Genomic DNA, 72,089 nt, shown 5'->3' with positions numbered 1-72,089 from the left:
GATATTCGGGAATCCAGCCGGATGTTCGCGTCGTTCTCGCACGATATTTCAACAGGGTGCCTCGCTTTCTTCTTCAGGTGCTACCTGAGACTGGTCCTTGGGTCGATCGAGTCCAGTATTTATGCCTGGGAGGAGCTGGGCGTTCCTTAATCAGTCCACGCCGGGTCGAGTGTTCCATCTGTGGTCCGCGTCCCCCAGACTCGGCTTCAATGGACCCCTCCAGTCGCGGATGTTCTGACTGCCGTCGGCGCCCGTTCTGGCCGTCCTCAACGGATGTGGTTGTCATCTGAGATGTGTCAGACCCGATCTGAGATGTTGGATACTCTATCTCCTGACTGTTACTATGATTTCCACTTCTGTTTCGTGCTGGGCGCTCCCTAATCGGTCCGCACCGCGTCGTGTGTTCCGTCTGAGGTCCGCGCCCTCCTCCAGCCCACATTCTGCTGGCTTCTCCTGGCAGCTATGAAACGAAGGGTTTACTATGTAGCATTTCCTTCATCATGGGGTCATCAATGACGGTAGGTACTGTTCTTCTTTATTTTGATGTGTATCAGAGGTGTGTGTGGGACAGTAGGTGGGAACTTCTAATTTCCAGAGATGAACGGAGGGGGGCGTTGCCCCGGCAACCTAAAGGTCGAGCAGTGCGAGGGGACGCCTATGCGGCCCGCGCTGTGGGTTTGGTACCCCCAGTCGCCTGATGAGGGGGTTAACCAGAGAGGGACAATGTAGCCGCGTCTGGCGGGCGCGGACCTCAGATGGAACACACGACGCGGCGCGGACCGATTAGGGAGCGCCCAGCACGAAGCAGAAGTGGAAATCATAGTAACAGTCAGGAGATAGAGTACCCAACATCTCAGATCGGGTCTGACACATCTCAGATGACATCCACATCCGTTGAGGACGGCCAGAACGGGCGCCGACGGCAGTCAGAACATCCGCGACTGGAGGGGTCCATTGAAGCCGAGTCTGGCGGGCGCGGACCACAGATGGAACACTCGACCCGGCGCGGACCGATTAGGGAACGCCCAGCTCCTCCCAGGCATAAATACTGGACTCGATCGACCCAAGGACCAGTCTCAGGTAGCACCTGAAGAAGACAGCGAGGCACGCTGTTGAAATATCGTGCGAGAACGACGCGAACATCCGGCTGGATTCCCGAATATCCAAGATGTCTACTTTGTTGTTGTCGACCGACATAGGGAGAACTGATCATCATAATAAACTAAAGGAAATCAGAGCTCCTATGGAAAGATATAGGTGTTCCTTTTTTTTCCGCGGGCTGTTCGAGACTGGAATAACAGAGAATTATTGTGAAGGTGGTTCGATGAACCCTCTGCCAGGCACTTAAGTGTTATTTGCAAAGTATCCATGTAGATGTAGTATGAGCGACTCTCTTTCATTATACGCTATGCGAAATACAGAGAACAATTAGTTCACTTATAACTAAAATCAAGCATTGATTCTAACAACTGAGCGATCTACAGTATTAGTATCAACATCGTATACTTAGCATTACATCCAACATAATGCATGCGAAACTCACAATATACATAGCATTAGAATCAAAATAACGTATGCGAAACTCAAAATATTAATGCGACGGTTATCTTTTTAACATCCGGTCGTGCAAAGGCGTAACAAACTTTCAGACACTGTATGTAAGATCAGAACTGTATATACTTTTCTCAAGGATCAGAATTATTTTGTCTTTAGTGAGTTTTCCTTCTTGATGCCCTGTGCATTATCTGATTCGCTCGTAAATATTTGACAACGATTTAGTTTGGTAAGCAAGCATTTAGTTTTCAGACGATTTCTCAAAAATATGTTCGAAATGTTTTTATGCTGTTGTTGGAAATGACGTCTGTTTTTATCCATCACTTCCGGTTGCTGTACAAAACAAGTTTTTACCTTGTACAATATTCTTTAACTCCCATACAGATACGTATATTCTCAGAAATGTCTTCCCCAAATTAAGGCATATGTTTGATATTTGTAGACTTCTCTTGGCCAGGAATGCCTTTTTTGCCAATGCTAGTCTGCTTTTGATGTCCTCCCTGCTCCGTTCGTCATTGGTTATTTTGCTGCCAATGTAGTAGAATTCGTTAACTTTATGTACTTCGTGGCCATCAACCCTGATGTTAAGTTTCTCGCTGTCCTCTTTTCTGCTACTTGTCATTACTTTCGTCTTTCTTTGATTCACTCTCAATCCATATTCTGTACTCGTTAGACTGTACATTCCATTCAGCAGATTATGTTATTCTTCTTCACTTTCACTCAGGACAGCAATGTCATCAGCGAATCGTATCATTGATATTCTTTCAGCTTGAATTTTAGTTCCGCTCCTGAAATTTTCTTTTATTTCCATCATTGCTTCTTCGATGTACAGACTGAACAGTAGCGGCAAAGGACTACATCCCTGTCCTACACCCTTTTTCATCGGAGTATTTCGTTCTTGGTCGTCCACTCTTATTATTCTCTTTTTACTCTTGTACATATTGTAGACTACCCGTCTATCCCTATAGCTTACCCCTACTTTTCTCACAATTCCGAATATCTTGCACCATTTTACACTGTCGAATGCTCTTTCCAGGTCGACAAACCCTATGACCTTCTCTTAATTTTTCTTTAGTCTTGCTTCGATTATCAACCGCAACGCCAGAATTGCCTCTCTGGCGCCTTTACCTTTCCTAAACCCAAACTGATAGTCATCTAATACATTCTCGACATTCTTTTTCATTCTTCTGTATATTATTCTTGGCAGCAACTTGGATGCATGAGCTATTAAGCTGATTGTGGGATAATTCTCGCATTTGCCCGCTCTTGCAGTCTTCGAAATTGTGTGGATAATATTTTTCCGAAAGTCAGATGGTACGTCGCCAGACTCATACATTCTACACACCAACGTAATTAGTCGTTTTGTTGCCACTTCCCCCAATGCTTTTAGAAATTCTGATGGAATGTTGTCTATCACTTCTGTCCTATTTGACCTTAAGTCTTCCAAAGCTCTCTTAAATTCTGATTCTTATACTGCATCCCCTATTTCTCCTAAATCGATTTCTATTTCTTCTTCTATCACGTCGATCATATCAACAAAATTACAGATAAAATGCATCTTTCGTTTCACTGTCAGACGTGGATGGCACTTTTTTATTTGAACAAGTGGTACAGCATCTGGATTTAGAGTTTCCTAACAGCAAAGATATGACTGTCAACACATTCAGACGAAAAACATATTATCTTCGAGCGGTATCCAGCCTCCAGTCACGAAGTTCGTGCGATGGACAGAAAAAGAAAGACACAATATTTCATACATTTATATACCTACCTTAATAAGACAAATGTATTGTATTTCTACGTCTACATCAAACTCTGCAAGCCACCTAACGGTGTGTGACGGAGGGTTCTTTTTGTACCACTAACTGAACTCTCCAACCCTGTTACACTCGCCAATAGCGCGTAGGAAGAATGATTGTCGGTATGCCTCTGTATTGGCTCTAATTTCTCGAATTCGTTCCTTATTGTAATTACTCGAGATGCATGTAGGGGGAGGTGATGTGTTGTCCAACTCTCCCCGGACGATTAGTCACGAAGTTCGTGCTATGGACAGAAAAACACAATATTTCATACATTTATATACCTATACATCCATCTCTCGAAATTTCAATAGTAAGTGTCTCCGTGCTGCACAACGCCTCTCTCGTAACGTGTGACAGTGGAGTTTGTTGAGCATCTCCGTAACGTTCTCGTGCCGAGTAAACGATCCCGTGACGAAACGTACCGCTTTTCGTTGAACCTTCGCTATCTCTTCTATCAGTGTTGTGTGTGAGGGATCCCAAGTAGATGAATAGTACTCAAGAATGGGTCGAACATGCTCCTTGTGAGCCACTTCCTTCATGGATGAGTTACATTTCCATAAGATTCTTCCTATGAATCTGTGTCTGGCACCTGTTTTTCCCACTGTTTATTTTATGTGGCCATTTCGTTTAAGGTCGCTCCGGATAGTTACTCCTAGATATTTTACGGCGGATATTGTTTCCAGCAGTTCGTCATCAATAGCAGTAGTTATACAGTAGTGGATGTCTTTTTTGTTACGTTTATTTACGTTCAGGGTCAACTACCAGAGCCTGCGCCTTTCATCAGTTCTCTGGAGGTTTTCTGCAAATCTTTAGTATCTTCTGGAGTTGTTACTTTGCTATACAGACAACCTCATCATCCGCGAACTAACAGTCTTAAAGAGCAACCCACGCTTTCTACTAGATAATCTTCGTTGAATCTTATAGATATCTGCCGGCCGCGGTGGTCTAGTGGTTCTAGGCGCGCAGTCGGGAACCGCGGGACTACTACGGTCGCAGGTTCGAGTCCTGCCTCGGGCATGGATGTGTGTGATGTCCTTAGGTTAGTTAGGTTTAAGTAGTTCTAAGTTCTAGGGGACTGATGACCACAGAAGTTAAGTCCCATAGTCCTCAGAGCCATTTGAACCATTTTTTTTATAGATATCTCATCTGCTCCTAACGCCTTTCCATTCCTAAGCGATTGTAGTTGTTTTTCTATTCTGTGATCGATTATCTCAATATCGCCTCTTTGACGTTCATATGACGACTGAAAGGAGGGATCGTGTTACGATCTTCCCTGTGAAACAATTACGGAAGACCGAATTCAGTATTTCGGTATTCGCTATCATCCTCCGTTTCGGTGACAGTATAGTCAATGAGTGACTAAATAGATGATTTCGACTCATTTACTGGTTTTACATATGATCAAAACCTCTTAGGATTTTTATTCAGATCGACTGACAAAGATTTACAAGGGTAATCCCAAAAGTAAGGTCTCCTATTTTTTATAAGTACATAGACCTGTTTATTTCTACAACGGTTTACATCAGTTTACTGTTTCAACATTTAGCTATTTTTCGACATAGTCATCATTTCTGTCCATGCATTTTTGTAGACGCTGTGGCAGTTATTGTATGCCGAAGTCATACCAGCTGGTCGCCATGCTGTTCAGAAAGTTATGAACCTCTTCCGTCACCTCGTCGTCGGAGCTGAATCGCTGGGAACACAATTAACGTTGACAGGCACTGTGGGACTCTGAAAAAACTCAAATGCGCAATTCAGAACCGGAGAAGAGGAATGTTGAGCAAGGGCGTACACATTCTCCGTGACAACGCTCGCCCACACATCACTCGGCAAACTGTTGCTCTCCTGCAACAGTTTCAGTGGAACATAATCACCCACCAACCCTATAGTCCCGACTTGGCGCCCAATGATTATCACCTGTTCCCTAGGTTAAAAGAACATTTGGCAGGAAAGCGATTCAGCTCCGACGACGAGGTGAAAGAAGAGGTTCATAACTTTCTGAACAGCATAGCGGTGAGCTGGTATGACATGGAAATACAAAAATCCATCGACAGAAATGGTGATTATGTCGAAAAATAACTAAATGTTCAAGCTATAAACTGATGTAAACCATTACAAATAAACAGGTCTATGTACTTATAAAAAATAGGAGACCTTACTTTTGGGATTACTCTCGTACTTTCAAAGTCATTGAGTGCTTCTGTCATTGCTCTCCTTACGTTCATTTTCGCTTCGTTCACCTTTCGTTTGTCAGCTAGCTTCTTACTTCTCTTGAACGTGAGATGAAGTTCCCTTTGTTTACGTAGCAGTTTTCTAACACGGCTATTAAATCATGGTGGGTCTTTCCCATGCCTTAAGTCTGTAACGGAACTGAAGTGATGATGGGCTGACAGTAATTTGGAGCCCGCGCGTCGGAAACGGGCGCGCTGGTGTGAGACTGCCAGGGAGTGCACCCTGATGCCATCTATTGGCGAAACTGGGAATTAGCGCTACCTATCAGACAATGCACTAAGCTCTCGGAGTCAAATGTATTCTTTTTCTTGGTAATTATAAGTTATTACTGTATGATTTAATGTTATAAAGCGCTAGTAGTAAATTATTATGACTGGTATGAACTCCAGGGTAATAAATATAAATATTCTTAAATACTAAATGATTTCGGTGAAAAGGTGGTAGGGGAACGCCCCCACTCTTGGTGATACGAGCGTAGCTAGAGGTAGCTGGAGACACAGAGACTGAACAATGAAATGGCCTGGGGAGTGTTGACGTGATCGGACGTGCGTAGCTGTGCTCACGCAAAAGTGATTGTGCAACAGCGAAGAGGCGAATATCGTCGCCGTTTGTGGAGTAGAACGCGACGAATGGTTGTCGAAGCCGTCTCTATGCCACAGGGTCTGATTGTAAGAGCTCCTGCGCCCAGATTTTATGGCGGACGTGCTGTAGCTTATACGAGTGCTACAGCTCGTAGTTCCAGCCGCCATTAAGGGCATGAGGCGTGAAGAGCTGCGTTAGCCACATGCATCTCACCACCAGCACCGACACGTCTACCCAAGGCAAGACTGCTTGCAATTGTTAAGTCGAACTTTGTATACATGTAAAAGGAGAATACCAGTTTTCTTTTATGCAAGTGCAGAGGACAGAATATAGTAATGAGTAAAATTACGACGCATGTTGTTCATTGTAAAGTGTAGTAACCTCAAATATAGTGTAGTGAAATCAGACTGAGGCCCCCATCGTCTCTTTCATTTACAATTCTTTTGGTTGTAGAATACTTTAGCGTATAAGAATGTTGAAAAGAGCAATGGTCACACCAGAATGAGTCGCCTATTTATAGTTACTTAAATTTTTCTGAGTAACCTTTCAAGTAAAGTCACTTAACTAATTCTATATCAATTGTCCAATGAGTAATATCCAAAATCATTAAATAAGTTGAAGGGTAGAAGTTTGTTAACCTAAGTTGCTTAAATTGTCTTGGTGGTAATTACCAAGCCAACTCACAGAAATTGAGAGAGTATTTGCTTTGTAGAATCACCTAGAATGATCAGAAATAGTAATATTCAGAATTAAGTTTAAATTCAACTCAAGCCTTTTCACTTTGAAACGAGCCAAAAAATTGATTTATTCTTTTGCTCCTTCAGAGCTGGCGACCGTACTTATAAGTATTTCAGGAGGATTCGACGGTAAGTCTGCTGCTCTCGTCGTGCTGATAGGATTATCCACTGCTGCTAGCAGTGGTGATTGGATACATAACTCACTACCAAGTTAAGTGGGTCAGGTAGGCAGTGTTACCGTGTGAACTGTAGGGCACTGTAGGCCGTGGATCGAACCCGTTCAATCATCACAGCTCTTTCGGAAATAGTCCGGTTAGGAGTGTACTAATCATTAGGTAAATACTGGCGAGTAACGGTCAAAAATGTATACGCAAGTGAATTTAGCAAGGTCCATGTAGCACCTACTTAATGTGGTGCAATGGCGAGGGTAGGAGTGGAGTAAAAGTGAGCTGAGCTTGTGGCAGCTGCGCTGTATTCGAAGATTAATAACGTGAATTCACTACCACCTCTTACCATTAGGACTGAGCTATTTACGGTTAAATACGTAGCAGTAAGCGCAAAAGCGTGACAGCTACAAGTCCGTATTGGCTTTATACATACGGAAGTAGGAAGCGGGTCATTCCGTCAGTGGAGGGGGTTAAAACAACCGAGTCAGTTGAGAACATACCCCATTTACTGATGGAAAGATTCGGCGGTTCGGTTGCAAGTCCTTACTCGGAGCATACTCGTGTAGAAAAGCGGCCCTACTGCACGAATTCAGAAAGATTGAGACAAAACCAGAACTACCAATTAAAGAAGAATTCTCACAATTGCGACACACTCGATTGAAATCAAGAAAGCCACCCATACGCACAGCTGAGCAGCTTCAAAATAATAACTATGACCACATGAAACAATGGAGACTAGATTGGAACCAAAAGACAAATGACCAACTACAGACCTGGTTTGAGAGCTATAACTGCAACATCTCTGGAATGGAACTAACACGGAAAACATGGTCCGCATTAAATCGAATACGTACTGGACATGGCAGGTGTGCGGATTCACTACACAAATGGGGAAGAGCGATGTCACCAGAATGCGACTGCGGTGCCCCTAGACATCCATGGTGAATGCTCCTTGCGAGCATATGCAGGAAACTGGTCCGACTTCCTGGAGGCATCCCCATCGGCGCTAGAATGGATCTCAAACCTTGATATAACCTTTTAACTGACCAATATAAACATAAATTATATTTATGATTGTTATAAGATTTTAATGTCTAACACTTGATGTATTAATGTTGCATGTATAGCCATACGCTAAATAAATAATCCACGATGCCTTTCAATTTCCATTTGTTCTCCGCATCTTCGTCCTCATCACCGAATGGTTGATGCTGACTGCTCAGATACTCTCAAATTTGTATCCTGTCACTCTTGCTAAGCAAAAATATCTTCCTACGTTTCTTAACATTCTTTGTACAACGGTTGTCGTAGATGCACCCAGAGTCTTATGATTTCTGATAAATTTCTCTACGTTAACTGATTCGATAATTTGAGGTCTGGTTGTTGCCAGGAGGTCTAAGATGTTACCCTCACGCGTTGGTTCTCTAACTACCACCTCAAACTAATTTTCGGACATCCGGAAAAATGACCTACGAGTCGCTGTCTCTGGCACCAGTTTTGATAGCATGGCACTCCCAGTCTAAATCTGGCAAGTCACCATATATTATAACGGCATGATTAGTAAAGTTACTAACGATAGTCTGCCAGTTCTGTCTGAAGCACTCTACCACTCTACCACTACAGCTCCTGACTGAGATGATCTACAAAAGCATCCGATTACCACTGTTGACCGATCTTTGATACTTAACTTCATCCACATTAATTCACAATCGAAATCCAGGATAATCTCGCTATATTTTATCGAATTCCTTACTGTAATAAATATGCCGCCACCATTGGCGAGTAACGTATCCTTAACGATAAATATTCCAGTCTGAACTTACGATTTCTTTGGCTTTAACGTCCGGTTTCAACCAACTTTTTGTTCCTAATACTGTCTGTGCATTATAATCTTCAATAAGCGATATTAATTCTGGAACCTTTCCTTGTATGCTCCTGCAGTTTACTAAAACCGTATTAACCTTTCCTATGTCTAATTTGCAACGACGTACGTTCTCTGAGGAGATTGTGACTAATTTATCAGGCAAATGGTCTTTGATCCCAAGGGAGGGATTTTCAGACCTAGAAAAGCCCCATGTACACACCACACGTACTCCACTACCCTAATAGTTGCTTCTGCGTGTAGTGCACGGGTACCTATTAAGGGGAACCATACAATTCGGCACCCGGTAGCGGAGGTCGAGAAATTCGCATCCGATAAAATAGTAGAATCGTCTGTGCCTCTGGTTTAGACCTTCACTCTGCTACAAACCAGAGGACCGCAATCAGCCCTGGGTACGATGCTACTAATAGACAGCTTAGCCTTGCTCTTAGGACCGAAGCGGCAGGCGTCATTCTTGCCGACTTGGGCCACTCTACGACATGCAGCCTGTTGCACTCAGCGCGCTCCATAGCACGGACGAGACCCCCCAGCAAACATACCGAGTGCGCACTGGCATTCTTTTCTGCCTTGCCTGCTGTTTCCCAACACCGGAGCTCCCAATGACAAGCATAGCCACTCTCTGCAGGAAAATCGGTAGCTGGCTCAACAGGAGAGGCATCCCGTGCCGGATCAAAGTTATCATCAACACTGGGTAGCACCTCGTACCTGTTGCTAAGGTGTTGAGAGTCCGGTGCTGTTGCTCCCTGTTTCACCCCCGCCCAGTGACTCGGGATCCCACCAGTATCTGCCACCCAATCCCGAGTGAGGACGGACCGGTCAGATGTTGCGAATCAGAAGTTACAGCGATATCCGGGTCGCCAGGGGATTCCAAAGGCACCAAGGGTGTCGCAAGTCACCAGCACTGCGATGCCGCAGCAACTTTGAACTTTATCCAGAAGCATGTCGACGGCAGTCAACGCTGCTTCCAGATGTTTACGGACAGTAGCCAGTTCTCCTTGTGTCCGCTCACAACAAGCGTAGTTCCTAGCCATGTCGTAGTGTGTAAAAATAGGTGTAAGATCTGAAATGGCGCTACTGAGATTGGAATGTACGCAGAATATAACGAGGAGAATAAAGGAACGCTAAAAACTGCTTCGCAGATTTCTCGCTATGCCCTGAGAAGGCTAATTCTTAAACAGAAATAATTTTTTTTACTGAAGTGGATGCATCTACAGTTACCTGTTACTAGAAACTCTTCTTACCCGACTGTTACTGCACGTAATAAGCGCGGAAACTAGAATGCACAGATCTAAGCTATGTGCTGTGTAACAGCACGAGATTTGAACTTAGGGTGTGACATGCCGGTCTGACGGCGGAAAAATAGCATTAGGAAGCCACCTTACGCTACAACATGCACCCGAAAATCTGCTAACCACTATTCTACGCAGTAAAATACACAGGTACACTTCACTCCCTTGCAGAAGTACGTGAAAAAATCAGAAACGTAACTAAATTACTGCTTATCAGGCAAATGCTGCTGCTGCTGCTGGCGCGTCCACTCGGCTCGGCGTCTGCCAGTACACTGGATTTATCGAAAAATATGTAACATGTATACAATAAAAAATGCTCTTAAATACTTCGTATCTCCTCTGTAACGATATCAATTCTTCATATTTGCTTACAACTCACTGAATTGAACTGTAAAAATGTAATAGCAAAACTTCAGAATTTTTAAAACATGCTGTGGAGCCAAATATTACTTTCTCACACAGAAAAAAAAATAATTGAAAGAACATCAATAAAGACATATCAACGTTTACTTTATGAGCCGACTGCAGCCGGCATGCAACCTTCACTTTATTGAGGAATTGATTTCCACATTAATGACGACATTCGATGTCTATCTTATCCATGGTCTAAGTTTACAATAAAAGATAAAAAGGAAGGAGCTAGTAAGTAGGAGCACTAACTATCGCCTCATAGTTAACTACAGAAAGGCAATAAGATTAATAAGAGTTCAGTTAGCTGTGTTATCTTGATAATGATGGAATGTGGGAAAGATGTCAGAACATCATTTTAATGACCTTGTGCGATGAGACGGTGCGGATCCTGCATTGGCCACAGCTGTAGTTTGGCTGCCAGACAATAATGATTAGAATTTTTTGCAGTATAAAGCATAATTAATGGTATAGCTATTTTTTTGATCTGATAGTCTGTCGATCAGATTTTACTTTTGGGGACCGAAGGTCCTGAAGAACTAGACAAGGTCGTAAATTTGACGTTCAAGTCACAAGTTATGTTCTGCCGTACATCATTGCAGTTAAAGTTGGATCTGTTTATTTTCCCCTCCATTTGTTATAGTTTCTAGGGTATGTCAGTTCTGTACACTCCTTGCAGCTGTAAAGTCTAGATACCTGTCTTATATTGTGGCATTTATACCACCATTGCTTTACACTGAATCCTCACTGAAACGTGGTGAAATGGGTATCACTGGCAGTCATTGAGTAGGTGTTGGTCAGATTGTTCTTTACGTTTTTGAAACGTTCAGGTACATTAGAAATTTGTTGTGGGCAGTGACCAGCCAAAATACGACACTCGCTGGCACCTAGCGTGCATGACAACGCAACGATTACACCAGGCACTGTCCAAAGGACTTAAGGGCAACTAGCCCACCTCTCTTTCGAACTTTCTACAATTTTTTGGCTAGTTTTTTCTTCGTAGTGAGTGAAGGAACACCGCGAGTGAGTCGTTCAAAATGGTTCAAATGGCTCTGAGCTCTATGGGACTTAACTTCTGAGGTCATCAGTCCCCTAGAACTTAGAACTACTTAAACCTAACTAACCTAAGGACATCACACACATCCATGGCCGAGGCAGGATTCGAACCTGCGGCGACCGTAGCGGTCGTGCGGTTCCAGACTGTAGCGCCTAGAACCGCTCGGCCACGCCAGGCCGGCCGGAGTGAGTCGTATATTGCAATGAAAACGATAGCAGTGACCAGTCACCATTATTTCACATTAAGAAAATTTATAAGTTCGATAACGTAAATAGTTACTCATTGCTACAAACTCTTCCAGAGTTTCTCTTGTCAGCTACACTCTGAAAATCATTATGAAGTTCGTAAAAGAGGGCACGTTTCATTGCACCCTATTTTGTAGGTCTCCTCTCGTTCCATTCGCCGATAGAGCATGGGAAGAATGACCACACTCCCCTCCGTGTGAGTTGTTACTTACCCAGTTTAAAATTAAATGTCGTGCGATCGAATACCGTCGGAACATGGATTTTTCAGTCAGCATTTTAACGTAGCATTCACCTCTCAATGACGTGGAGATTCACCAGAAACGACACATAATTCATATTGCCCGTTAAACCTTAGGCCCCCTTTCCCCAAATGGATAACTGGGGTAGTTTAGGGAACGCAAGTCACTGAAGTGATGAATATGATGTTTGGTTTGTGATACGCTCTACTGCACAGTCATCTGCACCCGTACAAAGTCCCAATTTTTTTCCACTCCAATTTTTTATGTAGTCCAATTGAGCCACTATCACGAATGATGATGACGATTAAATGATGAGAACAACGCAAACACTCATTTCCCGGTAAGAGAAAATCCCCAACCCGGCCGGGAACCGAACCCGGGACACCGTGATCCAGAGGCAGCAACGCTAGCCACTAGACCACGAGCTGCGGACAGTCGCTGAAGGGGAATCCAATTGGAAGACTTGCTCCAGGTCAATGAGTCACAGGAAATTATTATCTGCACTGATTTCTCAATGATGTACGAATGGGGAGCTAAAGACTATTCGTAGTTTCTATCCTGAGAAATGGTTCTTTATGTATTCTGAGCCTGTTTGTGCGAAATATATAACGTCTGACTTTGAGTATCTGCCACTTAAGATTTCTCAAACATTATGTTACACTTTCTGGTCAAGCAAAGAAGTCTTTCCTTTTAGATAAATTCATCATCTGTGAGAAGTCTGAGATTGCAAAAGATTATATTCACTAATTCATTAATGTGTAATATGAATATCACAACGAAAATAAACATTAAAGTTCCATTGTACGATTGAGATGCACGACTAAAAACGTTGGATATTGAAATTTTTACGAGATGACATTCACATCAGCTACCATTAGCTAGAAGGGTTTCACCTCTCTATCGTCAGTAGCGTGGCTGCGTGAAAAGGTGGACGGCTCGTTATTGAAAGGCTCCTCATCAAGAAGAGTGACCTTCAATCCAGACGTTTCGATAGACACATTGATCCTGTAAAAGTGGAACATACAGCTCTCTGCAAGCGGATGGTCCATGTGCTCGAGGTGTCGACTGAAGTGCGAGGAGAGGTGGTGATCACAGCGTTTAGACCATAAGGCAATGTTGTTAGCTATACAGAGGGAAAATGGGCACATTCTACCTCGTACCCAGTTCTGAACAGGGTGAACAGATCTTATGAAACATGTCCCATCCAGTTTGAACAGAGGCAGATACCATCCGATAGTATTTTGTGATGGTAAGCCGAAAAAGCGTTCTGGTTGTGGGCAAGAGGGACATCTCAGCTCAAGCTGCATGCAGGGTCACATGACGCAACTGCCGACAGGGCAGGAGATGTTGCCCGATCCGACGGTGCTCCCCTTGATGTACATGAGGGCCCTTTAGGCAGCACCATCTGATCGACTGTCGACAGAAGCATCTTCTCAATAGACCCTGAGCAGCCTCTGATCCGGTGGGAGGGCAACACTGACAGACAGTCTCCACTGCCCGAGCATCCACCGGTTTTGCAACGTGAAGGAATGGCCCCCTAGGGGTGGTTGGCACCTGCAAACTTGGTAGTGAGGACTGAACATTTTGTCCTCAATGCTAATGACCCCAAGTCACTGTCAGATACCAGTTCCCGCGTCCAGAAAGAGCAGCCTCCGACAGTAACAGGAGAAATGCTGATCGGCCCCATCCCATACCCATCAGAAGTTGTCTGGAGAGGACAAAGATCCCCACGGTGGCGACTACCTCCAGCAGGAAGATGAGATTATTGTTTTCCCTGATACGATTTAGTCAGCAGTGGATTCACTAGAAAGATCACACAGCAATATGTTTCTGTGTGATGAACAGCAGACGGATTAGATCTCTGCCTCAGTCATAGATATGCTGCAACCTTCAGTCGCCCCATTAATTCCGTGAGTTGATCACTACACAAGCTCAACTGCATGAGCCTACTATGTCGAGTATGTAATGTTTGCTGCTATAGCTAAGACAGTCGCAGTTGCATCATACCACGACTGTTAAATGTTGATGGAGAGCAGATGATAGTGGGGCCTTATTCAGGTCTCCCACCTCCTTCAGTCCCAAAGGATACAACGACCTGCCTCCCTGTGCCATGCCCATTGCATTGTCTCCGTAAACCTCAGTACCATGAGTTCAAAGGTAAAGCTGCAGATGTTTTTTGACAATTTGCAGGTGGTGGATCCCGACGTCCTACTCGTATAGGCAGTGCACCTCAACCCATTCTCATCTATTTATGGGTGTAATGTTTAAAAGCCACCATATCATGGACAAAGGCACCAGTATGGCCATACTCATGACGGAAGGCGTCATGATCGACGGTATGGCCTACTTCCTGTCAGCAAGAGGGCTTCCTACCATACATTGGGGCATCAGGACCAGAATGTGAACACATCCTTCGGTGTGGACGAGAGACCGTTAAAGGCTTTATGTGGAAGAGGTCGATACAAAACATTCACCTCGTCGATTCGTGGCGGAGTATTAATGGCGCAAGACTGTGGTGCACATATGCTACTAGACGTCTGACATGCTGCCTTGAACAGGTCTACATCGCCCAGAGACTTATGGCAGAGACAATTTAAACAAAGATATGGCCGAAGGCTTCATCGATCATGATGCCAAACTCTTCCAAGAGAGAGGGTGTCGTGGAGCAGGAGATAAATGTCTTGCCTCCGACGTTCTGGAGTGTTGGCAGAAGATAGTGGAGACGTGGAGGAACTGTGAGAGTCGGTTTCCAATGTTTCCTTTCACGATCCCTTTGTGCCATGATTGTGGAAAACCTGCTTTGTGCATTGCTGTCGAGGGGCAATGTGTTTTCCACTGCACACCATAGAAAATCGTTTCATGCTGTGGTGGGAGATATTCACCCAACCACAGTCGACAGGACGTCAGGCTGATGTTTGCCGATACCAAATGAAGATCACTACACTTATATGATGTCGTCTCGAGTGCACGATTGTGCATGAGCATAGCCAGGATAGGACTGCTGGTGAATTGTCAGCTATGCATCACATTATCCATGAACGTGGGAGTGCCTTGATCCCTATGCTGGATATACCAGATGGCCAGTGCCTGACAACCCAAAAGGATATCACCAAAGCCTACTTGGAACATTACTTGTGGTTCTGTGTCACAGAAAACCACGATGCTCTAGAGGTGGATGACATCCTCCACTTGTTGCCCCAGACCTCAATCGAGATGCAAACCACATAATGGCGGAAGATATCAGCGACGCCCTCTGAAAAGGGCAACCAATAAATCATTTGGCCGTAATGGTATCCCAATAGAGCTTCACTGTGAATTCCAAGATGTTATGATGCCTTGATGGGTTGTGATGTACCAACAACTGATGAACCCTGCAGTGCAGATGCCACATGCATTTGTGAACAGTATCTTTATATTGGTCCCCAAGCCATCTGTTGAGAGCTAACAAATACTGGCCTCTTACACTGCTCAATAGCGATTTCTTAACTTTACATTTTAGTTTCCCCCATTCAGAGTGGCCTATCCCAAGTCATCTCTATCGACGTGTCTCAGTGTTAAAACCGCAACATCCAGACAGCACTCCGTGATACCGCGATGTCATGGCAATGGTGTAGATGTGCTGTGTGCGTGGGGCCTTGTTATTGGTGGACTTTGACCACACTTTCGATAGGGTACGCTGGGAATATCGTGAGAATGTTCTGTGGCGCTGGCCTTTCCCAAGTCCTTCATAAACACCATCATGGGCCTTCTGCATGATGTGACTTCACACGTTATGAGCAATGGAGATACAGTGCACATGATGACCGTTGTCCACTTAATGAGACACGGTTGCCCCCTTTCATTGGTTACGCATACCATTACTTGGACTTCAGTGCCAGCTGCAGGGACATAGAATGCCGTGCATATGCACACAATCTGTTGTTTTTAGTGCATAAACCAAATGAAATCCAAAGATCAATGGACTGGACTACCCAGTATGGCGCCACAGGTAGAAGCCATGTGAACTTGGGCAAGTTTCGGATGATGGGCAACAGCATTGGCCTCACAGAAGGGAGCTTGGCCCCATACCTACTCCAAGATATGGTCAAATTTTTGTGGGTCTTCTTTACATTTGACAATCAACAGACAGTACACCTTACCTGTGCTCGTCTCCTACAGATCATATGTATGGATGAAGACAGCAACTTGCTGTGGTCCTCGACCATGGTTCAGCGGGTGGCTTACGTCAACATCTATCTGGCATCCAGGGTACCCCATATGACTACAGTCCTCCCGAGGCTGAAGACAATAGCAGGCAGCCTACAGCCGGTCTTTGGTTAGCACTCCAGTGAAGGAATGATCATCGAAGTGTGGTCTGATACACACCCAGCCTCCCTTTCACAGAGGGCGGTCTCAGAATGGTCATTGTGGTGGTTAGAGAAGCTGTTTTACACGCTGGCGGAAAAAATCGCAGCATCAGTCAGGAATTAACCGACATAAACGAAATTTGGTTAGCATTGTAGACGTCTGTAGGATGATGTCTATTGAGATTTGGCGCTAGTAGTGCATAAGGGTGGCGCAAGTAGTGCCACTATCAGCATGCAAATCAGGTTTGCTTTAAATACACGCTATAACGGTCGTGAGCGTTAGTTACTTTTGAGATTGGACGTGGCGAGTTGATGTTAGTCAAGAATGCCTTAAATGTGGCAAAGACGCCGTTATCAAAGGCGTTTGAACGAGGTCGTGTGATAGGGCTACAAGAACTTAGTGTTCTTTCTGCAATATTGCAGAAAGACTTGGGAGAAATGTAACCACTGTACATGGTTGCTGGTAGCAGTGGTCGTGAGAGAGTACGCTCACAAGAACACCCAGCTCCTGATGGCCACGTGGCCCTATCGAGAGGGACGACCATCGTGTTTGGCTTACGGTTGTGATGCATCGTACTGCGTCTACAGCAGCAATTTTAGTAGCTGTTTGAGCAGCAGTTTGCACCACAGTGACACAGAGAACTGTTACAAATCGGTTAGTTCAAGAGCAGCTCTGACAAGGGAACATCCCCATCGCATCCCCCTCAGATTTAGTTATAAGTTGGCACAGTGGATAGGCCATGAAAAACTGAACACAGATCAATCGAGAAAACAGGAAGAAGTTGTGTGGAACTATGAAAAAATAAGCAAAATATACAAACTGGGTTGTTAATGCGTAAGATATGCAATATTAACTGCAATGTAAGACTAGGAGCGCCGTGGTCCCGTGGTTAGCGTGAACAGTTGCGGCACGAGAGGTCCTTGGTTCAAATCTGCCCTCGACTGAAAATTTTAACTTTTTATTTTCAGTTTATGTGAAAAACTCTTATGTTTTCATCACTTTTTTTCGAGTGATTATTACATCCACAAGAAAACCTAAATCGGGCAAGGTAGAAGAATCTTTTCACCCATTCGCCAAGTGTACTAGTTAGGTGGGTCGACAACATATTTCTGTCATGTGACGCACATGCTTTCACCAGTGTCGTATACAAAATATCAGACGTGTTTTGCTGTGGAGGAATCGGTTGACCTATGACCTTGCGATCAAATGTTTTCGGTTCCCATTGGAGAGGCACGTCATTTCGTCAACTAATCACACGGTTTTGCGGTGCGGTCGCAAAACACAGACACTAAACTTATTACAGTGAACAGAGACGTCAATGAACGAACGGACAGATCATAACTTTGCGAAAATAAAGAAAGCAAAATTTTCAGTCGAGGGCAGATTTGAACCAAGGACTTCTGGCGCCGCAGCTGTTCACGCTAACCACGGGACCACGGCACTCCTCGCCTCACATTGCCCTTAATGTTGCCTATCTTACGCATGGACGACCCAGTTTGTATATTTTGCTTATTTTTTCATAGTTCCACACAACTTCTTCCTGTTTTCTCGATTGATCTGCGTTCAGTTTTTCAAGGCCTATCCACTGTGCCAACTTATAACTAAATCTGAGGGGGTGCGATGGGGATGTTCCCTTGTGAGTCACACGCCCTGTAACAGGCATTTCTCTGATCTCAAACCACCTCCATTTGCGACTTCAGTGGTGTCAGACTTGATTGGAGGGCAATTTGGAAGTCTGTTGTGTTCTCTGATAAATGTTGGCTCTGCCTCGGTGCCAGTGATGGCCGTTGGTTAGGAGGAGATCAGTTGAGGGGCTGCAACCAACCTGTCTGAATGGTAGACACACTGGAGCTGCACCTGGGGTGCGATTTCGTATGACAGCAGGAGCACTTTCGTCGTTATCCTACACACGCTGACTGCCAATTTATACGTCAGTCTGGTGATTCAATGTGTTGTGCTGCCATATGCATTCCAAGGCGTGTTTTCCAACAGGATAACGTTCGCACAATACCGGTGTTGTAACCCAGTGTCGAAATGTTGCCTTGTCCTTCTAGATCATCAGACGTGTCTCCAATGGAGCACATATGGAACGTCATCGAAAGACTGCTCCAGCGTCATGCACAACCAGCATTAACCGTCGCTGTACTGACCGAGCAAGTGCAACAGTCACGGAACTCCATCCCACAAACTGACATCCGGCACCTCTACAACACGATGCATGCACGTTCGCATACTTTTTAAGTGTCACATATCTTTTCTTTCACGTCTGGCCCTGTTTGTCGAAGTGAAAAATGTTGATCTGCACTGTAGCTCAGAATCAATGTTACACTCATTGTAGGTCCCCTTGTAACTCGTTGTGTAAATACTTCAAAGGTCATAGAGAGGCTACAGTATACAACCTCCAACAGGATCATGTCTAATAAAGCACTATGGTGTTCAAAACAGTCTTCGGATTGATGACTGCTTTACTTTACTTAGATGACTTTCCATGCAGGACAATATGCCACATCCTACTCGTTAGGAAACATTCGATCACGGCGCACACCTGGCTAGGTATCCCATAGGAATGTTCTTTCTTTGGAAAGAACCGATGTGGTATGAAGTCAAAAGCCTTACAGAAGTGTAGAAAGACCGTATCATCCTGGTTCAGTCTACCCAGGTCTGAGGAGCGTCAGTTGAGTTACCTTTGATAGATGTTTTCGAAACCACGCAGGTTTCCAAAGAGAAGGCTTTGTGTAGGTGTACGTGACCTTCGCTCTTTTCCAAATATGTAAAACTTTTGTCTGCCCAAGAAACTTATTATAAACTGTTATCAAGAGCAAAGCTAATTCACTCAGAAACCTGGTATAGAACTTGACAGTGCCTTCCACTGACCCTGGTGCCTCGTCAGGCTTCTTTTGTCCAACCAGAAAAAAGTAGCAGCGGTACGGCTGGCGATTGTGGACACATTCCTTGATTTTCCTTTGAGAAAACAGAGCTCAGTATTTAGGCTTTTGTTTTGCCATTTTCTATTTCTGTTACTGTTTCGTCCCCCACTATCTTTAGACTCCTTTTTGTGCCACTGAGAGCCTCAACGCACGACCCAAGAGGTGGTGCTTTGGAGCAAGTCTGGTGATAACATTTTACTTGGCTCTGAGCACTATTGGACTGAACATCTGAGGTAATCAGTCTCCTAGAACTTAGAACTACTTAAACCGAACTAACCTAAGGACATCACACACATCCATGCCCGAGGCAGGATTCGAACCTGCGACCGTAGCGGTCGCGCGGTTCCAGACTGAAGCGCCTAGAACCGCTCGGCCACCGAGGACGGCAACATTTTACTTCTGTAGAGTTTGAAACCTTCATGCGCTGCTCTTATGATAGCCGAGCGAGTTCCAGTTGACATCAGTCTATCTCTAGATTTATGCTCTTGTTTGAACCTGGTCTGGAATAAGCGCGGTGTCTGTATGCTATGCGGGACCTCTGCTATCGGTAACTATTTTTCAAGGTACATGTGTTTCTACAGCTTGGTTTACTATTCGTTTGAAGTTCACCTCCATGTTCACTGGCCTGAATCAGATGTTTCTAGCTCCTTGGTGAGGAATGGTATAACCTCCTTCATATTAATTTTGCTGTAAGGTACATGTACCAAATAAGGCCCGATTCCTAATAAGGCTCATTCTTATTTTCTAGCACAGAGAATTTGAAAACAGTGCTAAATGTCTTCGGTAGGGATAGCTGTGGCATCTAGTGGCCAAGGCTACAACTATTTCCGCACCCGTTCTCGTGCTACGGAGGAGGGCTGCTTCACGGTACGTTTCACCTAATGCAATCGTTTCGGTTATGAAGCATTTTTAGTAGTATGTATTGCGCTGTATTAAGACAGTGGCATTATCTTCCTAATAATACGTTCCTTTTTAAACAATAAACACAGACGCGTTTTAAACTGGTTGTTTCCAATAAGGCCCATCCGTGGCGCTCCAAACAAGACCAGACCAGGCCTTATTAGGCACCGTATTGGGTAGAGCTGTGCATAACGACAATGCATATTTAATTTTAGCATATCCTTTGAAACCTCATCTAACACGTATTTACTACCTCTAAATTAAATATAAGTTGTGATTCTTGAGTTTCTCCCGGCGTATTTGATAATCAAAATATCCACGGGTGTACTGCCGATCTACAGTGTCCAACGGGCACAATATTTCGGCGATCATACATGTCGCCATCATCAGGTGAACTGACGGACTGAGCTCCTGTGAACGTGCCGGTACGGAGATCCGTACGCTATGGCTGCTCAGGCGGAAGTGGGTTCGGTCGCGGCGGCGGCCGATTTAAATACCCTCCGCCCGCGGCGCACTCCCTCCGCCGTCCGCGCCCCGCGCCACGGTCACGCGGTGGAACAGATTGCGACGGTGTCTGAGATGACGTCGGTGTGACGGCTCTGTCCGCCGTGGTCGTCACAACTATACGTTTGCTCGATTTACTCTTGATTAACCCAAACGCTGGTTCCGAAGCCCTGCTAAGATTATAGCCAGAGTGACTGTGGCTATAAAAAATATCATACGCATATCTAGTGGAGCAAAAGAAGACATATAGGTAAATACGTCAGAGAAATTTATAATAAATTGGTAAATGGCTCGGTGGGAGTTAAAATAGGATACAGGGTGCCAATTACTGAACTATATGAAAAAATGTGAACTATCTACAAACTACGGCGTGACACAGTTTATTCAACCTGTAAATGTCACTACAGAGTTTCGGATTTAGGTTATGACATGTTCGATATGCCTTGCATCATTGGCGATGATGTGGTGCAGTTGAACAGTGAAATTCTGCTTGACCCGTTGAAGTGTCGGAACATCGATGCTGTCGATGACCTCGTGAATAGCTGTTTTCAGATCAGCAATGGTTTTGGCTACACACCTTGTCTTTAATATAGCCCCACAAAAAGGAGTCGTATGTGTTCAGACCCGGAGAACGTGGCGGCCACTCGAGGCCCATGCCAGTGGCCTCTGGGCACCCCAGAGCCAGAATGCGGTCCTCAAAGTTCTCCAGGACATCACTCTCCTGCTTCGATGGCGTCGAGCTCCGTTTTGCGTAAACCATATCTTGTGGAAATCAGGGTCACTTTGGATAATGGGAGCCGGCCGGAGTGGACGAGCGGTTCTAGGCGCTACTGTGTGGAACCGCGCTACCGCTGCGGTCGCAGGTTCGAATCCTGCCTCGTTCACGGATGTGTGTGATGTCCTTAGGTTAGTTAGGTTTAAGTAGTTCTAAGATCTAGGGGACTGATGACCACAGCAGTTAAGTCCCATAGTGCTCAGAGCCATTTGAACCATTTGGATAATGGGTATGAAATCATCTTCCAAAACCTTAACTTACCTTTCGCTAGTCATCGTGCCATCAAGGAATATCGCACCGATTATTTCGTGACTCGACATTGCACATCACACAGTCATCCATTGAGGGTGAAGTGATTTCTCGATCGTGAAATGTGGATTCTCAGCCCCCCAAATGCACCAATTTTGCTTATTGACGAACCGATACAAATGAAAGTGGGCTTCGTCGCTAAACCAAAGTCCTGTTCGTCACTTCTGTGGACAATAGTGTTGGCGAAATACAACCGCTGTTCCATGGCCCTTAATGGCTGATGGGTTTGAATTTTGTGTGGGAAGAGACGCAGGTCTTCAAAAACTATTTGTCGCATTGTCTCCCGGTTAATTTTCACTGCTTGTGCAGTGTCTGTTCGATTTCCTGGGGCTGGTTTGAAACACAGCGTGTGTGATCTCGATGTTTTCAGGTATTTCCACCCTTTTGGAGGACCGACATTGCCAACGCTGTCATCATGAACACTACCCGTACCAAACTTGCTAATCAACTTCTTGATTGTCAGCACACTTGGATTGGTTGTCGAACTCGGTCGCAAACTTCCTTTGAGCAGCAATTCGGCTATTATTGCTCGCATAGAAGGCCTTCACAAGCGCTATACATTCACGCACACTGTACCGTGACGTTTTCACGTGCAAATGTCAGACAACAACGCGTGCGCATGCACATACTAATTCTCATCAAGCCCCGCAGTCAAACGTCCATAATGAAAACCGTTCAGAATCTATTAGGAATTTATTTGATAGAGTTTTCTAATTGTCACCCTGTATGTACGAAAGACTGAAGATGGTTATGACATGCAGCGTAAGGTGTTACAGGTCACAGCACGACGGTTGATGACTTCGAACACTCAAGGGTAAGGGAAGAGGTGACGAACTGCAGAAATACGCTGGGGATGACTGGTCGCACGACGTGACTACTAACAACATGCTAGCGTGTGCGTTTATGCTCTTTTGATAAGGAGGCTGTGCCAGTCCCGTGGAGCACGCGATACTGTCGATCCTCTGCTGAAGTCGATGCCTAGCATTCTGTTGTAGGTATGGATAGCATAAACTTCAACATTTACTTTCTTAACGTAATGCGGTTCATAATAATCTCGGAAGTAGTTCATCACATAGATCACAAGGATTCGAGACAAGACGAGGAGATGAATCAGAGCTCCATCGCATCAGTTTCGGCGCATACCTGTTTACGTGGGTTCTAGAAATATAATACAGTTCGTGCCACTTCCTGACTGATCATCTTAAGCCCAGGGTTTATTTCAGGTTACTTCGGCTGCAAACATGTAAGAGACGATGCGATCTAGGATATTTAGTCGATTTACAATACTGTTGACAAAATAATTATGTTTTGTGGTTTATATTTTTGCATTTCTCTGTACCGCAATCTTTGGAGTACACTCGAATCCAGAAGGAAGATTTATTTATGATTATTCATGTGCTGTAAAATTTCACGTTTATTGATTTTCCTTCTACTCAGAGAAAACGTGAAGACAATAAACAGTAAATCTGTATTTTAGCTAATGCGTAAGAGATAAGTAAACAACAACAATTACTACTGTACTATAGTATGTATATAGCGCAGCTGACCACAGTTCCTCTCTGTTAATCAAGCCGGCCGGAGTGGCCGTGCGGTTCTAGGCGCTGCAGTCTGGAACCGAGCGACCGCTACGGTCGCAGGTTCGAATCCTGCCTCGGGCATAGATGTGTGTGGTGTCCTTAGGTTAGTTAGGTTTAATTAGTTCTGAGTTCTAGGCGACTGATGACCTCAGAAGTTAAGTCGCATAGTGCTCAGAGCCATTTGAACCAATTTTTGTTAATCAAGATGACTGGTGTCTTGAAAATGCAAGTCATAATATTAGTTTTGTATCCATGTACATCTTCATGCATAAAATAGTATAAGAAGAACAAATATCCACAGTCAGAGAATGTTCGACGGTCATTTAGGAATTACGACAAAACTACTTTCTGTAAATCACTAGAGACTGAAAGTAGAATGCCTATTTCGTAATCCACACCACAGATTGCTTCAGCGAATGATCAGTATTTTATAGTTGAGTTAAACACATTTCAGTTTCTTTGTATGTGGCTTTCTCATCGAGACATGCAGCTGTGCTTATTATCCTTGTATTTCTGCATATACGTCCGCAGATGTAGACGGGAATGGGGTGGTTCAAATTCCCGTTGACCATTCAGACCTAGTTTTCTAAATAGATTAAGACAAATGCCAGAAAGGTCCCTTCGAAAAGAGCACGGTCGACCTTGTTCCCCATCCTACGCCAATCCGAGCTTCTGCTCGTCTACGAATGACCTCGACGTCGACTGGACTTTAAGGCATAGCTTTCAGAAAAATGTTGTCGTAACCGACCAGCTTTAAGGCTGGACCCTGATCCCTAGGCCCTGACGTACATTTGCCCCATGACACAGCTCGTTCAGACAGTTAACCTGTGACACCCTCCGGCACAGATTTACAGCGAGATTTCTCTGTCAAAACTACATATATCACTATGGTATTCAGAGCGATACGACACTGGGACTGTCAGTGTTACTTTGCTTTCCTAAAGAGTATTAGAATTGTGAATAGAATCACTGCAAAGGCTATGGCGGACGAGTCAGTCAGTTGGGAACAACCCATTACGACACTATCCCGCTTGCTTCTTGTGTCCGTTACTCACATCAGAACTGGTATTTCCCCCAGAGAGGAGAAGAGCAAATATATTGTCCAAGTGAGAAGGTAAACTTGAAGATTTCGTTAGTGGGAAATATGTGGTGAAACAGCTGCAGTACCAGACGTGCATACTGTGCCTCCATCACTGATGTGAACCCATAGACACTAGTTACCCTAAAAAATTTAATCACGTCACCATATAGACTACGTGATCAAAAGTATCCGAACAACCCCCAAAACATACGTTTTTCATATTAGATGCATTGTGCTGCCACCTACTGCCAGGTACTCCATATCAGCGACCTCAGTAGTCGTTAGACATCGTGGGGCGCTCCGTGGAACTCACGGACTTCGAACGTGGTCAGGCGATTGAGGGTCACTTGTGTCATACGTCTGTACGCGAGATTTCCACACTCCTAAACATCCCTAGGTTCAGTGTTTCCGATGTGATAGTGAAGTGAAACGTGAAGGGAAACGTACAACACAAAAGCGTACAGGCCGACCTCGTCTGTTGACTGACAGAGACTGCCGACAATTGAAGAGGATTGTAATGTGTAACAGGCAGACATCTATCCAGACCATCACACAGGAATTCCAAACTGCATCAGGATCCGCTGCAAGTACTATGAAAGCTAGGAAGGAGGTGAGAAAACCTGGATTTTATTTTCTAACGGCTGCTCATAAGCCACACATCAGGTCAGTAAATACCAAACGACACTTCGCTTAGTGTAAGCAGCGTAAACATTGGACGACTGAACAGTGGAAAAACGTTGTGCGGAGTGACGATTCACGGTACACAATGTGGCTATCTGATGGCAGGGTGTGTGTGTGGTGAATGCCTGGTGAACGTCATCTGCCAGCATGTGTAGTGCCAATTCGGAGGCGGTGGTGTTATGGTACGATCGTGTTTTTCAGGGGGGGGGCGGGGGTGCTTGCATCCCTTGTTGTTTTGCGTGGCACTATCACAGCATAGACCTACACTTATGTTTTAAGCACGTTCTTGCTTCCAACCGTTGAATAGCAATTCGGTGATGGTGATTGCATCTTTCAACAAGATCGAGCACCTGTTCATAACGCACGGCCTGTGGCGGAATGCTAATACGACCATAACATCCCTGTAATGGACTGGCCTCCACAGAGTCCTGACCTGAATCCTATAGAACAGCTTTTGGATGTTTTGGAACACCAACTTCGTGCCAGGCGTCACCGACTGACATCGATACCTCTCCTCAGTGCAGCACTCCGTGAAGAATGGTCTGTTATTCACCAAGAAACCTTCCAGCACCTGATTGAATGTATGCCTACGAGAGTGGATGCTTTCATCAAGGCTATGGGTAGGCCAACATTATATTGACTTCCAGCATTACCCATGGAGGGCGCCTTGTAAGTCATTTTCAGCTAGGTGTCCGGATACTTTTGATCACATAGTGTATCAGTAAAATGTATCACCTCAAAATAATTTTATAATCACTGACTGAAAAATATCGCAACGCCAAGGAAGACTGTGCGACCTAAACGAAAATTGGTAGTCGTGTTTCTACATCTGAAATATGTCTATTCAAATTTCGCGCCAGTCACATAAGAGAGGCGCTAGTAGCGGCTGTATGAGTTTGCAAATCAGTTTTGCTTTAAATACTCTCTGTAACGGTCGTCAGATATAGTTATCTTTGTGATTGAACGCGGTGAGTTGATGGTAGTCAAGAATGCGTTTGAGGCAAGAAAGATGCCATTATCTGTACGTCACTGAATTTGAAGAGGTCGTGTTATAGGGTTAGGAGAAGCTGAATGCTCTTTCTGCGATATTGTGGTGATCACGACAATGTACGATCGCAAGAAGACCGGGTTCCGTACGCCCACGTGGTACTGCCGAGAGGGAAGACCATCGTGTTCGACGTATGGCTCTGGCGCATAGTATTGCATCTCCATTAGCAATTTTAACAGCAGTTGGCACCACATTGACACAACGAACTGTTACAAATCGACTACAAGGACAGGGGTAAAATACGGGGAGCGAAAGGCTATTTACAATTTGTACAGAAACCAGATGGCAGTTATAAGAGTCGAGGGGCATGAAAGGGAGGCAGTGATTGCGAAGGGAGTGAGACAGGGTTGTAGCCTCTCCCCGATGTTATTCAATCTGTGTACTGAGCAAGCAGTAAAGGAAACAAAAGAAAAATACAGGTAGCGAAAGGCTATTCACAATTTGTACAGAAACCGGATGGCAGTTATAAGAGTCGAGGTGCATGAAAGGGAGGCAGTGGTTGGGAAGGGAGTGAGACAGGGTTGTAACCTCTCCCCAATGTTATTCAATCTGCTGTATATTGAGCAATCAGTAAAGGAAACAAAAGAAAAATACAGGGAGAGAAAGGCTATTTACAATTTGTACAGAAACCAGATGGCAGTTATAAGAGTTGAGGGGCATGAAAGGGACGCAGTGGTTGGGAAGGGAGTGTGACAGGGTTATAGCCTCTCCCCGATGTTATTTAATCTGTATATTGAGCGAGCAGTAAAGGAAACAAAAGAAAAATTCAGAGTCGGTATTAAAATTCATGGAGAAGAAATAAAAACTTTGAGGTTCGCTGATGACATTATAATTCTATCAGAGACAGCAAAAGGCTTGGTAAAGCAGTTGAGCGGAATGGACAGTGTCTTGAAAGGAGGATATAAGGTGAACATCAACAAAAGCAAAACGAGGATAATGGAATGTGGTCGAATTAAGTCGGGTGATGCTGAGGGAATTAGATTAGGAAATTAGAAACTTAAAGTAGTAAAGGAGTTTTGCTATTTGGGGAGCAAAATAACTGATGATGGTCGAAGTAGAGAAGATATAAAATGTAGACTGGCAATGGCAAGGAAAGCGTTTCTGAAGAAGAGAAATTTGTTAACATCGAGTATAGATTTAAGTGTAAGGAAGTCGTTTCTGAAAGTATTTGTATTGAGTGTAGCCATGTATGGAAGTGAAACATGGACGATAAATAGTTTGGACAAGAAGAGAATAGAAGCTTTCGAAATGTGGTGCTACAGAAGAATGCTGAAGATTAGATGGGTAGATCACATAACTAAATATGAAGTATTGAATAGAATTGGGGAGAAGAGGAGTATGTGGCACAACTTGACAAAAAGAAGGGACCGGTTAGTAGGACGTGTTCTGAGGCATCAAGGGATCACAAATTTAGCATTGGAGGGCAGCGTTGAGGGTAAAAATCGTAGAGGGAGACCAAGAGATGAATACACTAAACAGATTCAGAAGCATGTGTGTTGCGGTAAGTACTGGGAGATGAAGAAGCTTGCACAGGATAGGGTAGCATGGAGAGCTGCATCAAACCAGTCTCAGGACTGAAGACCACAACAACAACAATACAAGTACAGCTCTGAGCCAGACACCCTGAAGCTTGAATTCCACAGACCCCCAACCACCACTATTTGCGACTGCAGTTGTGTCAAGTGAGAGCTCATTAGAGGGCAGGGAGGAGGTCTCTTGTGTATTCTGATGGGAGCTGGTTCTGCATCTGTGCCAGTGATGGCCGTTGTTGCTTAGAAGGAGACCAGTTGTAGGCCTGCAACCACCCTGCCTACGTGCTAGGCACACTGGATCTACGCCTGGAGCTGTGGTCTGAGGTACGTTTTCGTATGACAGCAGAAGCGCACTCGTCGTTATCCAATGCACCCGACTGCAAATTTTTACATCAGTCTCGTAAATCGACCTGATGTGCTGCCATTTGTGAACACCATTCTAGTGCGTGTTTTAAAATAGGATAACTCTAGCCCACATACCGCTGTCGTAGCCCCACATGCTCTATATAGTATCGACATGTTGCCCTGGTCTTCTGGAACTTCAGATTTGTCTCTATTCGAGCATATATGGGACATAGATTTGTCTCTATTCGAGCACATCTAAGACATAATCGGACGACAATTGCAGCGTTCTCCACAAACAGCATTAACCGTCCCTGTATTGACCGAGCAAATGCAACAGACATGGCACTCCATCCCACAAACTGACATCCGGCACCTGTACAACACAATGGATTCACGTCTGCACGCTAGCTGTCAACATTCTGGGGGTTACACTGATTATAGATGTACCAGCACTTCGATTTGCAATCGCTTATTTTGCGCTTTCATTAACCGGTGGTGTTGCAATGTTACTCACTTAAATATTTTAGCTAGACGTATTCCCGAAGTTTCATTACTCTACATTAATTATTCTATGGTGCTGCAATTTTTTTCCTGTCAGTGTAGATGTGTGATCAGACAGAATGCAGAGGAAACGAAAGTAGAAGCTCACAGTTCCGTGAAAACCTTCTATAATCACGATGTACAAACCTAGAGGGCATGCAATAATTTGCATGTGATTAGCTATAGTGAATATCTATATTCGCCGCTATGATTTAAATTTTGTCTCAGTCTCTACAGAGTGTTTCAGCGAATTTGCAGTTGCTGTTTAAGGTGCATGACCACCTGGCTTTTGACTTGAGAGGACCTATTCCGAGGTGTCTCGCCATGGGAAAGTGTCAAAGTCCCGGATATTCCTGCCTGAGCAGGCATTGTGCGCTCTGGATGTCGGCCAGACACGTCGCCCCAGTGGTTCAAGCTTGTCGGACGTCTCGGCTGTCAGAATACTGATCGCCTCGCGTTGCCAAAAATTCTGGATGACGTAATCCCGTGCAGAACGTGCAGAACGCTACTACCCGCATAAATCCATAACTTTGTTAGAGATCTACGCACAACCATGGCCGTTTTACACCCGAGCTAGAACGTCATATTATGTATTAAAATGAAATTAAGGTAAGGCATTCATAAAATGTTACTGTACGTACCTGATATGGATTAACATTATTTGAAAGTCGATCTGGTTTGCGAGTTTGCAGAAAATTAAAGAAAATCTTCTTTGGCACTATATGACATTGTGTACATTTGTACAGTTAAAAAATTCATGAACTGAATGTAATTCGCGTTTTTTCCAATTCCCGTTGACAGTCTGTCTTATACTTTGCTTTCTAATGAGTCTTTAGTTTTTCGCTCTCGCTATGCAACGAGTTATCATAAACGACTATCATGTGGACATTATTTCCCTTACCTTACATGTCCTGCGGTGAATAATTGTCCCTTTCAGCTTAAAAAGATATTTTAGATGGCTGAGGAGGAATTTCTGCCGTCTTTACGGTTATTTTCTCAAAATACGCTTTCATGTGAATTTTTTGTTGTAAGAAATATAGACTCAGAGCATTTTTTTCCGCTAGTCTAGGTATCCATTATTTGGTGTAATCAATATGGGCTGATTCAGACATATCACAAAAGCCTATAGTGTCTCCGATACTTGGGCTTCCATTTCTACTTAACACCTCACAAATTTTATTGTCCTCTTTGTTCCGACAAAAAAAGCTAACTACGGATATGCCACAGAATAAACGGTTCGGTTAGACAGTCCTTCGAGAAGAAGTTCAAGGAGATCCACGAGGGTGTTCGCTAATGATCTATGTGAAGTCGTCAGTGTTTACATTTAACAATACACAAAACTAATTTCTCCAAAATATTGTATAATAATATTTCAGGCATGCACAAAGATGACATAGAGTACTACTAGAGTACTGTGCCGATACTTCATACTTATTGCCCCAGAGGGTTCAGTCGTTATAGATAGTCCCAATTCAAAGTATCAGAGTTTTATTCCCCCTTCAGTCCTAGATTTTCTTGGTAATTTTATGCGATTTACGTCTACTTCTTTCTATGTGCCAAAAATGCTAATTGACATCGATAAAGTTCTTGGAGATTTTTAGTCCTTTTCTTTTGTATGTTCTGAACTTACGGTATCTGAAGACCGCTGTGTATAATAGTTTTTCGACAGGTCTGCTTCATTCATAACTACACAACTGTGGGCTTCCTACTCAAACAAAAAAGAAATGTATTGGGGCAGAAAGAAGATAATTTATTAGCCATTAGATGGAACAGCTTCTCACTCTTATTATCAAGTAACTCAACTCCAATTTACTATATGGGAAAGTATCATGAAAGTAATTCTAGTCGATGTAATTTCTAGTGTAATCTGTCCTAGGTCAAAATATTTACTTTTACAAAAGTACAAATTATGTGATGACTACTGCAATAGATAATTATAGTTTTTGACGAGGTCTGCAGCCTGGAGTCCATAGATTTAATCGCGCTTACCACTCTATAAGTACTTTGCAGTTTCATCCTTACATTTTCTTCGATAAAGTTCAACGAATGCTGTCAAATGGCCTTCACATTATTATGTAAAGCTAAATGTTTACTTCTCTGGCTTATCGCCTGGAGTCGCAGTTAAAATTAGAAATATGTTTGTTATGACGAAATTTAGAAGCACTAATTTTATGCGATCAGACTGGTTTTTTATGGTCAGTTGTAAATTTAACAAATGTATTTTACCGTGTTGCGTTACTGAGTTTTGTATCTCTCATTTAGCTCAGAACTGTCTTACCAGACACAGGTGTCACTTTTTCGTCACACGTGCCACAACAATGGACAGTGTTTTAGGACATGATTACGTTACTTTGCTGTACATTGATCCTAATTACTCCAAATTATAGAGAATCATTGCTTTTATACTCTTGCTCATTTACAACAATTTGTCAATGATTATGTACGCCGGAGTACAAAACGTAAGCACGGAAGTAACTTTCGTATGTTGTTCCGAGAGCCTTCGTTACTGGAAGAGTCAACCAACATACTGCTTCCTCCTACGTACATCTCAGAAAAAGATCGTAAGATAAAATTAGAGAGATTCGAGCCCACGCGGAGGTTTACCTGCAGTAGTTCTTCCGGCGAACCAAATGCGACTGCAAAGAGATAAGTGAACAGGAAGTGATACAGGTACACAAAGTACTCTCCACCACACACGGTAAGGTGGCCTGGAGAATACAGGATATGTCCTGCAAAGTAACATAGCTCGATGAAACTTGGACCGTACATAGAAACAAATGTTGTGGTACAGTACAGTACAATAAAGTAAAGTAGAGAAGGTAATTGAAAGAAATATGTAACGAGACGAACAGGAATAACACTTTTATTCAAAGACAATAATTACACTGAAGTCACTGCGATACATGATGGACCCTTGGACATTACAAAAGGCGGGAAATGCTTCTTAACTGGGTGTGTGGTCACCACGGACGAGCCGGCCGGAGTGGCCGAGCGGTTCCAGGCGCTACAGTCTGGAATCACGTGACCGCTACGGTCGCAGGTTCGAATCCTGCCTCGGGCATGGATGTGTGTGATGTCCTTGGGTTAGTTAGGTTTAAGTAGTTCTAAGTTCTAGGGGACTGACGACCTCAGCAGTTAAGTCCCATAGTGCTCAGAGCCATTTGAACCACGGACGATAATGTATGCTCCGCGTGCACTCCCATGATATGGCCACAAAGCTGGTGAAAAGTTCTTGTGGTAGAGCGTTTGCTCCTCCACCAGCGCGGTTGACAATAGCTGGGCTGTCGTTGGTGCATGTCGACGTGCGGCAATACGATTCTCCAGTGCATCCCACACGTGCTCGATGGGAACTGAGTCGGGGGAAAGGGAAGGCCAGTCCATTCGCCGAATATCCTCTCGTTCCAAGAGCTCCCCCAGCTGCGCAATTCGATTCGGTCGAACTTCGTCGTTCACAAACAGGAAGTCAGGGCCAAACGCACTTCGGAAAAGATGCACTTGCGGAAGGGGTAGTGTGTCTGAATATTGTTTACCGGTGAGCGCACCATGTTCGAAGATTTAGAGGCCAATGCAAAATTATGCTCTCCACACCACAATATCTGGGTCACAAAAAAGATAATGGTCGACTATGGTCTTGGTGTTATTAGGTGGTCTCACCTCTGACCACATGAGTGTGAGTCTAGTATTGTCAAAAACCATCGTTTTGGTAGTCGAACTGTTAACGTGTGGAGAGACATAATGTTGCATGGTCATATTGACCGAAGTTTGGATACGTTACACTCAACGGACTTCGTTATTTTGACACTGTACTCCTTCCCCGTCATTGGACCCAGACTTCATTTTTATGGATGACGGTGTGCGACGGCATTGAACAGCGCAGGTGGGTGGGAGAGACCTTGTAACTAGAGAATATGCGGCGATTGGATTGGTTTGCCGCCGGCCCGGGTGGCCGAGCGGTTCTAGGCGCTACAGTCTGGAACCGCGCGACCTCTATGGAAGCAGGTTCGAATCCTACCTTGGGCATGGATGTGTGTGATGTTCTTAGGTTAGTTAGGTTTAAGTAGTTCTAAGTTCTAGGGGACTGATGACCTCAGAAGTTAAGTCCCATAATGCTCAGTGCCATTTGAACCATTTTTGATTGGCCTGCCCGTTCCGAACCACCAACAATAATCCAACAGCTGTCAGCAGCGGCCGGCCGAAGTGGCCGTGCGGTTAAAGGCGCTGCAGTCTGGAACCGCAAGACCGCTACGGTCGCAGGTTCGAATCCTGCCTCGGGCATGGATGTTTGTGATGTCCTTAGGTTAGTTAGGTTTAACTAGTTCTAAGTTCTAGGGGACTAATGACCTCAGCAGTTGAGTCCCATAGTGCTCAGAGCCATTTGAACCATTTGTCAGCAGCGCTGGTGGTGGAATGGAAATCGCTACAACAAGAACTACTTACTTACCTTGCGGTCAGCATAGGGACACGTTCAAGAGCAAGCATTGACGTCTGTGTTGATCACACACCCTATTGAGGACTGTGATTCCCTTTTTACAATTTCCTGGGGACCGTCATAAGTTGCAGTGATTTCAGTGCAATTATTATCTTGAATCAAAGTTTCATTTCTGTTCGTCTCATTGCGTATTTCTTTCAGTTGTCATCCGCACTATAATGTAGCAGATTTTCCTATGTATGGTCTAGGATTCATCGAGCTATGTTACACATCACGTGAAAGTTACATTCCCTCTTAAGCTTTGCGCACCCTTGTATGATTCAACACTCTTTTAAACTAATTACTAACGTGCGTGAAGTACTCTGAACTGACAATTATTAATATCTTACGTGCCATTATACTTTTTCCGAATGTAGTTCTTGGAAAAACCTAATGTTTCGTCCCATCTGCGGTGGACATCTTCAAAGGAGGTTTTAGTATCCATGAATGTCCAATTTACACCCCGACTCACTACTTATGAGCAGAACAAAAGTTCGCATGCACCCGCGCAGAAAATGGTTCAAATGGCTCTGAGCACTGTGGGACTTAACATCTTAGGCCATCAGTCCCCTAGAACTTAGAACTACTTAAACCTAACTAGCCTGAGGACATTACACACATCCAAGCCCGAGGCAGGATTCGAACCTGCGACCGTAGCAGTCCCGCGGTTCCAGACACCCGCGCAGAGGTGTGGCGTCACGTGTTTCCAAAACTCGGGTACAAGTGGCCTTTGTCGGTTGCTGTTGTCCGCTACCGCTATCACTCCACGGTGGCAAATGTACACATCTTCTTCAGCACGGGATTCCAGATACTATTCAGTTTCATACCGTTCACTTTCCGATTAAAATTACTGACGTGTTTAATAACCCCTGTCGCCTCGTCACATCCAGGGCTGGAGTCTTGTCATAAAGGCTCTGATAGTCTTCTAGCTGTAAAAGCTGTAAAGCATGTTCCACAACATCTATATATTTCTCCTCTTCTTAAATCCCTGTTATGTTCTTCGGATCGTTTTCCTACTGCGCTTTTTGTAATACTTTCGTACACGACTACACAAACACATTAGAACATGTAACTTACTGCTTTTTCCAGCGAATTTCAAGAACCCTTCGCCGACGTAAGGTGTTGCTGTAGCTTTCGGGGTGCGTATGTAGACTACAGAGATATTCCACTTCTTCAAGATATTTCGTATGCGGTCAATGAATTTTTTAAAGAACGGCTGGAAAGCTCTTTTAATTTCAACGGGCGAATAACCGTTATTCAGCAACGCACTGGAGAGATATTCGAATTCTTCGTTGAGCAAATCTGGTTCACAGATGTTCCTCGCTCTATCCGCTATCGTTTTTATAACACCGCGCTTTTGCCACTGATGGTGATTTGAATCCCGGTGTAGATAAAGGATAGTTTGTGTGAGTTTTCGATATACTACGTAGTCCAAGCTACCACTTTGTTTCTTGAATGCTAAGACACTCTCAATAAATGCAATCCTTCATTACTCTCCCTCTCATGGTGAACTAAAACTTTGAATTAATCTTACTAAGGTCTTCATGAAAACGACTTGCTCCTCCTTGCCATATCTCCACAACACAAAAATATCGTCCACGTGTCGGAACCAGATGTTTGGTTTTTGGTGGCAGCTCCTAGCGCCTGTCCTCCAAATTTTTCCATAAAGAAATTTTCTACAATCGTGCTTAAGCGGCTCCCCATCGACACGCCATACAACAGTTCGCATAACTATTCGAACTGTATGGAGCACATGATCATGAGACACTATTTAAATAACTGTTCAATATCCAATAGCGGCAGAAAAAAAAAGATCGTAATTGTTCCAACGCCTCATTTGAGCGGAACAGCAGTAAAAAGCGATACCAAGTCGTAGATACTATGTCTGGCCTTCCAAGCCATTTAGTTTACTGATAAAGTGTGCCGAATTCTATATGGAAAAGTTTGATCACCTCACATGCGGTTGTTGTAGTGTAGTCAATAACTGATGGGTGAACCAACGGCACTTACTGTAAGTCTTGGTGGAACAATGTTCTTATGAAGTTTTGGCAACCCACAGAGTTTCAGCGGTAGCGCCAGTTTTTTTAATAGGGAGGGGAGAGTTTATCTGATTGGCATTGGGATTCCGTTGCTAAACAACCTTTTTACCGTAGGGCGGTAGCAACAGCAGATGACAGCAACCACGGCTACTTGTTTTGAAAACATGTGACGTCACGCCTCTGTAAGAAAGCACTTAGAAACGAAGTGTTTCTGCAGCAGTTAGCGACATTCGTAAAAGCTACAACGTCTGTTGAAGAGATCCTCCGCAGATGGGTACAAAACGGTAGTTTTCTCCAAGAAATTCATTCAACAACGCTGTAATAGATCAGATTATTTAAATGACATTTCCAGCCGCAAAACTCTACATTTTACCCTTACTTGAATAGGTATGTTATTTTTCTCCAGCGCATGAAATACTGATTGCAGCGTCGAAATAAGACGTAACCAAGGTATCATTAGTCCAAAAACTATTCCAGCTTTGCTACGGTCGCAGGTTCGAATCCTGCCTCGGGTATGGATGTGTGTGATGTCCTTAGGTTTAAGTAGTTCTATGTCTAGGGGACTGATGACCTCAGATATTAAGTCACATAGTGCTTGGAACCATTTGAACTAGCTTTGCTCTACGTATCGTGTTCGTTGTAAGAAGCAACAGAACACTTTCGGGGAACAGCCCTCGAAACATAAGTAATCTTCGTGCTTACATGTGTTCAAATATTTTCACAGGTGTACTGTTAAGACGGATGCAACTCTGTTCCCGCTACCTGCATACTAAGATACCAATTTAATGTCCCCAAGAACGACTTTGAGAGGCAGAGACGAAATGTGGTATTAAATGATGTTCGTGTTCACTGTCGACCGCAGTCGTTACGGCAAGTGCAATCACCTGAGTTCGCCATTGTCTCTTTGCTTCGTTGAGTGGACCGCTAGCTGCCCGCGGCGGTCACGCCCGAGATGACCAGATGTAGCACGGCCTACCTGCTAGCTGTTACTCGTGCTTTGCCAACATCTCACCTTCCTTTTACGAGTTCCTCATGACAGCGTTATCGCACTTTACTGGAGGGTCACTGTACTCTCTGCACAATTATATTTCACACAGTATGGTACACCAGCATAGTCCGGCCGGCCGAGCTGTTACTACTGTAATATGCTGGTTTGTTGAACAGAAGGAGTAAGTTTGAATACTCATATGGACGATCGTCCTGGAATTATTTCTTATGATTAAGTAGAATTACAGAAGTAAGAAGTCAAAATAATTTTTTCGGTACATTCTGCAGTCGTTTCTTTGTGGACTCTTAGGTGGAACTTGTCTCTGATAACTACACTCTCGACATAAAATCTAACAGCAGTACATTTCACTACTAGTTTTGGTGTCGATAACCCAGTAAGAAGATTGACATCGTAAGTGGTGTATGTTACATTATAGTTGTACTTATTTAAGGACCTTGTTGGCCTAGCTCTCTCTGTGATATGGGAGGTGCTGACCTTCTTTCAAGGGCTTGCTTACATTGAGTGTGAACAGAGTTCTCCACGTCCTTTTGTATTATTTGTATATTTTGCAACGTTATGATGAATAGTACTGGAAATACAGTTGTAAAAAGTGCTGTAGATGAAACGTTCATGGGCATTCTTAAGTGATATCGAGCCACTTCATTAAAACTTTGAAAATGCTCACTAGATTATGTTCAGAATCTACATGAGAATATTCACCCAGCATATGCATAAAACGCGAAGGCATGCAGGTAAGAGAAGTCGACAATGTTAAACTGTGGGGATTACGGCATGGCAATAAATTCGAGAGCAAAGAGCAGACTGCAGAACTCTTGAAACGAATAAATAAACCTATGTTTGTTTGCCATGCAAATGTATACAGACGTAGGTGTCATACAAAATGAGGAACTTATAAATACCTGAGGTTGTCGGCTGGAGAGCAATCAGTGAATTCAATATAAAGAAAACTTCAGCAATCATATTGCCTTGATTACTTGTAGGTACACTGGATAACTAGTAAGCTGACATCTTCAGACCCTCAGCATAATTTCATATCTTGTACACTGTGAATCGGAAGACGGCACCTTATTTCTGTCGAAACTAGTAATCCAGTGTACCTACACGCAACCAAGGCAATAGAAACTTCATATCTGCAGATTTCTGTGCAAAAAAGTGACGTGGTGTGCTTATTTTTATTCCAAAGTATCATACACATAATATTTTAGGGTAACTGATCAAGCCAAGCCAAAGTTTTCCGAACCAAAAAGCTTGTAATAAGAGTTACTTGTGTTACGAATTTAAAAAATTCCAGCAGAAGTCTGTTCAAAGAACAGAGAATATTAACTTTCAAAAACTCTTAATGCGCCGTATGCTAAATCTGTCTCTTAAACTAACAGCACCTTTCGTTAAACCAATAGTATAAATAAGAACAGCTTACAAAAGTCTTAAATTACAACCTTTGGCCCAGAATAGTGCCCATTTTTCAGGAACAGATATCTTCAGTAACAAAAAAGTGAAAGGGGAGGCTATAGGCTTCATTACTATCCAACTCCTACACCATTGAAGAATCGCATTTGGGAGGACCACAGCTCAGATCCACGTTCGGCCATCCTGGTTTAGCTTTTTCCCTAAATCGTTTAAGGCAAGTGCCGGGATGGTCCCTTTGAAAGGACACGGCCGATTTCCTTCCCTGTCCTTCCTCAATCCGAGCTTGTGGTCCATATCTATTGACGTTAAACCCTAATATTTCTCCCTTTCTTCCCTAACGAATGTTACAGCAGAATCAATTGACAAATACTTGATAGCAATATTTCGTAACTTGAGTTCTCTATAATGCCTGACTTAAGCGTTTCTTCAGTGCAGTAATGTGATCCGAGTAAGTAAGCACTGTAACTGTTCTCTTTAGCAGAGGAAAAAGTTATGCAATTTACTATGAAAATATTTACGTGCCAGTAATAAATTTTGTATTACATTCTGAAGGATATTAATAGCTACTAGCCATGACAATTACAAAACCATTAAGATGGCATGCAACAGACGTAAAGTTGGTATCAAGTGTACTAAACGCTTAACTGTGAAAATGACTAGCACTTCCGGCAACTGTAGGTAGAAGCAACGCCATCTATATTCTGTATATAATGAAAGTCTGTGCAGCGGATTTCTCTTTGAGAAACCGTATCTGAGTGTTGTGTGTTTGTTATGTCTTATGTAAGAAGGTAAAACGCCACCAGAACGGGTTGGAATTCAACAGCTGCGGGATCAAGTCATATTGGCACTGCTGTTTATGGTTCCGTTACTGCTGCTTGCGTTGGTCGTTATCCCACGACTGCAACGTGGATGTTGGATGATGAGTTCAGAAGGGCGATACGAAACTCCATGCAGGATCTCAACAGCCCCAGATGAACCCTAGAGGACGGTCATATTGTTCACTCGGCTGTGCGTGGTTGTACAGCTGTTACGTGCTTTAAGTCAAAAAATTAGTTTGTTTGAAGCAAGATAAGTGTCCACTGTACAGAACGATGACATCAGGAGCTCCATTTATTATTTGTTAATAACTGTAACGGCCCGTGGTGAATGACCTCTACAATAGTAGGGTTGAGTTGAGGCTGTGAGTTGTTGTCTGGACAACGACCAAAGATCGCTCAAGGCTGCCTAGAGCTGAAATTTGCCTGGAGATGGCCCGCCGACTGGAAGGCACTAAGTTCAGAGTGGTGGACTTCGTGCCAGCAGTAGGCTTGAACCTCGTAGATGCCAAGTCTCGTGATGGCATTTGCTGGACCGCATTGTCCTGTTGAGTGGTTTAGGCATTGGTTCGTAGATGATGCTGAAAGCTTGTGGAACCTTTGCTAAAAATGATGGGTACTTATAATGTTTAGGTGCCTAATTGTTTTACCAAAGCACCGCTTCCAATCACATACGCCAAAACAATCCTGTAGGTTGGAGGTTTAGTAACCGGTCTGCTGGTACGTTGCTAGTACCTGGCTCGGCCCGGCATGTGGAATTCAACTGGTGGCATTGCTGTGTCTGACGTTTCACTGTTTTGGTCCAACTCAAGCTCGCCTCCTTTCACGGCCTTTTGCAACGGTCATTGACAGCGTCGCTATTTTACTCAGTATTGCTGAAAAATAGTGGCGGAGCTACTTTACTATTACGTGATGATCGGCTGGTTGAAGTTAAGCGCAATTCAGTGGAATGTCACTATTGCTTTGTTGTATCCTTTTTGGGAACAGGTAACTGAATTATAGTAACGAAATTCATGAAACGTTCCAATCTTAGACGACATTTCCTAATTGCGAATTACTGTTCCGTACCATTATTACCCTCCGTCCGACACAAATTAAGTAAAACTTCGTTACTTACTTTTAGAAACAGCCCTCATCCTTCAACCCCACTTCAACGACTCCCGTGATGGCGCGCGCTCAAAGCAAACAACTCCGCAAGTCACTGTTGAGCTCGGATATGCGTAACCACACGTTGACACACCTCACAGTGATAGCATCTATTGTATCGATCGAGATACAGTAACGGTGACATCAGAAGACATGACTTCCCTTGACGCGGTGACAGAGAGAGGTGCGCGGATTCTGGAGTGCCTTCTGTCCACATTGGACACAGGAGGACATCACGTCGTCTTCTCAGACTTGTCTCAGTTCGCGTTGGAGACATCCGTGTGTTGGCTCTGAGGAGGACGTATCTTACCAGACTGCAGTCGAAATTCTGATACTCGCCCGGTAACTAGCATGATGGTATGGGGTGCAATTGGGTATACAACGCGACCACAAATGATCTGCATAACCAGTAATTTGGACAGGAGGTGTGTTAAGGATAGAGGCTGTGCCCTGTCTTCGAGGTCTATATGACATTTTTTCTAAGAAGATAAAGCAAGACCACATATTACCTGTGCTGTCCTGACCTAACCTAATACAGAGGATGTTTGACCGCTACCCTGATCAGCACGTTTTCCTGATCCCTACCTCGTATAAAACACGTCCTCTTGGGTTGCTAAGAGACCACTTGCCAGCCGCTGTGATCGATGAGCTCTTACATAGAGCTGAAGCGGCATCGATTTGTGTACCTGTATCAGTCAACCAAGCTCAATTCGTCTCGATGCCTACCTGTATTAGAGCCTTAAGTAGCCGCCACAGGCGATCTAATAGTGAAGTCCCAGGCATCCAATGAACACCAAGTTAATCTGAATTAAAACAACACAATATTTCTTCTTGGAAATAAGTCGTAAAGCAGTCAGGAACATAATAAACTCTTCTAATATGAACACAAAGAGTACTTGATGCAGAGTGTCCATTAATGGCAAATTAACTAAGAGTTCCAAACTGAAGTTAACCGTAAACAATTACGGTGGCAGAAGGCCGGGGACAGGAAATAACTGACATAAATATAATTCGAAGGCAGAGGGCCTCCAGAACGAAAGAAAACACTGTTGGAAAAAGTTACTAACTAGTAATTCCACAAAGCATTACGTTGGAAAAAAATTTACTTCCCGAAAGGACAGTCCCAATTTAAATTGTTGAGAACTCAGTCTAAAAAAAAAAAATGGTTCAAATGGCTCTGAGCACTATGGGATTTAACCTCTAAGGTCATCAGTCCCCCAGGAACTTAGAACTTCTTAAACCTAACTAACCTAAGGACATCACACACATCCATGCCCGAGGCAGGATTCGAACCTGCGGCTGTAGCGGTCGTGCGGTTCCAGACTGTAGCGCCTAGAACCGCTCGGCCACCCAGGCCGGCGAACTCAGTCTCAATTCAAGTTATTAAAAGTTCCCAAAGGACAGTCCAATATAGCAGAATGATGAACACACAGTCAAGTCCACTGTATCGCAGATGAAAACGAAGTCCGGAATTTATACAAATCCACTAACAAAAAGACTAACAAGAAGCTTTCGATGGTTGTTCCAGCGACTTCAAAGTGAGTTCCTGATTGAAGAAATTTATAAGTATTCGGCAGTGGCCCAGGTAGCTCACTCGGAGTGGAATGGCTCTTCAGGTCATGTGCTCAGGCTCAAATACAGCACTTGGTGGCAGGATACAGTCGGTCTGTCACGTGTCCGAGGTAGGAGAAATGTCTGTGATGCCAGCGACCTCTGCTGGCGCTTCGGTCGCCATCTGGTGACCGTGTGTAGCGTGGCAGTCCTCCGAAAGGCAGCATGCTACCCGCGTAACTTGCGTGTGATGTGGATTGCTGGCACAGTCGCTGTAAGCTCACGGTATTGCAGTCTTTGTCGCTGGCAGAGAAGGCAGCTCTGTGCATTAAATTTCACGCAGTGTAGAACCTCAGATCATCTACAGATTTAGGTACGTATTCTTGCTACTACAATGCACACAAAGTAAGAATAACTTCATTTTTTACTGCTTTTCCTGGTGTAGCAATTTTAATGTTCAGATGTATAATTCAACTTTTTTTACTTATTACACATGCTTCAACAACTTTTCACTTGTATTCTCTGGAAAGAACTTTATTAGCGTATTAACTATTTTGTAAATCGGTATTACATGTTTTTTTGTGACACATTCCATATGCTCGAGGATCTCGGCCCTTGAATGTGATCTGTGTGAAGAACGTACCAAAAACTGGAAAAAAGAAAATGACACAGCCATTTAGATAGCTTCTAAGCCAGCTGTGCTACGGTAAAGACGTATTTATTTCTTCCAGTCACAGTTCAGTATTTTACTGCCACAGCAGCTCAACCAATCACGCTTCTCAACAGAGCCCTAAGATAAGGTCCTTCCCCTCTCCTCAGACTTTTTCCATTTAATGTCCTGGAAACTAGCCGATCAGAGAGCTTTCTGTGGCAGAGATAAGCGGGCATGACACTACTATCGTGTAGTAGTGATTACAATTGCGAAATGTCAACGGCATTTGACATATTCGCTCCAGCGTCATCGGTAATTCGTTTCATGTACTCTGTGAGTCTAAAAAGGTGTAACATCACACTATGAGCAGTTTGAGATGGTATTATTGGTATATTTTACTAGGTTTTATTATTTCCATATAGCTATTATGAGCAGTATGTACCTACACATATCTGTGTTGACCTTGCGGGAAATGCAAATAGGTGGTAGCTTTATTTGCAGTTTTGACGTTTTTCGAGATAAAAAAGTTTGAGCTAATAGTTATTTCCACAGCCAAAGTTTGTTGAGAGTGATGCTATGTTTGGAAATGAGTCTTAGTTATTTGTAAGCACGATGTAGAAGGTTTTGTTTACTTACGAGTATTACGTACTTTGTTTTGCGCTGTTACGCTGCTATATTCCATGTAAACCGCTCTGAATTATGACGATTGTATTGTTTGTTCTGTAGACAGCATCTGTTATTGCAAATAATACTCCAGGAACAGTGGATACAGAAGTGGAACTCTCGTTGCCTGACGTCTTGAGAAATTTTCCTGGAATGGTCCACTCCATCCACCAGGGAAGAGATGACAAAGTATAATGTTCTACACCAGAAAAATATGACTGCCGTAGTTGACTGGCTAATATAGCGTTTTATTAGTTCCGATTTTAGACCTAGTTTAAGTTACATTACACAGAGACGGCTAACATTTGTTCTTATCTGCGTGATGAAATAATTGAATTAGCAACTGAGAAACAGAGGAAGAATGGCTTCAGATGTTAACAGGAACATTACCGCCGCCAACGGCCTTTCCACGTTGGATACATTGCTTCTCGCCAGATCTCCGAAGTAAAACAATGTCAGACCCGTTTGGTACTTGGCTGGATGACTATCTGGAAACGAAGGGTGTCATGGCTCAACTGCCAAACTGGCGTCCAATCTAAAGACCTATACCAGGTCGCTGAGCCATGCGAACGTTCGTGTTATTACTGCCTGTCTAGCTTTTCCATCACAGCCCTACAACACGGACAAGAACGCCCTCATCAAACACCACAGCACAAGAAACAATTTGAAATTCAACTAAAACTGTGATCAATATCATTTGATTGTAAACTACATTTATATAAAAATAAGTAATGGCGTTCCCCAAGGAAGGAAGGTCCTCTATTGTTCCCGAGCTATATTAACGACATAGGAAACAATCTCAGTAGCCGTCTTAGATTGTTTGCAGATGATGCTGTCATTTACCATCTTGTAAAGTCATCAGATGACCAAAACGAATTATAAAATGATTTAGATAAGATATCTATACGGTGCGAAAAGTGGCAGTTGACCCTGAATAAAGAAAAGTGTGAAGTTATTCACATAAGTACTAAAAGAAATCCGCTTAATTTCGATTACGCGATAAGTCACAGAAGTCTGGAGGCTGTAAATTCAACTAGATACTTAGGGATTACAATTACAAATACCCTAAATTGGAACGATCACTTAGGTAATGTTGTGGGTAGAGCCAACCAAAGACTGCGATTCACTGGCAGAACACTTAGAAGGTGCAACAGGTCTACTAAAGAGACTGCTTACACCACGCTTGTCCGCCCTATTCTGGAGTATTGCTGCGCGGTGTGGGAACCGCATCGGATGAGACTGACGGATGTCATCGAAAAAGTACAAAGAAGGGCAGTTCGTTTTGTATTATCGCGAAGTAGAGGAGATAGTGTCACAGACATGATACGTGAATTTGAGTGGCAATCATTAAAACAAAGGCGTTTTCGTTGCGACGGGATCTTCCCATGAAATTTTAATCACCAGTTTTTTCTTCCGATTGCGAAAACATTCTGTTGGCACCCACCTATATAGGGAGAAATGATCATCACGATAAAATAAGAGAAATCAGGGCACGCACAGAAAAATTTAAGTGCTCGTTTTTCCCGCGCGCCGTTCGAGAGTGGAACGGTAGAGTGACAGCTTGAAGGTGGTTCATTGAACCCTCTTCCAGGCAATTTATTGTGAATAGCAGAGTAATCACATAGATGTAGACGAATGGTATATAAAGCATACAAAGCTAAGTCTGGAGCAGAGAGAACTTGGTTAAATGATGAAATGAGGCATCAGTATGTTAAACAATTTAGACACAACCAGAAATCTGAACCATTTGCATCTGCAGATAGCATCTTACCTGAACAAAACTCCAATCCAGGTAAAACAGAAACGATAATGGAGGACATGTCAACAGAACAGAAGAAAGCCCAAAAAAGAAATTAAATATGTTCATGAGAAAACAATTACAGAAGAAGTCACAAGGTCATCCACAGAGGCAAGACTTCCGACACATATGTTTTACCCAAACTTAATGAATCGCACTAAAAGACAATGTGTGAAGCTGAAACAAAATTGATAAAGAAAAAGTATAATGTAACTTAAACAACATCAAGTACATAAAAGCAGACAGTAAAAATAGAAGCAGAACATACTGTAGTAAAAGAAGGGAAAAAATACCAAAACGATGACATGAACGCAGGATTAGGCAGGAAATTGATAATAAAGCTTGTAAATGACTTTATCAGAAGCAATAAACACACAGGAAGATAACCAAGAAACACTAAGTACACGTGGTAAAGTCATGTATGCTGCTCTTTCTTGCCAGTATATAGATATTCTCTGCTAGCGAAGAGGGTGTCTTTATTATGTTAACAAAATGACACTTTCGGTTTCATGGACACCTTTATATTTGTAGCCTGGTCGCTTTTATGCGATCAATGAAATATCTCGTTGATGAAACTTTCTGGCAGATTAAAACTGTGTGCCGCACCGAGACTCGAACTCGGGACCTTTGCTTTTCGCGGGCAAGTGCTCTACCACTTTTTTTTCCATAACTTTGCGAAAATGAAGAAAGTAAAATTTTCAGTCAAGGGAAGACCTGAACCAAGGACGCCTCGTTCCTTTTTTTTTTTTTTTTTAAATCGGAAATTATTTTCGCTGCCAACCTTATATATATATATATATATATATATATACATGGACAAAAGGCGTCTTTCAGTTACGACAAACAAAATTAGAAAATTACAGCCGTAGCAACAACAGAATAAAAGTTCCTTCTAAACTATGAAAAAGAATTTGAAACTAATAGTGTGATGATAGATAATAAAGAAAGAAAAATGTAACCAAATCCCGCACGCCATTCCATGTGCATGGCCCCTCTGCGTACAGATTCCATGTTCCAAATTGGTACAACATTTCGCGGCGTGTGGAGCCCCATGTCGGCGGTCATCCTCTGCCCGGTACTCCCCAACTGTGAGGGGGGTTGTCGAAGACACTGCGCAAATAGTTGTCGGTATCGGGGTGTACACTCAAGTGTGCTATGACTGTCCTGGAGAAATTGCCAGTAATCAAGCACCATCTTCTCATTATCTCGAAAGAGGTAGTATATGGACATGCCTTTAAACCATGTGAGAGCGTGAGTCTTCGCAGGTGGGAAATAAGTATCCTCTGGACTAAGGAGGAGCCGTGGCTCAATTGTGCGAGGCGCGATACGTAGGTAGCAGGCGAGAATCTTCTGCACCAGCAGCCATACATCTAACGCCGATCCACATGTTAAGCGGTGTTCGTCAGTATCCACGAGGTGGCAACGTGGGCAAAGGGGGGAATCCGTCATCCCAATAGCGTGCAGCCTTTGTCGTGTTACAACCTTCCCGTTCACCACTTGGTACCACGCGGCTCGTACCCGCATGGGGAGGAACGGCATCTGGACCGCTCTCCACACTGCCGGCCATAGGGTCGTAGGGCTCTTCCTCTCAATCACATTCCGAGGTATGGACCTTAGCAGCAGTCTTTAAACGTCTCTCGCCTTGGGAGTGCGAGTGTTGGGAAGGTATGGGTGCACGTAACTATACTCAAGAATAAATGCCGAGAGGTGCGAGAGTGAAGGTGTAATGTGCGCAACCGTGACAGGTGGCAGAAGAGACGCCGGCAGCAATTCCTCTAACAGACGTCCCGTAAGGGAAGCATCTTTGTGGGTCCACAATTTCATCATTGTGCACAAGTATAACGCTGTAGCTCTTGCTCGTACATTTATAAGTCCCACTCCGCCATCACGCGGAGGGAGGGTGAGTGTTTCGTAGCGGACTTTGAATAGGTGTCCGGCGGTAAGGTAATATCCAAACGCTGCTTGCAATCTGTGTGCCATCGCTGTCGATATCGGTAGGACCTGGGCCATGTGGATCATCTTAGTCGCCACGTGAAGGTTGAGGTATTCCACACGCTGTAGGAGGTCCATCGGTCGAAGTAAGTTCCGGTGAACTTCTGTGCGTATGGCCTGTAGTAATCGTGCATAGTTCATGGCAGCCGTGCGGCGCACATCCTATGTAAATTTTATGCCCAATAACCGGATCTTGTTAACTAGTGGGAGTGGGGCTAAAGCGTCCTCCTGTAGACCTCTCCCAATCGGCATCGCTGCCGACTTGGCCACATTCATGAGGCTGCCCGCTGCCAATCCATAGCGATTGACCCATTGTATAACCGATCGTACCTCGTCACCAGATCGGACAAGTAATAGAAGGTAATCAGCATATATCCTGCAGTGAAAGGTGTGATCCCTCAATGACATTCCCGAGAGCCTGTTTTTCAACCCTCCGACAAGTGGTTCGAGTGCGATCGTGTAAATGATCATGGAGAGTGGGCATCCTTGGCGAACTGACCGTCGGATCGGAAAGGGACCCGCAATCCGTCCATTCACCAGTACACGGGATGCAGCTCCACGGAAAAGGCGCTGAAAGATGTCGAGAAAGTCAGGCGGGAAGCCCATGCGGGCCATAACGGACAGAAGGAACTTGTGGTGAACTCTGTCAAAGGCGTGGTCGAAATCAATGGAGATCAGAGCAGCTCGAAGGCGACAGCATGTGGCGATGGCTATTAAATCCCTGCATTCGCTGGTTGCCGTTTGCATGTTGGTCACTCCACCCTGTGTCGTTTGCTCCATTGAGAGGAGTAGGGGCAGAACTTTCTTTATGCGGCTGGCGAGTAGTCGGGCGTTGAGCATTGTAATGGGCCTGTAGTCCTCGACCGTCCGACCTCTGGAAGGCTTGTGTATCGGTATAAGGAGACCTTCCACGAATGCAGGTGGCACGTGGGAACCGCGGGTCATCAGTTCTTGGTACATGCTGATCCATCGGGGCATCATTAGATCGCGGAAAGTCCGATAAAACTCGAGCGGCAGTCCGTCTGGCCCGGGAGATTTGTTGAGTGCTCCCTTGTTAAGCGCGTCCTCGATGTCGTCTCGTGTAATCCCACCTAACAGCGTCGCCGCTGCTGCATTGTCGAGGGTGTGCGACACGTGCTGCAGTATGTCGTGATCGTCCGCTTCCTCTTCCTCTGTATTCACCTCGTCGTAAAACCGGCGATAGTGATCTGCAAAGGTTTCTGTAACCGCAGCCTGAGTCAGTACGACCCTACCACCGGGCAATACGAGGTCCGTGATCAGCTGCTGTCGGCGTCGGCGGCTGTCGAGCACGATGTGACGCATAGACGGGTTTTCTCCTTCCGCTCGGTCTTGACGTCGCGATCGCACGACGACCCCCTCCAAACGTTTCCTCGTAAGAGACAATATTTAACCTTTAATTCGGCGGCTTTCCATTTGTCGGTTTGGAGATGGTGGTTGGCAGTCGAGTTCGCGAAGCATCGTGTAATAAAAGTCCAATGTGTGACGATGCCAAGCTGCGATATCTTTACCGAATTGAGTTAGCACACGCCGAAACGCTGGTTTTGCACAGTCCACCCACCACACTAGAGTCGAAGGATATCGGGGAAGACGACGTTCGCAATCCAGCCATGTGTTGGCGATAATCCGACGGCATTCCAGGTCTTAAAGATGTGCCACATTCAGCTTCCAGGGTCCTCGGCTGCGCCATATCCGCTGCTGTTGTAGAGTGAGTGTGCATATGAAAGCGCTATGATCGGAGAAGGCAAGCGGCCAACGTTCGGCGTCCAATACTCCCGGCGCTAGAGCTCGTGAGACATAAATGCGGTCTAGGCGGCTGGCTGAGTGACTAGTAAGGTATGTCGGCCCGGGACGGTCACCGTGCACTGTCTCCCACGTGTCGGTGAGAAGCAGATCACGAACCAGGAGCCGAAGTTCTTGACAAGTCGAGAAGTGTGGGACTTGGTCTTTGGGGTGGAGCACACTGTTAAAGTCGCCGCCGAAGATATATTGATCGTAGCGGCTGATAAAGAGGGGGGCGATATCCTCCGAGTAGAACAGCGATCGTTCGCGGCGTTGGTCAGTTCCTGATGGAGCGTAAATGTTAATGATGCGTGTGCCCAGTGCTGTGATCGCCAGCCCCCTTCCTGACGGAAGGTAAGTCACTTCTTCGATGGCAATTCCGTCGCGCACTAGTATTGCCGTACCGCTGCCATTCCGGTCCGCCGGTGACATATGTGTCACATAACCGTAGAAAACGGGGAGGGCCGCTATATACACTTCTTGCAACAGGGCAATGTCAATATCCGAAGAACGAAGCATCTCACGCAGCAACTGGATCTTCACTGCCGTTCGTATCGTGTTGAGGTTAAGCGTGGCGATACGATAAGCTAGTTGCCGAACCGCAGGTGTTAAGTTATCCATTAAGACTGGAATTGCCTATGGCGCTTCTGACTCTATTGACACCTCTGCATTCCCACAAACCTCACCTGCCGTCCTTTCTAGAGAGCCGGCGCCAATGGCGTGGGCCCCGTTGGCGTAACTTGCATGGTTCCGTCGTCGTCGTGGTCATCCGCCCACGTCGGGGAACTCAAAGCAAGATCGGCTTCCCTAGCATCCTCAGGACTCGGCATGGGTGCTTGCACTCCAGAAGGTGGTGGGCAGCATCTGTCCTGCATATCGGCATCCGATGTTTCCACTGTAGGTATATGTGGTTTGTCCTCAGTTCCGTTCGGTGGTGCCACACTGCAGCAAATGGCGGCTGCCTCTGTGGTAGCGTCGTCATTGAAGGTGGAGTCTTCGTCCTCTGGAGGCTGCGTCGCATCCCGTTCGGAAGTTGCTCTACGCCTCCGCTTCCGTCGCTTCGGGGAGCGTTGCTTCCTGGTGTGTCCTTCTGTGTCAGACGACGGCAAAGATTCCCGACGTTCCGGCACAAAGGCAGCTGTAGGCACAATAAGCGAGTCTACGGCCATGCTATCGTCATGTATGTTGTTATGCGTCGACGGGGGCGGCGGCATCGGAATTGAATCCGTAGCTTGTGGAACGGGTGTGTCGTCATCGCCCTGTATTGGAGGATCCAGCCGCGACCCAACAGTGAATGTCGGCTGTCATGGTGAAGTGGTAGCTGTCGTGAGGGCTGCTGCATAAGTCACGAGAAGCAGCGTCGGCTGCGATGGCGGGTCTGCGTCAGCCGGCGGCAGTTGCGTGATTCGACGTTGGAGACATTCTGATCTAAGGTGTCCCTCCTTCCCACAACCAGAGCAGGTCTTTGGTTGCCCATCGTAGATGACGATGGCACGGCAGCCACCGATAGTCAGATATGAAGGTACATGTCTTTTAAGTTCTATTTGGACCTGGCGGACTCCATTCAGCACAGGATATCTCTGGAATTGCGTCCATTTTTCCGCAATATGATCATGGACCGTGCCGTAGGGGCGCAGCGCTGTCACGACGTCCTCTGCCGGTAATTCGAAAATTCTGATCGTGCGAAGTCCCATGCCAGAATAATCGACGTGTACAGTCCCCACATTGACATCAGCATGGCAGAAACGGAGGCCCTGTTTCGTGTCCCGAAGGATCCGTTCATATGTTGCGTCGTTGATGATCTTGACATATACGATACTACTCACAATGGACAAGTGAATGCCGAGAATGTCGGTCGCCGGGATTTTAACTTCTTCTCGTAGAAATCGTTGGACTTCGAGTGCTTTGGGCCGTGCAAATTCGTTGCGGAACGTAAATTTGAGCGTCGATTTTCTGTATTGGTGCGCCATGGTGATCTATATGCTGAGTACGGCACGCGCGAAACGGCCGAGTACGATGTAAACAACATAAGCGCTCGCTCCGCGGCAGGAACACAAACAGCGCGTCCTCACCGCAGCACAGCCAAAGCTTCACGCGCATCCACTGAGCTACCCAAGCACGACTCCCGTCCCGTCCCCACAGCTTTACTTCTGCCAGTACCTCGTCTCCTGCCTTCCAAACTTTACCGAAGCTCTCCTGCGAACCTTGCAGAACTAGCACTCCTGAAAGAAAGGATATTGCGGAGACATGGCTTAGCCACAGCCTGGGGGATGTTTCTAGAATGAAATTTTCACTCTACAGAAGAGTGTGCGCTGATATGAAACTTCCTGGCAGATTAAAACTGTGTGCCAGACCGAGACTCGAACTCGGTACCTTTGCCTTTCGCGGGCAAGTGCTCGCACACTCCGCTGTAGAGTGAAAATTTCATTCTAGAAATATCTCGTTGATCTTTCTCGTTGGTAGGGCTGTGATTTATGGTTTACCATTCACTACGTTGGCAAGACTACGTCTGGTTAGGTCTCAGCGTTTTTCAGCCAGATTCCAGTGAGATCGACGTGGGACAAAGGGATTGCCGAATGGAAAAACTTGGAACAGAATGCCCTTCCGACATTAAGCTGATAACCAAAGATAAGCTCCCGAAAACTTTTCTCGGAACCGGGGACTGAGGCTATTCGTTTTGTATCCCAGACAATAGTGTGGAGACCTAACATGTGTAACAGTTGAACTGGGTGACATGATAAAATGTGTGGCAGTGTGCAAACGTATATTATGAACTGCATTTCTTTAATAAGTGAAAATGACACTAAAGAGACTGAGAGAGTACATTGAAATTACTTTTGAACGTTCCGGTTATAGTTGTGAACGAATGCCATTTTCTTTGGCCCGTTAACGTTCCGTATGTTTTACTAGACATAGTTCCTAGAACGGTTTATCCATTCTCAGTTTTTCATTTTACGCATTTCGTTCATTATCCGTCACGAACTAGTTAGAGCTTATCTGGAAGGGCAACTGCCGCGATCCAAGCCTTAGAGAATTACTGTCTGTGTAACGAGCAAAGATACGGCTCTAATTTTCTGCCGTTACTGAGAAAATTTTTTGCGTTGAAGATACACATAATATTTCTGCGCTTGTTGCTGGACGGCGTTATGTCTCAGAGAAGAAGGGCAGACTGAGGTTGTGAGACTTACGTATTAGGATACATCAGGTAGAGGCTGTGGACAAAATATCTCCTTGCATATCCATTCGCCTAGTGATGTTCTATCAAATCTAGTGTGAAACTCTACAGAGTTGGAAGAATTTGAGATTAATTTGTTGTAATTTGTGGTTGTGAGTTGGTACTTGAGAAGTGTTCCGATAGTGCATCTTGAACATTTCAGACAAGACAAGTGTGCATGTTCGTGTCCAGGTCCGACTCGCAGTTTTAGCTTATAATAAATAATCACCCCCGCATCATATTGCAAAAGAGAAGAAGATACCCATCTCATCATTTCACTAGGCTTTAGGGATAAACAGAAAATAGAAAAATGTAATATGTCAGAACCAAATTATGCTTGTTAGTTAGTTAGTAACATGTTCCATGGATCATTTTGCACGATACATCGTAATGATGTGGGACAATTCATCATACATTCACATCGAAAATTAATTTGTACATAACGTTACATTCTGAACATTTCTTTTCTGCATTCTTTTGCTTAGAAATGACATTAGCCATTGGTTGGCTACACCGTCAAGCCGATAAAATGTTAATTTATCTAGGACAATACTGTGATTCATACAGTCAAATGCCTTAGAGAGGTCGCAGAAAATACCAGCCGGTGCTATTTTATTATTTTATCCTTGTAAAATCTGATCAGTATGCATGTAAATGACATTCTCTGTAGAGCAACCCTTCTGAAACTCAAACTGTGATTTACTAAGAATACTGTTATTGCTAAGGCGAGATACTATTCTAGAATACATCACCTTCTCAAAAATTTTGGAGGATATTGTCAGCAGTGAAACAGGTAGGTAATTACTGACATCTCTCTTTGGAGAAATGCATTCCATAGTTCAGATATGTTTGGGCCCGTTGCATGGGAACAAATTTTTAGCACTCTATTGGAAATACCATCTAAATCAGATGAGCTTTTATTTTTTGGAGAATGTATAATTTTCTTAATTTCAGAAGGAGAAGTTGGTAATACATTCATATGATTGAATTTTATGAAAGTTAACATTTCCAACATACTGCTGTGACTTAGCTCTTGACTGCTTGTTTCCGTGCTTTCTACTATTTTAAGAAATGATTAGCAAATGCCTTTGCCACCTTGACTCATCATTTATAGCCCTTCCATGCAGTTCAATAGTGGTGTTGCTCTTTGGCTGATTTTCCCGTTTCTCGCTTCACTACATCCCATACTGCCTGAAGCCTGTCGTCGGAAATACTGATTTCTGACATGATGTGCTTGTTCTTTGATTTTTTAAATATTCTTTCTTAGTAATTCTGAGTATTTTTTGTAGTGGGCAACTACTGCAGGATCCCTACTTGTTCTTGCCAAAAGATACATTTCCTTTTTCCTTTCACAAGATACTTTAACCCGTCTAATGGTCTATGGTTTTTTACCTGGCAGTTTAGTGTCCTTTCTGACTAGCTTATGCGAAAAGCTATTTTAAAATAAGGCTATTTGCCGATTTAAGCAGGACACGAATGTAGGGCTAGCATGTACTGCCCATGTACAACCTATTTATTTACAACAGAACACATGTGCTACAAAAACGTAATTTGTGCTAATTACACAAAATTAGAGTACGACGCTCTTACATTGATAAGTGTTGTGACTGACAATTCGCAATTTTTCACAAAGACAACTTTTATTTATGTTAGTTTACACGGTTGATGACTGAACCACAAAAGAAAGGTAACAATAACGATGCCAGTAAAAGTCTCCTAATTGAGGCAAACAAAAGTTCACTTCTAATTTTCCACAAAGGTTCGTGGTAAAACAACACACACACACACACACACACACACACACACACACACACACACACACACACACACACACACACTAGTAAAAGTCAAATTGAGGGACAAAGACATAATCTTCAGCGGTCGAAGTCCTTGGGGTCGGCATCCAAAGTGAACTGAACTTTGGGGCTGGTTCTAGCCCCTAAATAGCTGTCTCCAGCCAATCAGGTTTTGCCGTAGTGATACTTCCTGCAGGCCGTGGCTCGAGCTCCCCCTGCAGTAAGTAGTGCTCGGAATGTCTGTTTCTATTACCTTGTCTGTAAATAGTCGGTGTTTGCCATGGTGCTGTTGGTACGCCTTGGACATAGACAACCCCTTCGTCTATGGTGTAATATGGGTTGCCGGCCCTCAGGGGCTACCTTGGCTCCGGCATAACAATAGGCAGTCACTTTTCTAATGAGCCAGCACCAAAAGCTTAGAGTGTTCTCCAGATGATATTACAAATAGCCTGGTAAGTTAAGAACTGTGTTATAGTCTGTCCCCGCGCGGGATTAGCCGAGCGGTCTAGGGTGCTGCAGTCATGAACTGTGCAGCTGGTCCCGGCGGAGGTTTGAGTCCTCCCTCGGGCATGGGTGTGTGTGTTTGTCCTTAGGCTAATTTAGGTTAAGTAGTGTGTAAGCTTAGGGACTGATGACCTTAGCAGTTAAGTCCCATAAGATTTCACACACATTTGAACATCCAGTCAAAGCCACCTTTTCCAGTGCAGAGAGCAGCGAGAAGTGCAGGAGGGACTTAGTGATGTTCTGGAAGGTACCGACTGCGTTGTGAAGCCATGCCGAATCCAGTGCCGTGGCCAGCTGCGCCAGGATTTTCTGTTAAGGATCTAAGGATGTACAGCCCGACTGAAGTGGTCCCACAGGTTCTCAGTAGAGTTTAAATCCGAGTAGTTTGGTGGCAAGGGGAGTACGGTAAACTCATGTTGGTGCTCTTCTAATCACGCACGACCTCAGGTAGATGCCATCGTGCAGATAAAATAAACCTCGATGAAGTAGTCGATTTGATCCCCAATGATAGATGCATACTTGTGTGGATCCATTGTGCTTCTAGAACGACGATATCAACCAGGGAATGCCTTATGGCCCGGGTCTTTTCGACGATTGTTGCAGGGTGTTTGCTTTCAGACTTTTCATGACTTCCACACCAGCGGCTATCTGTCCAATGGAGCATAAAACGTGATTCATCTGAAAATCCCACTGGACGTCAGTGGACGTCCAGTTGCAGCATTGGTGTGCAAACTCCAACCTTCGAAGCCGATGAACAGCAGTCAGCATGGGAGTATGAACCCGGCGCCTGCTGCAGAGGCCCACACGCAGAAACGTTCACTGGACGATCGTTGAGGAGACACCGTTGAGCGTCTATTCCCCCCCCCCCCCCTAACCCCTCCCCCTCCTACCCGTCTCCGCAGCCGTCATTCAACCCTGTCGTCTATGACCCGGTGTGCACCACAGCTGCCTCGTCGCGGTTTTAGATGTCGCCACTTCGCCAGTCACGGTATACTTCAACCATTATGGCACGTAAACTATTTACAGACATCGTTATTTCGTAAACGCTTTCACCCCTGGCCCGAAAGCTAACGATCATGTCCTTTTGAACGTCAGACAAATCGCTCCATTTCCGCATTACAACAACGACTCCACTGTTCCGCGCTTCTCCCCTACGCGCTTTATACAGGATGAAAAGTATTTAAACCGACAAACTCGGGGAAGTTGTAGGGGACATCAAAACAAATATTTTTCCCTAATGTCATTTTTTCCTATGAGGAGTATTTAAACCAGCAGAGGAAGATTTCTCTGGCGGCAAATTAATTAGACCAAGAAACACTGTTCCATTTTTTTATGACCAAGAGACAACACATTAACACAACCCAACTTCAATTACAGTAGATTTTCAAAAATGTCTCCATTGACACGTAAACAAAGGTTACACTGTCGGATCATGTTCTGTCTGACACGGGCAAAAACCCCAGGAGTATCCTGAATTGCTCCCCCTGCTGCTACTATCCGGGCAACCAGATCCTCTTCTGATGCAACAGGGCCGTCCGGAGTGGCCGAGCGGTTCTAGGCGCTACAGTCTGGAACCGCGTGACCGCTACGGTCGCAGGTTCGAATCCTGCTTCGGGCATGGATGTGTGTGATGTCCTTAGGTTAGTTAGGTTTAAGTAGTTCTAAGTTCTAGGGGACTGATGACCACAGTAGTTAAGTTCCATAGTGGTCAGAGCCATTCGAACCATTTTGATGCAACAGCAGATGCGTAAACAAGGATGTGCATCTCTCCCCACACAAAAAAGTCCAGAGGGGACATATCTGGGGATCGAGCAGGCCATGGTACAGGACCATCTCTGCCAATCCACGTTTCTGGGAACCGTCGCTCCAGGAATCGGCGCGCACGACGACTGAAATTTCCCGGCACCCCGTCATGTTGGAACCACATGCGTTGTCTTGTAGGGAGTGGGACGTCTTCCAGCAATTATGGCAATGCTCTGGCGAGAAAATTGTAATAGTACCTGCCATTTAATGGCCTACGTAGCAGATACGGCTCAATTAAACAGCCCCCAACAACACCGACCCACACATTAACGAAGAACCGCACTTGATGAGCGCTAGTAACTGTGGCATGTGGTTATCCTCACTCCAAACATGCGAATTCATCACACCCGAACGTTGCTTCAAATGGCTTTGAGCACTATGGGACTTAACTACTGAGGTCATCAGTCCCTTAGAACTTAGAACTACTTAAACCTAACTAACCTAAGGACATCACACACATCCATGCCCGAGGCAGGATTCGAACCTGTGGCCGTAGCGGTCACGCGGTTCCAAACTGACGCGCCTAGAACCGCACGGCCACACCGGCCGGCGAACGTTGCTTCATCGGTAAACAACACAGAGAATGGAAATGTAGGATGCATTTCACACTGTTCCAGGTGCCACTGCGAAAACTGTGCTGTGGGTGGATAATCAACTGGTTCCAGGTTGTGGATACGCTGTAAGTGAAATGGACGTAACAATTACTCTCGAAGGACTGTTCCTACATTCGTCTGGTTCGTCACCATGTTACGTGCAATTGCACGAGTGCTGATTGAAGGTTCCTGCTCCACATGCTGCAAGACAACTTCCTCAAATTTCAGCGTTGCCTGCAACTGAAGCGCGTAATATGCCCTCTAACAACTGAAGAGCGTAATACGACCTCCACCGGTTTAAATAATCCTCATAGGAAAAAATGACATTAGGGAAAAATGTTTGTTTTGATGTCCCCTACAACCTCCCAGAGTTTGACGGTTTAAATACTTTTCACCCTGTATACCCTCCACTGCTAGTGCTGCCACCTGCCGTCTGTGGATGGTCGTTGCACGTTGATGCCTAACATAGGCGGTGGCCACATTAATGTAACTGGACCGTGTGTAAATTGCAGAATGGTGGCGACAGGTAATTCTGCAAAGATCGACATTAATTGTGCCGCATCTGTGTTACTTGCGCTTCCCTGTGTGCACGCACCGATACGCAACCAAATCATAGAATTATCTTTGTGTAACAATTACTGCGTGCCTCAAGTGTGAATGTGCTGTACGTATTTACCAGCAAATTTTTCCCGTAAATCGTACAAAAGGCCACATTTCATTTAACACCTTTAAGTTCTAAGTCCGACATCGACGGAAGGTGGTTTGTAAAGTATGTCGTATGTTGAAAACTGGTATTCTTTGCACTGTCATATGTAAAACAGTAATTTATCGGAGCTGCTATAGACGATAGTACAGCTTCAGCTCCAAATATTTCAAGCATGTATGGAGAAGTGAAAGGTTTCGAAAAAAATGTAAAAAGTCATCTAACAAGGTGCAAGTGTCATATTTGGCATTGAAAACACGTCGAATACACCTGCAGATCGATGAAGATAAATCACGATGATATTTTTTGCTATTACTTACATAGAGAGGATTCCAAATTCCTGGAAGAGGGTGTGGATTTTGAACATATGACGATGTGGCGTTGTGGTAAGGGGAAACAGTGCTGATACTTGTTGAATAAGTCCAGCAGATGCCTTCTATCGTCTAGAACGGATGAGGGTTCAAAGAACAGCCGCATTTTACCGATAAAGAATGGCGAAAAACAGCGTTTTTTCTTGCCTAACTTGAGTGCACGGCATCTGGGTTATCTGAAGTGTAAAGAAAAGTTGTGTAACTTTCAGATGAGTACGGAATAGCCAGATCGCATCTGAGACGAATCAGATGAAATTTTTGTTTGGTAATAATAATGTGTTGATTTCGAATTTTTTTACTAATTCATTGCAAAGAATCGTCGAGGCAAACACTACAGATAAAGTGATCGGCAATTTTATTTCAACTGAGAAACTCGGAACGGTATTCCATAGGTGTGATTGACTGGAAATAAATTCCACATTTCGTTTGAAAGAAAATCTAGTGTTACCATTGTAGGTAATGCTCTCAAAAATACATAAAAGTTTGTGGGCAATAACTTGAGCTTGAATATACGAAAAGTGCCTTTGTTTCTAAATAGGGGCATTTAATTCTTTTTTAAAAAGTTCTCACATAGCCTGACAGCAAAAAATGGTTCAAATGGCTCTGAGCACTATGGGACTTAACATCTATGGTCATCAGTCCCCTAGAACTTAGAACTACTTAAACCTAACTAACCTAAGGACATCACACAACTCCCAGCCATCACGAGGCAGAGAAAATCCCTGACCCCGCCGGGATTCGAACCCGGGAACCCGGGCATGGGAAGCGAGAGCGCTACCGCACGACCGCCTGACAGCAAAAGCTGTGTCAAAAGTTAAAACATTCTAACAGTCTAATGAACTGAATTATGGATAATATAAATTTTCCGCGTTTACATTCAAAATTTTCGGATGCGTAATTTTCGTACTCTGGAGTGTTTATGAAATCGCTTTGCACAGTAATGAAAATGAAGTTTAGGATCGCTATTTTACAATCTGAAAGAAAATAGTAGCGATTCGAGTCGGTATTCCTATTGCATGCACGCCAGTATACTGTATATCTAATTTGTAATCAGTTTGATCTATACTACCCACGACGACTACCAAAAGAACCAAAAGGTGAAAAATTCCTTGAGATTTTCCCCGTTAACTTAGAAAGGAATAATGATGCTGTAACGGAGTTTTGTTATGATTTTGCATCCGTTTATCGTAAAAAAAAAACCACAGAAGCTAGCCGTCAAGGCGCATTGGATTATGGCTCACAAAATGAAGGATCAGACTACATTCCAATACAGACCCTTGTTGTTCGTAACTTTTCGGCGAGTTTCATTTCCAGGGAGTATATGTTACTTTACCGTCACACCATTAAAACCAGTCTTGGACATTTCAACCAATGTGAGATGGTGTATTGGCGGCGTGACAGATGCCTTTCTCTTCTGGACCAATCCCTGACCCACTGAATGAACGATATAACCTAAAATAGTTTAACGGTTGTTACCAGTTACTAGTTTTTTCTAATATAATCCATCTTAAGGACTGGAGAAGCGGTTGTGAAGATAATCGTTATCATTATCAAGCATACAACACATAATCCAAAGTTAGACGTATCGGGAACCAAACTCCCATCATCTGGTTGTCTGAGTTCAGTCCTACACAATCATGCAGTTAAAAAGCACGTACTAGTCATAAAATAAAACATCCGGACATAAAGTCCACGGGTTACTTTAACATTGACAACACCAGGCTCTGTGTTTCGCTTCTTTGTATACTGCATGCTAAATAACGATACAGCTCGGTCCTTTTGTCGTGACCGAAGACACCATTAAAAACATTGACGTGAGCGCTAGACTGTTGCAGAACTTCCATGATACTTTACATTTTGAAGATGACAGTCTAGACTGAAACTTTTCCCTTGAGTTCTGTATATGTAGACAGATGCTGCGATAGAGAGTGTTCAAGAGTGGACACGTTTCCAGTGATCGGTAGTTCATGTTATATGCTCTTTGCATTATTTAAGGTCCTTATTTACATTAACTTCATTTGCTGCACCATGATATAACAGCTCTGCGATTCTTCTATCATTTATGCAGTTTCTGTTGCACTCTTCTTTCTTTAAACTGTTTTCCCCAGACACGAATGAAACTCGACATCTACTTTCGTACCAGTAGTCTTTTTATAGGAAGTAACAATCCTCTTTAATACCCTCCTTTCTGTATACGTTTTCAGCCTTTGTTCTCATTATTGTACTTGCGGGCAAACTTTTCTCTTGAAGTCTGCTCCTGATCTTGTTACTAAACAGAGTGTTGGGAGTCAAAACTATTTGCTTTTTCTGCAAGCGAACGAACCCGTAGACGCGTGGAGCAGTGGCAGTAAATACAGACCACAAGCGAACATAAGCCACACACGACGACACGACCTTTAGCTCCCCGGCAGTGACTTCGGATCTTTACGGGACAAGCCACGTACATACAGGTTCCAGGAAATCGGAACTCGCCCTAGTGTGTTCGCCTTGAACGTATCCGTAATGGGTTCGACCTTCCAGAACTCGTCCATGTTCCGCGCCTTTCCAAGGCAGTCGTTGTAATGCCAAGAACGTGCAAGATGTCGTCGTTTTTCCCCTTTCTGCAGCATGCTCTGTTCGATAGGCGAAAGGAAAGCAGTTAGACTTGTATTATGTCAGGGTCTGAGAGCATTCCTCTCTCATACGTACGCTGCTGGACCTTAAAATTGCAACAGCGGTGAAGGCTGGATTTAAAAACGTAAGATTGGCGTGACGTGTATTATGTGCTTAAATATCCATACGTAAATGATTGTCATTTCACTGAAATCACACAGTCCTAACAATAACGCCATCCACATTTCTGTAGAAAGGGAACGATTATGCAGCGGGTTTCTCATTCAGAAATCACATTACAATGTCGGCTGTTTCTTGTGTAAGAAGTGTGCCAGAAAGTGTCAAAACTCGACAGCGGCAGAGACGTGACCTCAGCAAACTGTGATTTATCGTTCCGGGATATTGCTCATCGCGTTGGTCGGGATCTCATTACTGTCATGCCAATATGGACTCGATGGATTTAAGAGGGGCCCTCTATGCTCGCACGGCGAGATATTCGGTGTCAGAGGGCAAAGGGCACGATAAGGACAAAGTGTCCTTTGTGCGTGCGTAACACGAATAACGAAGTCCTAGCGTCAGACTTCAGCCGTCTCATTGTTAGAATGTTAAAGGGTGCAATTTTGGTAGTGCAAGCTGTAGCTTCGGCGGCAGCTGATATGCTTACAAGCTGCTGCGACTTCTCCTGGCTCGTGGATAGTACTCAGTGCCCTACAGGCTCTCAGTCGTCCCACGCGACTAGCGCCAGAGGAGTCCGACGTGTTGTTCTCTTTACCATGCAGGATCGTACAAGCAACTCAAGCACCAAGTATCCAGAGAGAGAGACAGACAGACAGAGAGAGAGAGAGAGCAACGGCGTCTGGAGCACCACAGGTTTTCACTTGTTGCGCAATGTCTTGACGTGGCAGCAGAGAGAGCCATGTCAACAGTGGTGAGCCCATAAGAAACACTGGGCCTAGAAGTGGCTCCACATCGTCTTTTCAGGCCATTAACGGTTCTGCGTGTGGTGACTTCGATTAACACAAAACTGGCAGACTGCATTTGCAACCATCACAAGGGTCGAGCATCTGGTGTGATGGTTCGAGGTTTAGATTAGATGAGAAGTACTTTTACATCAATGGCTCACAGCTATGAGACCCTCAAGTTCGTAGAACATGTCGGAAAACTAGAGTACACAATAAATGCTTAAAAGGAAAAATGCCAATGTACCCTCCACAGAAAGAAACTGAAATGGTCCTCATTGATGTGGAATACGTCAAAAAATCTCAGACATATTTTCATTTAAAAGGTAATAACAAACATGTCACAAAATTATTATTATCATGGCTTACCAAGCAGGTAACGAATAAATTGACTGAAACATCCAAAAATTTTAGCGTTTTAGTTGTTTTCCAAGTACATTTTACAACATCCACAAGTCATAAATTAAAAACGAACGTTCAAAACGTACCACATAGTATTCCTAACAGATATGCCGTAGTCGGGTCAAGAATTTTCGCGCCAATAACTCAAACACGGCCGGCCGGTGTCGAAAGGTTTCGCTTGCTTCCATGTAACGTTGATGAATCATCTCTACATTAGGAACTCCTGAAGCATAACTCGATTGCTTTAGGCCGACCCATAAATAATAACAAAAATAATTCAGGTTGAGTTATTCAGGTTATAACTGTATCATCTAGTGCACCTCGAAAGTCGTGACAATACATTTCGGCTTCGTCATGCTTCTTGTTATTTCCAGCGACACGTCCCCTAGCAAGTCTAGAAGAATGTTTAGAATAAAGTCTTTATAGGTAGCGTTTATTAGGCGCCCTGGAAGAAAACACAGACTGACCAGACTATCACCTACAGTTCCAGCACAGACCTTACGAAAACTGAGATAGAACTGACGCCAACAATTAATGTAGCATATCTGTCACACACAAAGTACTCTTCAAAGAACTGTATGTTAGACTGGCCGAGGAAATAGATCGTCAGCCGGCCGCTGTGGAAGAGCGGTTCTAGGCGTTCCAGTCCGGAACCACGCTGCTGCTACGGTCACAGGTTCGAATCCTGCCTCGGGCATGGATGTGTGTGATCTCCTTAGGTTAGTTAGGTTTAAGTAGTTTCAAGTCTAGGGAACCGATGACCTCAGATGTTAAGCCCCATATTGCTTAGAGCCATTTGATTTGAAATAGATCGTCAAACTGGTGGATATCAGGATGGTTTCACGAATGAGAGATCCTCCGCCGAGCAGATTTGGTGTCTGTAAAGAGAATTGTAAAAGTACATCTTTGAGCATCTGGTTGCGTGCTTCGCCTTCTACGAGAAAGCGTATGATTCGGTTGAGTGGGAAGTACTGTTTTACATCTTTAGAATGGACGGAAAAACAGTCGAAATTATTGACCAAACTTTAAGATAGAAATTTTAAAAAGAAAAATTCATGGGAGAAATCTTTAAAGAGTTCTTAATTGGAGAAATGGGTTCCGACAGATTGCTTGACTGTCCTCAGTTCCTTTCAGTCGCGTGTTAGATAACGTCACACGAGAATGGGAAAAGGAATTAGCTAGGAGCGGAGTCGTAAAACTACCGTGGGCTGCCGTAGACTATCGTAAGTAAAAGTAGACTACGGCAGTTTTCCTGGTAGCTTTGGTCAGTTAAGATCTCAACCACGGTACATTATTTTCAGGCGTGTTTCGTGTCTATGAGTCGTTACCTTATTTCGATCGCTTTGTATGCGTATGCGATCAATATCGTACTAGATTCCCCTAGAAACCAAAAGTGGTGAACCACCTATAAACTATTTGTGGATATATAAAGTTCTGAGTAACCTACGGAAAAATTTATGTTCTTCGTAGGTATCCTCCTATCTGTTACTTAAAAATAAACAGTCATTATAGAAAAATTGAAACTAACAATATTTAATTCAGGTTTTATTCGAAAATTGTTGATATGTAATGTGAAACACAAGGATGTCGCAAAAATTAAAAAAAAAAACAGTTTTATGATACAGCGGTAGAAAACGCAGTTTCCTAAAAAAAGGGTAAAAATGAGAAAGATCACAAAACAAAACTTATGAAACATCACTGCAATACTCCATCAAGCTTATTATAAAACATATTTCTGTTATTGCTACACAACTTTTGCAGTAATTAATAATAACAGAAAACTTTTGTCTTTGATCATGGTGAAGAACGACCTATTGGGTACAAAATAATAATAATTATATAGATTTTTTTGTGTCTGTGCATGTAAACTGTATTTGCAACAAAAGTAATTGCTTTGATTACATAAAAGCGCGGAAGTTAAGTGGTCAAATAAATTTTATTACTTTAGAAATGCAGTTTATGTTTTGAATGGATGTAATATACATAATGGACTAACGCCGAACGATGTGCGGTTCTGAATACGTGAAAAACAAAAAACAAACAGAAAAAACAAAGACAAGTCTTCGGCTTCCTGTTTCTCTCTCACTCATTCATTTATCTTTCTTTCCCTACCAATGCTGCCAGTACTACCGGTAATCCTACCATTTACTACGTTATATACATAATGTACCAAAACTACCTAACAGTAGTTTTGATAGAGCGCAACTGTAGCTGGGAAAGAATTAATGAACAAAGACGCATTAGAGGTTAAAAGAAGGGTGTTAAATTAGCTTGCTTTCACCGATGACCTGCCGATTCTGTCAAGAAATACAAAAGAGCCACGAAAGAGATAAACAAGCTGTTCGAGAAAACAAAGCACATAACCAACATCCAAAAGGGGCCTCGAAACCTTACAACAGGATATGATAACACATAAAATAATGACTGTTTCAGATGACTCGGTGAAAGAGTACAGACTAGAAATAGCAAAAAAGAAGCCAACGACAGTAGGAGACAGAAGATCGCTGTTACTTTTCGTAGGATACATGTGCTATAGAGGCATTATAACACAGTGATCAAAACTGAATGTCTGCAGAATGACAAAAAGCCAGACTAAGGGAAGATTGAAAGACTGAGCGCAAAATCCTTTGAAAAAGAATTTCTATCGTAAGAGAAGGGCAGCATAGACTGCCAGGAAAAAAAAGGACAATAAAAAAGAAAAAAAGGATAATAAAAGGTTCTGGGGGTCTATAAGCAAACGACGACTGAAATTTTGCCGACACCTGCTGAAGATGGATGCAACCTGAGTAACGAAGCAGATTTTTTATGTACTGTAAAACAGAGCTAAAGTCTCGACGATTGGTTGAAGGAAGTAAGGGAGAACCTCAGGAGCATTGTACTGAATCAGGACGACATCTCTAATTGATCATAATACCGATTACTGATCAAGAGCTTTAAGGGCTTCCGCGATGAACAAGCAGAATAGCATCTGGTGGGAAGGCAGACGTCACAGAAAGCATGCAGTGCACTTGGACTGCAAAAACAGCTTCGAGAAATGCATAATTGTTACTTAGCGTGGTCTCTTATGGCTCTAAACAAGGGGAAAAATAATTGTTGGCGTAACGTTATGTGGATTTTCTTTCTTCTTTGGTGCGAGGGATCAGCTTCCAAAGTTTTTGTAAGGTATTTACGGTACAATACGTATACGGTAATTACGCTCTCAGCTCCTTTAGCAAGTCAGCACTCCATCTTTTATCGAGTCTGAAAAAAACGTTGCCGTTATATATCTTCTTCGTAGTGATACAACCGCCATGAATGTATTAAATGAAGATGGCATTTTTCCACTATGTTGTATCTACTTAGATTTTGTCTTCGATCCAGAACCTTTTTAGTCTCTTTAAGCCATTTGTGGAACGAAGAAGAGGTGTACATAAATACAGGCTTCATTTGCTGAACGTTCGTCTAATCTCACAAAGTCTCGTTGACGGGAGTGACTTACAGGTGTCGTCTCCCTTTCGCTATCAGTGTTTCATACACTGAATATTCCAGTAAGATGTAATCTAGTGGCACCTGTCACACCATAGTCGTGGGTGGTTTGGAACTTGCTTGCTTTCCAGACCGACTGAGGTGGCGAAACGGTTAGCATCCTGGACTTGCATTCGGGAGAATAACGATTCAAATCCCCGTCAGGCCCACCAGATTTAAGTTTTTCGTTATTTTCCCGCATTTATTAAGGCAAGCGCCAGGATGGTTCCATTGAAAAGGGCACGGCTAATTTCATTGCCCATCTTTTCATAATCCTTGCTAGGGATGGCGGACACGGCTGAAACAACCGCTTTCCGGTCCTATTAGTTTTTCCACACCAATTTAACCTGGCTGATGAAACCGCTAAAAATAACCGGTTCCTGAAATAACCGATTTTCTGTTTTTTATACGAATAAATGAAAACTTACTCAGTCCACCTTCCGCTGCGTTTCTAGAAAAATGATAAGCGGCTGAATACTAAAAAACGATCAGTATTCTGCTACTGATTCTAAGTTTTTGAAACTCAGCTCAAAAATTGTTTTGGAATAGGGGTTCATACTTCTATTTGGACATTACGAATAGTCAGCGCTATAAGGATGAAAACTCAGATCGAAAAAAATCTATTTTTCGTGTTAATTTGTCCGTTTTCGAGGGCTACAAGGAGATAAAGGCATATTATGTATACACACGCAGCAGATCAACTACTTTCTATTTTTATTGTATACTATGAATAAAATGTTGTTAATTTTTTAATTTATTACTGTTACCATAATTTTCTTGCTCGTGTATGATTTTATAAAAATAGGGGACAAATCATTAATCTTTTAAAGTAAATGAAGCGTTGTACTTCATTGCTACATTACTTAGTAAAAGCATTTCCGGAGCAGAGCTAGTGCTGTTCGGCAATGAAACGGATGTCCGACGACGACGACAGCGAGAAACTACCGTATAGACCAAGTGGATAAGGAGCAGGGAAAGGGACAGGGTGATAGGACAAAATGGTTCAAATGGCTCGGAGCACTATGGGACTCAACTGCTGTGGTCATCAGTCCCCTAGAACTTAGAACTACTTAAACCTAACTAACCTAAGGACATCACACACATCCATGCCCGAGGCAGGATCGAACCTGCGACCGCAGCAGCAGTGCGGCTCCGGACTGGAGCGCCTAGAACCGCACGGCCACCGCGGCCGGCTGTGATAGGACATCTGTAAAGACATCAGGGTATGACTTCCATGGTATTAGAGGGAGCTGTGGAGGGCAAAAACAGTAGAGGAAGACAGAGATTGGAAAACATCCAGCAAATAACTCTGAGACGAAGAGGTTGGCACAGGAGAAGAATTCGTGGTGGGTCGCATCAAACCGGTCAGAAGAGTAAGTCTTGCACACTGCAAGTACACGTGCACTTAAAGTGACGATACACGGCAACAGGACATTATTGTCTCAGCGGTGCTGTACTATTACACTGTAGGAGACACTGCAACCAGTCACAAAATTTTTTGATTTTTATTATATCGTTAGTAGTTTCGGACCTGAGCCAATCGTCAAATGCTACCATTGATTTCTTTGTAAGTTTTACACTTGTATCTTAAAATATACCAAAGTTATTGTGGTTTATATGTCTATAAAAGATTTTACTATGCAATCACAAAAGCTTTCTTATATTTTAGGATACAAGTATAAAACTCGAAAAAAAAAACCAGCGACACCGTCTGACGATGAGCTCAGTCCTGAAACTAGTAACGATACAATAAAATCATTTCAAAAGGACTTCTGGCTGGTTTCATAACTTCCTACAGTGTAATTTATGAAAACAGTTGTAGTGTACTCTAACCAAAGTGGATAAAATAATGTAATACATAAGAAACAATCAGCCTCGATTGCGATAATGAAACTAAACTTTACCTAGGTTTCAGCCCAAGTAATTGAACCTTCTTCGGAAGATATACCTGATTCTATAATATGTCTACGAGGGCATGGTCTAGAAATAAATCTAAAACAGCCTGAATAGTCACATGTTAAAAATGCGGTACATACGTACTAAGTCACCACCAAGACTTAACCTGCGGCGAGCGCCTCGTCTCCATGGGTACCGTGTGGTGGGCCTCGGGAGCTGCAATATTGAAAGTACTCAGATAAAATAATGCCATAATGCCTTACTAGTTCTTGTGCCATGTGTTTCTTGTTCATTCCTGTCAGCGTTTTTATTAAAACAGCACCCATCGCTTTTCCCCTTTTCTATAAAAATGCAATACTTTAAAGGAATGCAGATTTTACGAATAAAGATAACTCCATTTTTAAGAAAGGTGTATTTAAAAGTGAAAATATTTAGTAATGCTGCTATTTCTAATTGATATTTCGGTTTTTTTAGTCGGTTGCTAGTAAAAAAAAATAGAAAACACCTGTTAGGGCCGAGACCAAACAAATACCGGAAAGTATCGGTTATTCAGAACTAAGATACTAGTGTTTAATCGGACAGTTTTTCCCGTCTCTAATTCCGTGCGTGTAAATATAAATGTGTGACTAGGGTCTCCAGTCCGGGAGACAGTTCGCCGGGTCCGGCCACTTGCGCGTCTGATGGGGATGAAATGATGATGATTAGGATAACACAACACCCAGTCCCTGAGCAGAGAAAATCTCCGACCCAGCCGGGAATCGAACGGGGCCCCTTAGATTGACGTTCTGTCCCGCTGACCACTCAGCTACCGGGGGCGGACTCCGTGCGTGTTTTCCGTCTTCTAATGACCTCGTTGTCGACCGGCCGTTGAACTTTAAACTTGCTCCCTTTGTTTGCTTTCCAGTGGCAGTTTATTCACGCCACTCTCGCCTCAAGCGCCTGACACACTCTCCGATGGAGACAGAGTTGTCTAGCCGAGTCCTAAATATTTAATTTTTTGCGCCATGGCTGCTTGTCTTGCGGGCAGTGGACCGCCCGGCGGTAGGAGCGGTTTGCATAATCCCTTCGGCGTCGCGTCGGCTGACCGCGCTAAGCGGAGCAGTTAATCTGGCGGCCGCGGGGCGGCTGCGAGGCTCGCGCGGCGCGGCGGCCACATCAAAGGCGCCGAGCGCTGGACGCAGAACGGCCGCTCTTATCTCCGCGGCCGCCGCCGCCTGCGCGTGACTCACGACCTCTGCGAAGCTCGGCCGCGGCTGCGATCCGCCGCTTATGAAGATCTCGTCTGCTCTAACGCCGCCGCGGCCGGCCGCCTCTGACGCCGCACGTACTCGGCTATTGACACTGGCCGTCCGATTTGGCAGTGTGTGTTAAGTGTTTCGACCTCGCACAATTGAGAATGATACGGATAACTCTGTTCTGACATGCACATCGATCACAAACGTCCACATATTATCATGCCACTGGACATCATTCTCATTTCTTCTTTTCCTTTTCAGTATTACAGCTCCGAAAAATGCTATAATATCACTTCTGTTGCCGCTATCTACAATCCATACGTATTATAAACACGTATATCTGTATGTATGTGTTTGTGCATATGTATTTACACTGCAGAGTCAAAGAAACTGCTACACCTGTCTAACATCGTATACGTCCCCGCGAGCACGCAGAAGCGCCGCAACACGACGTGGCATGGACTCGAATAACTTCTGAAGTACTGCTGGCTGGAGAGAATTGACATCATCAATGCTGCAGGGCTGTCCATCAATCCGTAAGAGTAGGAGATGGTAGAGATGTGCTCAATAATTTTCATATCTGGTGAGTTTGGTGGCCAGCGGAAGTTTTTAAAATCAGAAGAGTGTTCCTGGAGACACTCTCTAGCAATAATGGACGTGTGGAGTGTCGCTTTGTCCTGCTGGAATTGCCCAAGTCCGTCGGAATGCACAATGGACATTAATGGATGCAAGTGATCAGACAGGATGCTTACCCACGTGTCACCAGTCAGAGTGGTATCTAGATGTATCAAGGGTCCCATATCACTTCAACTAAACACACGCTCCCCACCATTACTGAGCCTCCACAAGCTTGAACAGTCCCCTGCTGACATGCAGGGTCCATGGATTAATGAGGTTGTCTCTACACCCGTACACGTCCATCCGCTCGATACAATTTGAAACGAAACTCGTCCGACAAGGCAACATGCTCCCAGTCATCAACACTCCAATGTCAGTGCTGAAGCGCCCAGCAAGGCGTAAAGCTCCGTGGTGTGCTGTTATCAAGGGTACATGAGTGGGCCTTCGGCTCCAAAAGCCTGTATCGATGATGTTTCGTTGAATGGTTCGCACACTGACACTTGTTGATGGCCAACACTGAAATCTGTAGCAGTTTGCGGAGCGGTCACACTTCTGTCACGTTGAACGATTTTCTTCAGTCGTCGTTGGTCCCGTTTTTGCAGGATCTTTTTTCGGCCGCAGCGATACCGGAGTTTTGATGTTTTACTCGATTCCTGATATTCACGGTACACTCGTGTAATGCTCGTATGGAAAAACACCTACTTCATCGCTACCTCGGAGATGCTGTGCTCCATCATTCGTGCGCCGACTTTAACAGAACTTTCAAACTCCTTAAATCTTGATAACCTGCCATTGTAGCATCAATAACCGATTTAACAACTGCGCCAGACACTTGTTGCCGTACATAGGCGTTGCCGACCGCCGCGCCGTTTTCTGCCTGTTTACATACCTCTGTATTTCCATACGCATGCGTATACTAGTTTGAACAGTTCTCGGGTATCCAACCGGGTAGCGTCGTAATTTTTCCACAATATTTCGTCAGACGTACACGCTGCCATCTTCAGGTGGTTCCTGACGAATGCTGTGTTGTTCCTCTCGGTGTCCTATTTAGGCACAGAGAGGAACAACACAGCATTCGTCAGGAACCACCTGATGATGGCAGCGTGTACGTCTGACGAAATATTGTGGAGAAATTACGACGCTACCCGGCCGGAGACCCGAGAACTGTTCAGATTGGAAATACGCCGGGAAAACTTCAGATCGCATACCCATAACAGTTTCTTTGGCGCTTCAGTGTACGTACACTCCACATCCCCTCCCGAATTGCTGTAACGATTTCAATCAAACTTGGAACACATTTTCGTTACTGTCAGATAACCATCACTGTGGGGCAAGAACTACCTCCATATCATAGTTCAGGAGATATGACGTCATAAACAATGTGACCCGTGGAAATCTGCCGCGTCATTCATCACGTTTAAATTTGTTACTTCTGCGCTACTGACCTTATTCGCAATAAATTTTGCAGCCAGTATCCACATATCTAGCTGAATGTACTTACGCAAAGACATCATTGCCGACACATGGTTCAAGAGGATCATGTCATAAACATCAACAAGCGTGAAAAAATGCCGCTCAGCTACACTGATAAGCCAAAACAGTATGACAACTGCCCACAGCGACGTTTGATGCCGCCTGGTGGCGTTGCAGGCACGTGACGCAGTAACAAAAGTATGTAAGCAGAGCATATAGGGATTGGTGGGGGGAGGGGGTCACCCTAGCGAAGAAATGGGCTACAAATGGGGAAATCCATTGAGATAAGCTACTTTGACAAAAAACAGATTATTATTACGCTGGGCCTGTGAACGAGTATCTCGAAACTGGCAAAGCTGGGCGAATTTTCACGTGCTACTGTCTTGAGCATCTACGGAAAGAGTTAGAAGGATGCTAGATGACTGGAAGTCCTCGACTCTTCACATAACGTGGAAAAAAATATGTGTGTCAAATCTTATGGGACTTAACTGCTAAGGTCATCAGTCCCTAAGCTTACACACCACTTCCTACGGACAAACACACACACACACCCATACCCGAGGGAGGACTCGAACCTCCGCCGGGACCAGCCGCACAGTCCATGACTGCAGCGCCTAAGACCGCTCGGCTAATCACGCGAGGCACATAAGGTGGAATTCGGAGGCTAGATAGATTGCGATCCGTGGCATTTCTGCCGAAAGAGCACAATATTGGTACATGCACAAGTGCTTCGGAGCATGGGACTCCGAGCAGACCACCCGACGACATCTTCAGTCACGATTGAAATGGGCACGGGACAATTGCGGTTCAATCGTCCATCAATGGAAAAGTGCCGGCTGTTCGGGTGAATTACATTTTTGGTACTTTAGGTCGATGGTCCTCTCCACAAACGCCGTCACCGAGGTGAACGGCGGCTCGAAACATGCACCGCGCCACGGTCGCAGGCTGGTTCAAAAATGGTCCAAATGGCTCTGAGCACTATGGGACTTAACATCTGAGGTCATCAGTCCCCTAGAACTTAGAACTACTTAAACCTAACTAACCTAAGGACGTGACACACATCCATGTCCGAGGCAGGATTCGAACCTGCGACCGTAGAGGTCGAGCGGTTCCAGACTGAAGCGCCTAGAACCCGCTCGGTCACAACAGCCGGCCGCAGGCTGGTTGGAGCAGTATTATGTTATGGGAGACAGTCTCTCGCGCTTGCATGTGACCTATGGTAGTAATGAAAGACACAATGACAGCTGCGAACCACCTGCATGCCTTCATGTCGTATGTCTTCACCGACGGCGACGTCATCTTTCAAAAGTGTAATTGTCCGTGTCTCGGAGCCAGAACCGTGTTAGTGGTTTGAGGAGTATTACAGTGAAGTCACGTTGATGTCTCGGTGACCAAATTCGCCTTATGTAAATCCATGGTCGCTATCGGGCGCCATCACCACGTACGAAAATCAGCGATCCGTTATTTACGCGTTTTACATGAGCTGTGCATAGACGTCTAATGCCACATAACTACACAAACCTACCAATAAACTGTCGGATAGCTGATACGCGGAATCAGTGATGTATTTCATTCCAAAGACGAACAAAGAAGCTATTGAGCAGGTGGTCATAAAGTTTTGGCTCATCAGTGTATCCTTTACTACTAAGACACAACTACAGTCGAATCAGCTTAAGGAAATCCTTCAGACCTGGCAGCGCTTTGGCAGCTTTCAACTTCGAAGCACAAACAGCTGTAGGCGAAAACAAAAGCCATCTACAGACCCATGAAGAGGCGTTGCCGTAGAGACGTTTACAAAATCGCGTTGTAGACACGCGAAGCAGCTGCACCCGGCATCTAGAAACTGTCCAGGGTCGCCGGCCGGTGTGGCCGTGCGGTTCTAAGCGCTTCAGTTTGGAACCGCGTGACCGCTACGGTCGCAGGTTCGAATCCTGCCTCGGGCATGGATGTGTGTGATATCCTTAGGTTTAGGTTGTTCTAAGTTCTAGGGGACTGATGGCCTCAGAAGTTAAGTCCCATAGTGCTCAGAGCCATTTGAACCATTTGTCCAGGGTCATCTCACACCGTGTCTACTGCAGGAGTACATTCGGTATAAGATTTCGTTTCTACTAGAAAATTGGCAAAATGAATACCTGTGCAATGCCGGGTTTGTCAACCAGTAATCTTATAAAGTATCCTAAGTACGGGATAACTACACTTCGTTTGACAGTATCATAGTGCTGTAATGTCTCTCACGGGTAATATGTATATTAATCGCTGATTTATTACGTGAGTCGTTGAACTCTGTGACTGTAGCTACGGTTATAAGGTTTTTGTTATCATTATA

Source organism: Schistocerca piceifrons, chromosome 2, assembly GCF_021461385.2.
Source record: "Schistocerca piceifrons isolate TAMUIC-IGC-003096 chromosome 2, iqSchPice1.1, whole genome shotgun sequence".
NCBI classification, from domain to species: domain Eukaryota; kingdom Metazoa; phylum Arthropoda; class Insecta; order Orthoptera; family Acrididae; genus Schistocerca; species Schistocerca piceifrons.
Note: the sequence above shows the minus strand (reverse complement) of the source record.